Consider the following 72,089-nt stretch of genomic DNA (forward strand, 5'->3'; position numbering starts at 1 on the left):
CGAAAGTGAAATGAAACCGCACTATTCGTTTAGCGCAGCGCGAGCTTAGAACAGGTTTAATGATCATTATGGATCATTACAAATAGCATAATTTGCTTTAAAAGTACCAAGTAGTCACACAGTGAGAAAAAAGAAAATCTGTATATAAAAAAAGATGCATCGATAATCGTTTTATCATCGCAACCCTCTGAATCATAATCAAATCGAATCGTGAGGTGCCTGAGGCTCCCACCCCTACTAAATACAATGCATTGCGATGTTAACAGCAATGGCGACCTACGAGTGAAAAGATTTCTTTTAATAAAAATAAACCTGACTGATCTAGAGTGTTTTTGTATATCGAATTTACAGTCGCAGATGTAATCTAAAAAGCCATACAAATCTTCCAGGTTCCCTTTTTTGATAATTTTGTTTTCTGGTGATAAAAATTATTACTTAATCAACATTAAGCTGGGAACTTCTGGTTGATTTGACACAAAATGACCCCAAGACGTGCTCAGCGACTGTAAGAATATTTACACTGCTCTAGGACTACTCTGGAAACTCAGGAGGAGTGATTAGTCCGTGTCAGCCCATCTAGACTAGCCATTGAACTACAACTGATAGAATGTGCACTGTATCACCACACTAACGATCTCTCTTTAAAGGGAGATCGTGGAGGCATTTTAATTGTTAGCGATTTAATTTAGTCATAATAACGCACACCCCTAGGAACACTTACCACATTTTTCTGGAAGTCAGACTCACAAAGCTTCAACTCCAGATCATCCACTTCAGTAAAGCTCTTCAATGGAAAGGGGACTCCCTCAGGCAAGACAGGAACCACAGTTTTGTTCTCTCTGCTGCAGAAGACACCGTATCATGCTACCCTGTACCTCTTGACAATCTTTCATTTCTTCCAGTATTGTCAGTACACGAACAAACATTCCACCCCTCACTGCCATTCCACTGGGCTGAACTGGGAGTATTAGTAGAGCCTGTCTGTACTGGGGTGCTGCGAGCTGGCGTTTGTGCTTCTTGTAAGAGAGAAAGAAAATAAGATCAGAGAAAAGTATAATTATGCAACCATCTACTACAGCATCGCACCCTGAGGAAAAATTCCATTCATTCACTGCTATATGACAGGAAGAATTGTCTAAACTCGTTAAATCATCTAAATCAACAACATGCCATACATGTTAGACCCTGTACCGACTAAGCTATTAACATTTTGAAGTTTACACAGAGATAATAACGGTATAGTTTTCAAAACTTGTTTTCAAAAATGTGCACTTTGTAACCTATTTACCTATATTATCATGTAAATGAACGTCAGGAACGCATTAAAAGTTCAGGTTTTTTTTTCAGTTGAAAAGGTACCGTGTAAGCTCCTAAGTTACTAATTTTTAAAATGGAAATTAATCAATCAAAAACTTACTTAAGCTGAACAATAACTTTTTCTTCTAGAACTACCGCACAGCCAAAACAATCTGTCCTATTAATTTCCTATTATCACTGTAAAGCTGCTTTGAAACAATCTGTATTGTAAAAACGCTATATTATAAATGAAGGTGACTTTACTTTTAAAAGATGAGGTTGATGAGGAAGAGTAGTGGCTCGCTGGTTACTAGAAGCCTTATTGGGGGTGGTTTCTAGTAAAAGGACTTAATTTCCATTAAAAAAAATTATTTACTTAAAAATAAAATAATAAAAATCAATAATAGACTGAACTGTACCATGATAAAATATGTCCGTAACATTAGATGTCCGTAGATGACCTTCCCATAACGGTTACATTAGAGTTAGGGGATAACACAGTTTGTACAGTATAAAAATCATTATGTCTAAAGTTCCCACAAAACATGAAAACCCAACGGGAATATATCCTTGTTGTGTAAAACATCTGTTCATAATCTGTGATTCCAATAGGAATAGCACCAGGAGGCGTCTGGAATAACTGTGCAATGATCAATCCGCATTTTTAAGCCAGCTAATTTTACAGCAACGTTAGGCTCATATTCAGAATGTCCTTCTCTTGTAACGCCAACGACCGCACAAATGGGCTTCCTTTGTGAAATATAGCAGACCACCTTTTTTAAACTGTTATTTAAGATATATTTGTGCATAAATGTTTGCATTCAAGTTTTTCGAATAGTCAGACAGACAGAACCTTTGTAAGATATGCGCTCGTCTTCACAAAAACTACATGCAGGGTTTTTTAAACATCTCGTTTGTAGGCTATAGCCTTGAAAGGAAAACAAATGTGTCGAGTTAAAACAGAGTTTTTGTTGTTGAATCATATTTTATCTAGTACATCTTAAAATATAGAGCTCATGACAAATAAAAGTTCCAGATGGACAAACATTAAATGCAAAAATTAACAATATCTTCAAAGAAACTAGAGAGTGCCAAACTTTGAAGTAGGGTTCAAGTTTTAATTAGTTGTACAGCTTGAAATGTAAAGCTTGTTCTCATACACAGATATGGCCTATTTATGAATTAAATTCATGCTTTTATTTGTCATTTAAACTGATGCAAACAGGAAAAGAGTAGAAAGACGTATTATCCTGTCGCCCCCTCTAGTAAGTATTACGCCTTCATTGCTCAGATAACGGAGGTCAATGGATTTTTTGGAGAAAGTAAGTCTGACCAGTTAGAAAAGATATAAGCGAGTCAGACCAGTCTGAAGGTCTGAGCTGAGTTTGGTGAAGCATTAAAGCTGTAGGCGGAGTCAATTTCTCATAATAATAATAATAAATAATAATAATGTTTAAATATATGCTGGCTTTCTCAAGCCAACATAATAAACAGACCTCAGAGAAACATCGACCAATTCAGTATGTAATAAAATTGTATTAGTTTTATAATAAAACTAATAACATTTTAAAGGTATGCCGTCAGAGCTGCCAACTCTCACGCATTGGCCGTTAAAAAAGTAATTAGTTATAGTTACTCACTACTTGTTCCAAAAAGTAACTGAGTTAGTAATTCAATTACTCTGTAATAAAAGTAACTCTTTACCAGGGAAAGTAACTATTTGCGTTACTGTTAAAAATAAGTTGCAATATGTCAAGAATTTGGATTTTTTTTTTGCAGTTTTCACAAGTCAGTTGAAATGAGTAGAACAGACAGGTGTTTGTACATAACTTTCTATATTTATTGCACGTCGACAGACAGCAAGAGGTTTATCCTGCACTTCACTTCACTGCACTTATTAACCCACCTCCTCACTAGCTGTGTGAGCCGGGGGTGCGTTCGGATTACAGTTTATTCAATCAATACATAATAACGCACATAGGCGTCGATTTTGCCACCACTTTTTGAAACAAATAAATAAAACATCTCCAGTTAACTAGCAGAGCATTCATTTAGTTCGCTATTAAATAAGAGATCTAGCGTTAAATTGTTATGGTTTTGAACTCAAGCTGAGCGCTCATTGCCGCTGCTGTCAGTTGCATACAGTTGTTCTCTTGTGGCACGCGCAGTCTTCACTCGGACGCGCTCTTCAATCTATCGCCGTTGTGAAGACTCTATTCATTCCGGTGAAATCACAAAATAAAATGCACACAAACGTTTCCCTGCTTGATATAGACTGTAACCACTGATGAACAAATTCAGTTTTGATGAGAGAAAAAAAAACTATACTAGCGTGGATAAAAACCCGTAACCTCTGACACGCTTGGCAAAAGATCTAACACCAGACCATTTAAGACCTCAAACAACAATTGCGGATCGATGGATTTATTTACGGGTTGAGCAGAGAGACTGCAGTTTGACAAGTTTGTACCCAGCACTTCTGAAAATGCACTTCCGAATGCGTCTCTGTCCCCAGCACATTTCAAACCAAACGGACACCCGTGGTAACGCACCGCATTTAACGTCCAGTAACGTTAACGGCGTTGTAATGACGGGAAAAGTAATTAGTTAGATTACCCCGTTACTGAAAAAATAACGTCGTTACCTAACGCCATTATTTTAAACGGCGTTATTCCAAACACTGGGTTTCACACGCTCTCACGCCACACCCCCGATTTCTCACGCTGAAGTGTCAACCTGGTCGGTCAAATGCCTGAAAGATGAGTTTATCTACCTGTTGAGCCACTCGTGATCGACTAGTTATGCCGCAAATTAGTTCAAATCTCCCGTAATCTAGAGCGAGCGCGCACGCGAGACAGAGATTGTGCACCAAACCACGTAGCGCGCGCACGGCAGAGAGGGAAAGCAAGCGAGAGACCTTGCGTGTGCAAACATCCACCCAACATGTGAAAAAGCTTTTAAACTTTGGACTCATGGAGGTAAATTAGACGTAGGCTCCAGCCAGTCTACCATAGATGATTTTGGTGACAGGTTTTATGACACCTCGAGTCTTAACAGACACACGACGCTGGATCTTCCCACTGGCTTCAAAAGAATTCCAAGCCCCCTCCCCTTTGCGTGCCCCACGCACGCAGATTCACTCCTGAAGACGCACACACACACACACACACATGAATCCTTCATTAACCTCCTCATTTAAAGACTTTACTGAGATATATTTTGATATGCTTGTATGTGTGTCTGTTGCCCAGGTCCTATGGTTACCTGTGATAGTATCGTAGTTCTAAAATAACTACAAATGCTTGGAAATTATGCCTTTTAATGTAACTTTGCAGTATTAGCCTCCTTACATGTCTTTCTTCATACCTTCAGAATCCTCTTGATCTGACTAAACCATCAGACTGATCTCATGAAATGGCGTATGTATGACACGCCAATTCGTATTTCCATTTTTGGCGTGCTATCAACACGCATAATCGCTTTTCAGCGTGTTTATCAACGCCTTTGACTTAACGTTATATTACTGTATTATGCATATATAAATATATGACCTACCCCAACCCCGTCCCTAAACCTACCCGTCACTGGGGTTAATACCATTTATGAGTCTTCCCCTACCATCCTAGGAAAAGAAATATCGCTCCACAGATGTAGATATAGATTTTGCTTCGTTTCGCTCGGACATTTAACGGCGTGTACATACACGCGGAATCACTCGGACATTTAATGGCGTAGACATACACGCAAAAGATTTCGGCGTGGACATACACGCGGATAGCTCAAAATGCGTATAGATAACACGCCACTTGAATTGAAAGTGGCGTGTATGTTTACGCAAAGTCATGATGTCATGTTGAAACCATATATATATATGTGTACAAACCGTGACATGTATTTTACTATGTTTTATCATCTTTGGAGTGTTTCTGAATGAATTCTGCCACGGTCATAAAACATTTAAATGACCGTCCTGACAAGACAAAGAAACACTTTGGCCGCGCACTTTTCTCACAGGTGATTGGTTCACTCACGTGAGAGAAGGCGTAAACCAAAATGGCTTAAAAAGACGCGCCAAGCATCTCTCGCTCTCTCTTACCTCTTCCTCGCATCACCATGTAACTCCTTCGTGATCCTCCTCCTCTTTTCTTTTGTTAAGTTTTGTTTTTCCGTTCCGGATTCTGCTGTGTTCTTTTCCACGGACGAGTGGAGTGAACGTAGCCTGAATTGTCTCTTTGGTAAACTTTAAGTCAACGGAGCTTTAAACCTTTGAAGTACGCACCTCAGACACCTCCGCAGAACACGTGACGCCAACAGGACTGAAACACACACGCCTTCTTCATGTCAGCAACACGAGAGAACCATTTATGCAAGTATATTCATTTTATCGAGCTTTCAGCATTAAGATTGTGTTTTTCCGTGTTGTCTCTTAAAGGTTTAAATGTCCAGGTGAATTTTGCCATTCTGTGATCCTTACGGATCTCTCTCTCTCTCTCTCTCTCTCTCTCTCTCTCTCTCTCTCTCTCTCTCTCTCTCTCTCTCTCTCTCTCTCTCCCTGTTTCTGACACTTTCAGTGTCTTGTTTTGTTGTTGTGTTATTGTCTGTAAATACATTTTATTCCTTGCAACATTAGTAACCATATACGTAGTGTACTCATTTATTAAAATACATTATATTCATTTATTGATTCTGTCTCTTGCTCATGCAGAAGTCCCTTTAATGTATACGATCCAAAGCTACGTGCTTTAAAAGTATGAAGTTACTTTAACTAGCAGGCTATCTTTGTAAAACAGGACGGTTGTATTCATGGCCAGAAATTGCCTTTCCTGCGAATCTCTGAGATGATTTTGGTGTGAGAATTGATAAAGATCGCATGATCAGTTTGAACGGATTATCAGATCACAAATTAATTCCACCGGGACTATCCTAATGCCGAGTTCAGACTGCACGATTTTCAAAATAATCGGGTCACTGTTGTTTTCACACTGCATGACTATCTGGGGTAACATTCAGTTGCTGCTGTGTTCACACTGCACGATGGATCGGCGACAGGAGGTTTCACACTGCATGACTTTACAAAAGAAAGAATCGCCGACAACTTCTGCCTGATCCGCAAACTACGTTTCACAACCAAACAAACGCGAGAAGTGATAGGAAATAACGGAAGATCACGCGTGCGTGAGACCGGAGTTCTCGCGCGACACTGAATTTGTTATTAAAAATGATAGCCTACAAATTGTCTGTGCACTGATTTGTAGCGAAAATGAAAAAAAAAAATAAAGAGTTTATGCAGGAAATGGTTGGGAAGACGAGGGGAGCAAGGACTGTGTTTTGCAAAGAGAGTTGGGGGTAAATAAATAATTTTGCAAATGTCCTGCTGTTGCTGCTGGTCATGCAAATGTTTGTGCTTTGTTTCTGTTTGATATAATTGTAAATATAGGCCTATCTATTAAAATACTGATATTCTGGTCTATAACTCCTCCTCCTCCCTGTATCTTGCTCTCTCATTGGCTGTCGGTCATCGCCGATGTAGTTTTCAGTCAGAACACATTCACACAGCAGGATTGTGAATCGCCGACAGGTCCAGATATTTAGCATGCCAAATATCTCACGGGCGTCGGCGACTCGTCGGCGATTCTCTCAGATCGCGTCTTTGCTCATTCACACTGCGTGATTGTCACTCGCGTGAACGAGCACCAATTTGCCTGTGATTTCGGGCATTTGTCGGCGATTTCTCAAAACCTGTCGGCGAACCAAAATCGGGGCTAAAATCATGCAGTCTGAACTCGGCATTAGAGTTGATATATGATAGACCTAATTCAGTGTTTCCCCTACCATTGGCCGCCCCCCCAAAACGACCCCCCGCCCCCCCTAAAATGCTGACGAAATCCAGTCATAAAAAAGGAATTAAGTGTATAACGCGGAATTTCACGGAATTTGTAAATTTGAGGAAAAAATAGAAAGCAGTTCAGTACACTTGAAAACAAATCGCGATGTAGACTAGTGTGTGTGAATATTAAAACACAAAGACTATTTAAATACGAATCCTGCATGTTCTGTGTGAATGAATGGTGCCGCCGACGCGCAGTTTCATTTACCACACACACACACACACACACACACACACACACACACTGAAGCACGTGTGACGCTTGCGCTGTTTTTTGGCCTATATGAAGACACAAATGCATGAACTTCCTCTCCAGGCTCTAGATCCACTCTGAAAGTCACTTCGTGATCATTTCACCGCTTCATTTGAGAAAAACTATCATCATGACATAAACACACAGAAACTCAAAAGGTCTTCACGGCAACCAGTCAAAATAAAAGTTCGGTTTAACTTGACAGAAATATATTACTGTTGTACATTAGAATCTAGATATGTCCCAATGTAATAATACACTAACACTAATCCAAATAAATTATCATCAAAACTGAAATTTTTAAGGAATAATCCATGTTTTAATTTTAACAGTAAAGCTCATTGTGCAGCAAGTTATTTGACAAAAAGTTGATTTAATTTCATATGATTAAAATTGATGATAAATGATACAATTTGTGTTTTATGTCTTCATTTTATTACCAGAAAAAACACAACACAGAATTAGTGTGAATTTTTTTTCCATATATTTAAAAAAAAAAGTATAAGTTTAATGATTCATAATACATTATTTCAATTAATTAGACATGCTTTTTCTTTATTGCAAAAAAAAATGACACCACGTATCCGTAACACGCCCGCTCCGCAACACTAGCAGTCCCCCCCCCCCCCCCCCCTTGAAAAAGAATCCTAGGGGAAACACTGTTAAATTGATATATAAATATTTTATTATAATCCGGTATGATTGAGTATTGATATACAATTGAGCTAATTTTAACCTGTCTGTAAAATATAGTCTACATATGCAATTAATTATAATCCTTTGTGGTTAATTGTCTAGGTACATATATGAATGCAGATGCAGGGAACATATTATCGGGCGATTTAACATGTATAATTATCTGGTTCAAACCCGTATGAATAATTATTAATTATGAATTAATAATTATGGAATACATATTCCCCAAAACCTGACCATGTTACGGACATATTATCGTGGTACAGTTCAGTTAATTTTTATTTCCACTTCCCTTTTATCCAAAGAGACGGAACTATTTGCACTGTATTTATCAATGGGAAATACATCATGCTAAAATAATCTGTCATATGTAGGCCTAATGTGGCTCACATTACTGGGGTCGCTAGCAAGTCGCAGCAGCACGCGTTACGTGACCAGCAACATATTTCTGCTTCAAATATTGTGCGTAGTTAACAGTGAGTGGTGGTTTCAGACATTATTTTATTAAAGTGCATTTGTCAGTGCCGCACAAAGAAAAGCTCGTACTGAAGGCGGAGCGGTTTGACCAATCAGATGAAAGGGGCGTTTCAACGCCGCCCACGTGTGCAAATAAAATATTGAACCCATAAACCAAAAAAAAAAAAAATCAAGCCAAAATCATATTTTTCGTTTTTAAACAAAAAAAACAAACAAAAAAAAACGAATAAACGAGCTGGTTTTCAATCCGTGTAGGTCCGTGTACTTTTTCGTTCATTCATTATTCTATTTTTGGAAGTGAAATGAAAAACAAAAAACAAGTGGTGTTTGATTTTCCTAAAATCTGTAGTCACTAATTGAATGAACATTTGATTTGTTTAATATAATTTAGGATTTAAAAAAATAATAATAACAACCCCTTTCTTGTTTCTATGTATCAAATGAATATTAATTTGGATTCATATAAAAAGGGAAAATGCAAAAATGAGATAACCTCATTCAAATCAATTCCTAAGGACGGGACACCTGGTGATGCTGTTGACCTGGAAGAACTATATGACCTGGCGGGGTTAATCGTTTTGAATAATCTGACGTGGTGATTGGCTTCCCTTGAGGCATACGCTGATATAATTAGTGATATGTTGAGAAGGCATGCGACTCATGCTGACATTTCACAGCACCTTACAGATATTGGCGTGGGACGTGGATGCTCTGTGATGAGTGTGCGAAGATTTTGTGATGGTCACAAACTCAAGCGGGGAAAATCTGATGCACAGTTGGAAGTAGATGTGTCGACTGCAGTTGCCGAGGTAAAACACAGGAAAAACCAAGTTGTCTTTTATGTTGACAGGCTTCTTAACTTAGTTCATCTTCTGTAGACTGGACCGACCTTCGGCAGAAAATTGATGACTGGCTACCTGGCGACTAAAGGAGTTTTTGCTGCGGAGAATCGTGTTGGACGAATTCTACGTGGAATTGAAAGACCCTACCATGAAGCGAGATGCAGGGTAATTTAGGCTATACCCAACTCTCTAATTTGAATATTTTCTGAAATAATTAAGAAACAATGAAGCATCAAACCGAGGCTAACAAACTTTATCAAGTTGTCCTCCGTTAAACCTAAACTTGTTTAGGCCTATTCAGATTATCAGTGCTCCTTATTAGGTGACCTATGTAGGACATAACACAAGTGTCACTTAAGAACAGAATTACCTTGCCTTTTGAATATTAAAGGCAAAATCTCAGAAGCCCAACATCCATGACCCCTGAAGTGGCTTTACAACCCCACAGGGGGGCCTTTCCCCCCAGGTTAAAAACCACGGCACATGCATAACTAAATGTTTTAGCCATGTGAAATGACAGTGGGTGGCAGTTATGAAATTGTCAAATAATTAATCTTGTCAAAATTGTTTCATTCATGGGGTGACCCATGTTATTCCAGTGGATGGGTACGTGGCAAAGTAGCAAAGTCGTGGCTCATGCAACAATGCCAGTGAAGAATAACCTCACCATTTATGAGGAAGTCTATAGGTTTGTTTTGGTTCTATTACTCTACACATTTGTATTAGTAATTTATTCTGTTTGTTCATCTGAAAGCATAAATAGTATTGTTGTTACCTTTTAAGTGCCATTTTGTGGCATAGGCAAAGACACATAGTCCTCAATTCTGATAAATTATAATGTCTTCCATAAGTGACCTGCAATCCAGGGCGGCTGTTGTCAACCACGGGATGTGGGACCAGGTGAGAGTCGACCACGGCAAGGAATTCTACTTGTCTCTTTTTATTCAGGAAATCCTTGCTCCCCATAGGCACAATCAGGACAAACCACCATACTGCCAAACCACATCAACAAAGGTAAGAAATTTGGAGTTGTAAGTAGACCTTAAAATATGTCATGTTTAGCAATATTAAGACATTCACCCATAACACTTTTTGTGGATTGGATTTTGGCAGTTCTATGAGCCCCTTCATCTTCTTACTGACGCCAATAGATCTGATATTGACGATTTCAAAACAGTTTCCCCCTGAAGCTATGGTTCACTTACACACATTAAAATATGTGGTTGTCTGTTGTTTACTAGAATCATAACGTTGAGCGGATGTGGCCTGAAGTAAACAACAGGGTCAATTACCCACTGAAGGAGGCTCTGATCAATCTGACTGACCAAGAACTTCTCGACATGGACTGTAACATTAGCAGATACTGTGTGTCTAACTTGACTGGTCACCTTTGTCATCTTGGTATGAACAGACTTGTGGATGCCTGGAATGAACACAGAATCCCTGGTATGTTAAAAACCATTTAAAAAGAACATATGATCCAGACACTCTTTATTGGGTGTATTGTACTCATCTGAACAATTCAATTACAGGAAAAGGTGTCCCCAATCAACTTGCAGGGGGTGGGTGCCCTAAACAGGTCTCACAGGTCTTACTGCCTCCGGCACCTGAAGCAGCCAACCTTTACGCTGAGGAACTGGGAGGCACCTTAACAAGAGAGTCGTCATTTGGAACAGACCCCTTTTCAACAGAAGAAGAGAAGGCTATGGTTGAACGTCTTTTTGCTGAAACTTACCCTGACATGGCAGATCTGTTCAACAGCGCAGTTAATAAAAATCTTTCACCTTTTAAAGATGCAGTGATCTATCTTATTAACTTAACTAAAAGACAAGCATAGTAAGGTTATGTATGTAACTATCCCAGTCCTAGGGTTGTGTTACTGTAAACATTTAAGTAGCACTATAACAAAACAACGTTTAACTGAACACTGTAACTCAAACTTAGATCCACTGATGCAGCACTTAATCCACTTTTATGATATCCTTTAAGGCTAACAATGCCTCAGACAGACCAGTGACAACAATCACATTGGCTCTGAAGTTTTCCTCTCTACACTTCACACACTGCGATGCATTTTGAAGCCACTGGTCAATGCAGACCTTGCATCCTAGGAGGGTTTTACAGCAGGCGGAAAGAACTGGCTCACTCACTGTCCCTGCAAGATAGGCATGAGAGATAAATGAACAAACTCCACTATAGGTTTTGTTGACAGTTTTATAGAGCAGTTTAAAAGTGTAAAATATCTGGATACCCTTGCACACAGTACAGTTGAAAGCAGCTCGCACGTGCTCTGCCTGTGCTTCTGTCAAGATGTATGTCACTCTTTCACTGATGGCCAGCTCAGAAAGCCTTTTAATTGTCAAGGTCACCTCCGGAAGACTCTGGGCAGCAAGTATCACCTGCAAGCCTGCAGTTTCATCCTCTTTTCGACTTAAAAAAAAAAAAAAGACTTAACATAGTCAGATAATTTGTTTTGTGTAATTTAAATGAAGTACTCTGTTTAATATTTAACGGTAGCTACCTTGATCTTCTTCGTTTGCCACTCTGCAATTCCACAAATTCGTTCTCTGCTACAGCAAGGACTTTGCGGGCATTCTGCTTCCAATAGATGGAACCTGTGGGGTGGGCACAATCATTAGTACTTTTCAATAATAATAGGAAATGCACAGGACATTCATAATATACAAATGAGGTGTTGACCATTAATGTTGTACCTTCTACAAAATAGAATTGACCTAATAGTGTGTTTAGAATGATTTCAGCAGTGTTTACACTTAAAACAAAGCGTGTTTCCTCTTGGGACTGGGTAATATGCGCGTGTCTTTGGAGGCCTGAGGAAACGGTTACTAGTGAAATGCTTAACAAAATCAGAATAGTAGACTATCATTCATGAATATGTCTGTTACATACTCTTTTCTTTCAAGTATTCTTGATGTCCACTGTTTCTACCTTCATTTAAAAAAATAGACTTTGTTATGGCACTTTCACACAATGTTGGCAGAATTAGCCTGTTTTCAAATAGGTGATTTTACACTCAATGTATTTTAAGCAGCAAAATGACTTTGCATATAGGCTATACATAATAAAATGAGAATTCAGCCGGGGAAAAAAAACACTAATACCATTTTGATAACTTTTGATTTGATACAAATTATAGTTGGATCTTTAATGTGCACAATGTTGAGTTTATTCTGTGTGTAAGGTTAGTTAAATAGATTGGACAGTAGATAACAGAAAACATGGAGAAGTGGAAATATGACTTTGTTTAATTAAAATACTTTTTAAAAGGTTAAAGGATGGTATGACGTGATTCCACTGGTTCTGTGGAGGTGTTTTCATTATTAGTTTGTAGGGATTTTGTGGGGGTTTTTTTCTTGAATTTTAATTAGATTTGAATGAAGTAACTCTCTGGCCTGGATCTCCACTTTAAGGAATTGACCCTTCGCTAAGCCCCGCCCTCCTTAGTTACTGTTGCTACGCCTGTCAAGCTTTCTCGGCTGCCACGTCTATTACAGTGTGAATGCACCGGTGTCAAGACATTCCCAAGGAGATATAGTCATTTTTGGCGAACAGGTGAAATATCTGAGAGAGCAAGACAAAAGGGACTGCAGTATGCATTCGAGGGTTATATCCACGACATAATATGCTACCGATTAGAGAATAATTTCATCAAAATTGAAGCTAAAGCCTATAACGTTAGGTCCCAGCGCAAGCAGCAGCAGTTAATCCTGTCGACATTTAGTTGTGAATGGGTCTCCCACACTGCTTGATCCACAACCGGCATTTGTCCCCTTTGGCTTTTAGGTTTCGGGTAGGGAAAAAATGCCACCCCACCGTTCAAACTTTTAGGATACCGGGTATCAGATTTGCACAATCCATACACACAACGCTTCGGCATGTTTCCCTCGCTCGAAAGCTTGACAGACCTCCCGCGCCTAGTTACGGTTGCTAAGTCACGATTGGCCAGTGGCGGTTTTCGGGCGTGGCTTAGCGAAGGGTCAATTGGGTTCCAGCCAACTTTACCCAACGATTCCACCTATCGGGAAGTAGGATTGTGGCAAGCGCTGATTAATTCTGACCTGCAGTTCTCGTGGAAGCTAAAACAAAGCGGAACTGTGCGATCTCTACATCACCTTACAATCAGTCCTTACAATCAGTGAACCTCTCTCCAAAGTCCACTCCAGCTCCCAAGATGGCCAACAGACAGAGCAAAGCTCGCATGGCTCAGAATTCGCCTCACTCGACACCACCGCTTTCCTCCCGCACAAGATCCCTCTCACTCTGAGCAAGGGGCCGCAGTAACAGGTCTTCATCGAGCCTGGGCCGGGCCCCAGATTCCTCCGCTGAAAGACCTCACCGCTGCAGCGCCATATGCAGCCGGCTCCCCTCAGCCTTTTCCTCCCGCTGTTTCTTACCCTTTTCCTTTTCAGCAGCCTCCAGCTCCCGTTGCAGGCGCTAGCGCGAGGCTGCCTCCACTACAGCACAAGCCCATGTCTCATCATCCTTCTTTTCCTTCTCATGTTCCAGCCAATGTTCCCTTCCAAGCCCCAGATAAGAGGCAGATTCAAGCGTGAGGCTGCCTCCTCCGACAATCGCAGCCCAGGCTTCTGTCTCTTTCAGCTCTCTCCTGCAAACCAAATCACAATACTCTCTCTACACAACAACACAGATAGCCGTCCCATCTAACGCTGTCACCTCGGAGCCACCGTCAGTGGGTCACAACATCCGAGGACAGATCCTGGCAGGTGCGAACGTAGACCTATCATCTCAACTCTTTCTGCTCCCCAATTCTGTATCAGACCACCAAATAGACTGTGGGGATTTTTCAGTCACTTTATAAAACCCAAACCCACATTCATCTCACATACTTTCGAGAGATGAATGAAAAAAATGGAAAGGAAAAAAAATCTAAGAAAAAATTGCTAGGATAATCCTCATCTCATCTACCCTCCTAGTTACTCCAAATTGTTCCAAACACGAACTCCTATCCCTGCTCGGCCACTTAAATTTCTCAATGCGCATCATTACGCAAGGCCGTCCTTTAATTTCCAGATAACAAACCAAACAACCCTACACTAGACATTCACACAAAATGTATTCATACCAGCCCCTCAATACTGCCCGCACACTCTACACTATGTTTATTAGGTTTTTAGGTTTTCTTAGATGCTTGTAAATCGCTATCACCTTCAGATTAGACCCAAAAGTCTACCCCACAATCTCAGACCTATCAGTACTTGATAGCGATACAATCTCATACTTGATAAAACAAAGCAAAACAGACCAAGCTAAAATAGGCCAATTTATCAATATTTTCAATATCTCATCTCCAATCCAACCATACTAAACTGTCCTTGCGTACCTCCAACTTAGATACTCTCAGGCCACATCTCCTTTCAAACCTCTTTTCATAGATGACTCCAACAAACCTGATACACGCTTTTAGTTCCAAAAACACCTCAAATCCGTCCTTCAGCAATCAGAAATCTCAGCGCATAATTTTTCCAGTTACTCTTTCCGCATCGGGGCATCAACCTCAGCAGCCCAAAAAGGCCTCTCCCAGCAGAAGATCCAAGCTCTCGGAAGTTGGTCTTCAGACGCTTTCCAAAGCTACATCAGGACCAACCGGTTCCACATCAAAAAAGACCATCAAACCTAATCGGCTAAATTAAAAGAAAAATGTTTGAAAAAAATCTTTAGGTTAGGGTTGCAAGGCTGATGTGTTGCACTGCATGAGGCAAATGGTGGTAGACCAGATACTGACTGGTTTTCGGACATATGTACTCGTCACTGCCCTGAAGCGTGAAAATCAGCCTTATAAATTTCAACCGACCGCTGGCCCGTCTCAGTCTTCATCGAGCAAGGATACTTGAGTATTGCATTTAATTTACCCCAGCTAAATCAGATAAGTAATTATTCAAACACAACCTACAACTTGCCTAATGTGATATTCAGTAGCGGAGATAGCGTGGGTGATTGGGTGCGGCCGCCCCAGGGCCCCGTGCTAATTACCCCTCAAACGCCGCCGATCTTGCGTCACTGGACAGGAACGGGGCCCAGGCAAAGTACAGTTGGTTCTCAACCAGAATAATACTTTTACCGCCACGGGTGTGTATTTGCTGCTTTGTACCGCTAAGAGGCGCTACAATCACAGACTTTGAAAAGTGTACGTTTATTCTCTCTATTGCGTAATCTGCCGCCGCTGGTTGCAGATGAATTCAAGTGAAACATTGAAGTTAAAGGAATTCATAATCATAATACTGACTGACATTACTGGAATTAAATTGAATATATTGAATAAATAATGAAAACATTTCTAAAACATTGCAATATAAACATATTAGGCTACATCAATGAGGCTTTGCAAGAGCATAAAATACGTTATTATCATAACAGCGTTCAGACGGTAGCTCTGTGGTCAATTTTATTTATTTATTTGTTCTGGAGGATCGTTAAGAAGACCACAAAATGGTAAGAAAAAAAATCGTCTTTAAAAATGTATATTTTAGTTATGAATAAGTCACTCAGAATGTTATAAATCAGTTGTTTTTCATCAAGTGTTCATCCCAGTTTTCATGTAGCACCTTTAGCCTACCTATGGAGTTGTTCAATATATATAATAGTGCCATGTCAATTATATAAAGTGTGGCACTGATTGAGCGCACTTGGCCTGTTCAGCACCATCGCTGTCAATCAGATGTCGCTGTCTGTGGTGCTGAAACATTTTTACTTGACTGGCAAACTGTTTTCTTTGTTCGTCAATACAAACTTGTCTAAAAATTTGGCTTTTCTTTGTGTTTTATTTAACATATAAGCTTACTTGGCTCAACAAGTGACATTATGCATTCATCAGATATTTTACGTTTTTTTAACGGTTTTAATTTTAAAATGACTTGTTACCAGAGGGCCCCATGATGAAGCTCCGCCCCCACTGTACTGAGAGTCTAGCTCCGCCCCTGGTGATATTTAGGTGTTCAAGCACGAAGTGCTGAAAACCTATTATAATTGTACAGATTTTTAGGGGTTCAAGCACGAAGTGCTGAAACCCTATTGCATTTGTACTGATTTTTATTATTTTTTTATTATTAAGTGCTGAAAACCTATTGTAATTGTAAGGGTTTTTATTATTATTTTTCTGCCATAAAACGCATTGTGCAGCCCAAACCGTAAGTGCTGGAGCCTTGAAAAAATGTTCTGCTATGTCGAATTTTGTCGAAAACCTACTTTTACGAACTAGTCCCTGGTTCTCCGCTTCGCGTCGTGCCTAACAACGCCCTTCAGCCGTGACTTATTCACGATACAGCACAGCCTCTCGTACCTTATTGCTTACATATACAATATAATTGAACACGTTTGTAGGTCTATATTGTCTCATTTATCATTGTAGCCTTATTTAAGTTGATTTTCTGTATACTGTATATTTATTTTTGGACTAATAGTGTACCAATTTTTTTCAACTCATTTTGTACCAACTGGAGTCGAGCAAGCGATGACTGAGGAAGACCTAGATACAAGGAATTACAATAATCTAAGCGTGAGGTAATAAAAGCATGAATAACCTTCTCCAAGTCTTGACAGAAACGATTTAATATTTGAGATAATCCGCAATTGATAAAAACTATTCCTAACAACAGAATTTATTTGTTTAGTTAAGCACAATTCTGAGTCCATGATGACGCCAAGGTTCCTAACCTGGGAGGAAACAGAAGGAAAATAATTGCTTAGCTCCATAATAGTACTGCTCCTCAATTTTGGGGAACCAAAAACAATTGTTTCCGTTTTGTCCTCATTAATTTGGAGAAAGTTAAGCCCTAACCATTTCTTAATGTCCCCAATGCATTCCAACAAAGGTTGAATAGAATCACCAGCTTTCAACGGCAGGTACAGCTGTGAATCGTCTGCATAAAAATGAAATGATACATTGTGCTTCCTAATAATATCCCCCAATGGACGCATATACAAATTAAAAAGAATGGGACCCAAAATAGAACCCTGCGGGACTCCACTAATAATAGGAGCAGAAGATGAAGAAAATTTACCCATCTCCACTGAAAAAGACCTGTTTTCAAGATAAGATCTAAACCACTGTAAGGCCGTACCCTTGATACCGAAGAAATGCTCCAAACGCCAAATAAGAATACTATGGTCTACAGTATCGAAGGCAGCCGTAAGATCAAGTAGGATCAAAACGGCATTTTTACCGGCGTCAACTGCGAGTAGAATGTCATTGAACACTTTTAGCAATGCAGACTCTGTGCTATGATGGGCAGTGAAATCAGATTGAAAAGGTTCTAGTAAGTTTGCAGCATTTAAAAACGAGTGCAATTGAGACAGGACAACTTTTTCTAAAAGTTTTGATAAAAATGATAACTTAGAGACAGGCCGAAAATTATTAAAGCAACTCTCATCCAAATCTTGTTTCTTAAGCAAAGGCTGAACAACCGCATGCTTGAAACTATTCGGAACTATCCCAGTGTCCAAAGACGAATTAATCAACGCTTGGACACTGGGGCCAATTATAGGAAAAGCCGCTTTTAAAATATCAGAAGGTATTACATCAATTGTGGAGGTAGTTGTTTTCATCTTGTTAACCACTTCACAGAGTTCCATTAAAGAGACATGCGCAAAATTATAAAAGAAAAACGGACTTAACAGCGAATTTGAAGACTGATCTGGAAGCTGTAAAGTGAAAGATAAAGAATAGCTAACACTTTATTAGCAAAAAACTTTAAAAATGTCTCACAACGTTTAGCCGAGGGTTCCCCGCGAAATTGACACCTTTGACTAATTACAGAGTTTATCGCAGAAAATAAAATCTTAGGTCTATGACAGTGTTTATCAATTAAATCAGAGAAATATTTAGATCTAGCTAACTTAGCAGCACTCTGAAACTTAACCAAACACTCCTTGAAAATCTCAAATGATACAGTTAAACGATCATGCTTCCATTTCCTCTCTGCTTTACGACACGCCTGCCTGAGACAGCGAGTATCATTATCCAGCCAATAGTACGATTTTTGCTTTGGCTGTTTTATCTTAAAAGGGGCAATAGAATCTAAAATATCAGCACAAGATGCATAAAAAAAAAAGATTAAATCGTCAGGCCCGATGGAAGGCTCAGCATTCAAGATCAATCCTTCAACGGCATAAGCTAAATATTTCTCACTAAACTGAGAGGCTGTAAGTGAGTTTATGAAGCGAGAATAAGAGCCTACAGATCTATTCACTGCAACAGAGCTCACAACGGGAATCGTAAAAACAATGGGCTTATGATCAGAAAAGGAATGATTTTCAATACATACATTATCGACAGAGAACCCAGATGACATAATAAGGTCAAGAGTATGACCAAGGACGTGTGTTGGTTGGTTCATATGTTGAATAAAACCAAATGAGTCCAGGACATTACAAAACTCAGCAACCAGGGGACGCCCGGGGCAGCAAACATGCACATTAAAATCACCTAATAATAACATATAGTCATACAACGGAACAACAGAAGTTAAAAAATCTGAAAAATCATTTACAAAAGTACTGCCCGAATTAGGTGGCCTGTAAATAAGAGCACAGAATAGCACATGGAGGCAGACTGTAATGTTACACACTGTGTATTTATTTCATGTTATTTCAGTGACAGAAGTTCAGCTGTTATTAATGTAATGAAGAGACAATAAGAGACTCTAGAACATCTCACTGTTACTGGTTTATCATGCAGCCCAAAGCATTATGGGTAGAATCTCTCTACAGTCTGTTCTCACTCATCAACACAGTTTCACTGATGATCCATCATAATAACCCCCAAACCCAAGATAGAGTGTGTGTGTGAATGTGGTCTGGACTGTGTGTATGAGGCTCGTTGTGTTTCTCTCGACGCTGTAGAAGGACAGAGTTCCTGCACTGTGATCCACACACACTCCTATTCTCCTGCTGAGGGGCTTTACTGGGAGTTCAGTCTCTATGTCATTGTGTCTGAATGAGTAACTGAAGGAAGAGCAGAACAAACTCCAGGACTGATCATTATATCCAAACACACACTCTTTACCCGATCCCTTCCTGCTGATGCTCTTATATGACACTGAGATAAACACATACCCACTCCACTCAATCTCCCAGTAACAGCGTCCACACACACTCTCTCTACACAACACCTGACGCACATCATCAAATCTGTCTGGATGATCAGGATACGGGTGGACTGTGTCAGTGTTAGTAATCACTCTGTTCTCCTCAGACAGACGGAGGCGTTTATTCACAGTGTTCAGATCCAGAGTGAGCGGAAGAGAATCTGATGGAGAGAAAACACATCAGAATCAGGAATTATCAATCTGTCAGATCTGTCTAATCTGATCTGCAAATCATCATGTCCCTCTCTTAATAAATTATTGTCTAATCGTCTTCCCTGAATATTAATGTTGGTTATTATTCTGTTTATTATAATTAGGCATATTATTATATTTACACTATTCAAATGGTAGAACGAATTTACCTTTATTTACATTAATTCAGCAAGGATCCATTAAATTGATTCACCAATAAGTGTATTAATATGATTTACAAGGTTTTGAAGCATTGTAGGCCTATTGTTGGGGATTGTCAGTGTTTTCAGCCTTTGGTGAAACATAGTGGAAAAGTTTACTGAAGAGTGTCAGTTTGTTCTTCCTTTCCTGAAACTCTTGAAAAGCTTTTTTTTTACTACTGTGATTTTACCTCTAAATCTTGGATCAAAGTTTTTAATTGGCTTTCAGTGAAAAATAATCATATTTAGGTTACACTTTATTTTAAGGTGATGTAGTGACATTGTACTCTAGTAAATACTGAGTAATATCAATTGACTACATGTACTTACTATAGAGTTACAGTTTGGGTTTGGTTTAGAGTTAGTTACTTGTAATTATGCACAATTTACTGTTATTACTAGAGTAAGTACATGTAGTAACGTGTAACCACGTCAACTTAAAATAAAGTGTTACCCATATTTATCCCTTAGTTTTATAAGATATCCTGTTTTTGAAGAATATGTTGAATCCCCAGTTTAGGCCTGTCCTGATTTACATATTTGTTAAAGTCACGAGTCCATTTCAAATCTTGCTTTTTTGGATGTCAGTAAGTATGATATAGTTGTGCTCTCTTTCCCACTTTGTCAATGTGCAGTAAACAAATTTAAATGACAGTAAAGACATTTAAAATATTTATTAATGTGTCTATTTAAAATCATTTAAAATAAATCACATTTATATTTTTCATTTCATATTTCTATTTCAATCTTTTTGTTCATCAAAAAGTCCAGATAAAAACACCTCACACATTGCACATTATTATTTTACATTTTAAAATATATTAAAATATAAAACAGTTATTTTATTATTTATGTTATTAGTAATAACATTCCACAATATTACTGTTTTAACTGTATTTTTGATCAAATAAAAAAACGTACCGACCCCAAACTTTTTATCGGGGTGTATATTATAGATTTTATTTATAATATATATTTTGGTGTATATTATTATTATTTTTATCCTATATATAATTTAAAAAGCATGTAAAGAGGAATTATATTTCTAAGTGTTAAATAACCGCTTTAGAAATCTGGCACTGAAACCTTTAATTACGTAGATTAACTTGGACATGCACATCTTAAAATATATCAATGCCATTGTTTTGTCTCAAGGTGCACACCAGTAATGTTTTTCTTTAAAGGTACTACTTAAATGCCCTAATTGAACTTAATCCTGGCTTAATCTAAACCCTGTGACAAGTTTCATCTCGTAATTCATCTTCCAGCGCCCCCGATGTTCTCCGGACACCCCGTTGAAAAAAATTGCTAATTTACATGATCAACTCTAAAACTCTTCTGTCATGTTTTCTTTCACCTTCTACAGGAAGGACATGAACACACTCAGTGAGTTTCTCTGCTTCTTTTCTTAGTGACTTACATTGTAGGAAGTCGTTCCTGGTTCTGGGAACAATGTTGGTGAAAGTGACTGTGGAAATCAACAGATGTGAAGAGTATGATTATCATGTTAAGAGAAAATGATCCCTGCATCTGTTCCTAAGACATTTCTAATTTGATCTGAGATGATGGAGGATCATTTCTGAGAGCAGAATCTCCAGGACTTTACCTCTGTCAGAGATGATCTTCTCTTTGCAGAAATCCTCCAGTTTGTCTCTCAGCTGACGGACAGATTCTCTCACGCCATCAAAAGAGGAGAGAGGACTGAAGGGATTGTCATTCACGTCTGTAAATCCAGGAGGAGCTGAGAGAGACTGGAAACTCTACAGCAAACAGAAATCAAAGCTCATCACCTCCACACTTCATCAATAACCTGCACTACTGTCAGATTTGTGCGGCTCTTGTTGATCTTTAGTAACTTTCCTCAATCCAGCACTTTCACAGCATCAGCTTCATTCTTCTCATATTCATTACATCATGTTACAGCTATAAGTTCTAGCGTTTGCCACTTACACTATATGTGAACTTTCTAGGAAAACACTTGGATGATCAAAGATCTGGCAATAACATTAATTTAATAGATCAAGTGCATCAATGGTGTCACATGGCAGGACTGAGTAGATTTGATACTTTCTAAATTCTTTGGCTCATTCTGCGGCTCATTCTGCTCTGATGAAATGTTTCTCTGTGAGTCTCTTGCTCAAGTCCACTATGACCCTGTTCTTCTAGATCTCTGTTACCTGCAGGAAATGGATGTGATCCTGTGTGTGTGAAAGCTGCTCCAGCTCAGCGTCTCTCCTCCTCAGATCATTGATCTCCTGCTCCAGTCGCTCCAGTCGTCCTTCAGCTCGACTCACTGCAGTCTTTTCCTGATCTCTGATCCGCTGTGTCGCCTCAGAGCGGCTTCTCTCAATGGAGCGGATGAGCTCAGTGAAGATCCTCTCACTGTTCTCCACTGCTGTCTGTGCAGAGCGCTGTTACACACACATCACAATCACACAGTGAGCTTCAGTGAGTCCTGACTGAGACTTCTCAAACTTCTCTTGTTCTCCAGATTCACCTTATGAGACGCCACGGCCTCTCTCAGCTGCTGAAGATCTTTCTCTCTCTGCTGGATCCTCTGCTGGAACGACCTCTGCGTCTCCTTCAGCTGCTTCTACACCACAAATCAATAACAGAGATGTCAGTTTATAATGCTGTCACATATCTGTGAGGGTTCTGTCACTTTGGTCTAGTTTATTCTTGGTTTTGTGCCATAGCCCTGACTCTCCTGTATTGTCTTGTATTTGTGTGAGCGTACGTTCTCTTGTCTGTATGCCTTGTTTCATGTTCGAAGCGTGGTGTTCGGATTCCGGCACTCATGTCAAGTTTGGTTTCGGTTCTGTGCCGGGTCTGGACATTCATGCTCCGTGTGTTTGGTCATATGCTCTTCTGTGTGGTGTTGTGTTCTGTGTAGCACCATCGGCCGCATGCTTTCATGTTATGTTTTGTCTTGTGCTGAACAGCATGGGGATAGTGTTTTCCCCGCCCATTTTGTTAACTGATCATTGGTTCATTTGCCCCACATGTTTTCCCTAATCACCTGCCTTGTTTTGCTTCTATTTATTCTCTTTGTGTTTACAGTCCTGTGCCAGATCGTCGTCAAATGATCCCCTTGTGTCCTGCCCTGCCAGATCCTATTTTCCTATCCAAGTCTTACCTTTTCCAGTTAGTGTTTTTGTCTATCACTGTATTTAACTTGTGTTATCCTTGACAGAGCTATATTTTGTCAAACAATCTGTGAATATTTTCTATTATTTTATGTTGCTTCATCAAAGCCTGTTTTACAAAAGTTTGTGGTGGTAAATATGTTTACGGTGTATTTTCACCATATTTTCTGTTAAGTTCAATGCAGAGCACTAATACGCTCAGCAGTGAAAGTCCGCCGCTTCTGTTCACTTTTGCTGAAGTCAGGAGTGTGAATGATGTTACCTGATCATATGAGTGCCAATATAAATAGTGTCAACATTATTTCATCAGTGTCTAGTTTAAAGTTCATACCTGTTTCTCTGTCCTCTGCGCTGCAGCTAATACAGTGTCGTGGTTTTTATGTTCATCCATCGTACATAGGAGACATATAAACTTCTGATCAGTGCGGCAGAAAACCTCAAGGAGTTTATCATGCGTTTGGCAGATCATCTCCTGCAGTCGTCCAGTGGCATCAGTCAGATTGTGTCTCTTTCTTTTAAAGAAACTCTCATGTTGTTCAAGGTGATTCTGACAGTAAGACTTCAGACACCCCAGACAGGACTTGACGGCTTTGCATTTTCTTCCAGTACAGACGTCACACTGCACATCTCCAGCTCCAGCGTAACAGTCAGCAGGAAGTTTAGTCTTCTTCAGTTTCTCCACCACTTCAGCCAGCATGGTGTTTTCAGTTAACCCCCTGGGGTCGGCTATCGCGCCGGCGCGATAGGCAGACTTTTTTTCTTATCAGTGCAAAAGAGACTCAAAATACTCTGTTGATTTTAATCTTACATGTAAGTGTTATACATCAGTCGATCCTGTTTAGTGTATATTATTTTTCTGTATACTCACAATAAAAACAAAGTGTTGTGCTTTTTGTCAAATGAAGAAAAATAAACATGATGCGAGTTTTGCCTTCTCTCTGTCAGTGCAGTCCATTCTGAAACGCGTCCGAAAAATTAACTCTAACTCTGCAAATACTTGTCACACAGGCACGAGAGATTTTTCTTTATGAAGCTTGAATTCTCTTCTTTTCAATGAAGTAATTTATATAAAAAACAAATATTCTCAGTTTATGTAATCTGTATGAAAAGAGAGTGCTGTCAGAATTTTTTTCCCCAGCTCATTACACTTCATTACGCGTTAATCTGACACGCCCACGGAGAACGCGCGCTATTCAAACGCAAATGTAGAGGAAAGCCATGACAACGCCCACATCAGCTGTTCCACCGCGGCGGTAAAATGTGGGGTGTATTTGCTACCTTTTACCGCTAAGAGGCGCTACAATCATAGACTCTGAAAAGTGTTCGTTTATTCTCTCTAATGCGTAATCTGCTGCTCATTCAGAGCGATTGAAAGCTGGTAGCAGAAGAATTCAACAAGTGAAACGTAGTTAAAATAATTCATTACCACAATACTGAAATTAGGCTGAAATACTGAAATGAAATTGAATAAATAATGAAAACATAAAACATTGCAATAAAAACATTTAGGCTACATCAATGAAGCTTTACAAAAGCATAAGACTTTAACTCTAACAGCGTACAAACGGTGGCTCAGTGATCAACGCATCAACACGAGCTTCAGGGAGCTTCAATCGACCCGAGATCGAATCTCAATGTGGCATACATGTTGTTAACCGATGTTGGCCAACAGCGTTTATATTTTACCTTCTTGATGCTTAAATAGCTAACTGTTTATAACTGTTTACTTATTTAAAGTCAAGAGTTTTGTTTAATTATCATTACAACATAAATTTGCTACATTCCAGTAGAACCGCAGCCGCTGCACAAAGGACACAAACTGATGAAGGAAGATTGTCAGCCGATTGCATCAGAAAATGAAAATGAAGAAGCTCGTCTTTAGTCTGCTAAATTATTGTGTAATGTAAAAGAACACTAAAATTACTTAAGTTTGAAACCAAGTTCGAACATTTCAAGGTTTAAATAAAGTGTTTTTTTTTATTTAAAACAGGGTTGCATCGGGTTTAGAGTTTATTTCTTTTGCGATGCAAAATAAGAAACACTAGGCTAATATTATTCTTGCGACATTTTAAATTTGTATTGCCAAATAAATGACATTAAACAATTAAAACAGTAGGCCTACAAAACGAAAATTGTCCAAAGCAACATAATTAAATTAAAACATGCGTTTTTCTTTGCCTCTCTCGCGCTGAATCTCTTTTTAACAAGTTTATTTAGTCTCCCTCGCTCTCCATATGAAAGAGGAACATTAACACCTAGGCCTATTGTCCTGCGCGCACAGCACTGAACTGTCCCTCCAACCCCCCACAGGCTATCGGAGTCTGAGGCTGATTTAACACAAAGAGAAGTCGTAATTCACACTTAAATCGCTATTCTAGACAGTGTTGATAATGAAGGAATTAAATGATTTAAGTTACATGTAGCCTAGTGAAATTTCTGTCATAAAAGTTTATTACTAAATATTTCATTATTTCAATAATTGATGAAATAAAACTGGTTTGGGCCAGCTTTTTCCAAGCAAAACTAAATATAATCTGAAAAAACGCATGTTCATTTGTTGTCATGAACAAAATGTTCAACTTAATATTAAATTCTACAGGGATCTTTGGATCCTTTCAACCAGGCATGCAATTTGTGAATTAAGTTTTTTTTTTTTTTTTTATTATTCAAATAAATATCGAACCACGGTGCTTCGTGGTAATGCTGCTAAATTAAATAACATGTAGGCCTATAGAATAATTATGAACTTAAATGAAACAATATCGCAACATTTCGACAAATACATTATTTGATCTGTTTTTACATTTTAATTCAGGGCGATTTAGCCTGCTACATTTCATTAGAGCGAGATTTTCACCCTTGTCATTTTCTCATTGGGAAGCGCTTACATAGGCTACATGTTTGAGTAGATCCTCTGTACCTCTCGTTTTCATATGGATTACATAATCAGATAACATTTATTAGCCTGAATATTTAGACATTTAAAGGCATTAGACAGAGCCGATTTCTTATAGTGACTGAGCTGAAGTGGCTTTCGGTTCATTTTTGTGACGCGCAGTTCCCGGAGACAGAGACGACAGATAAACTTTTGTCGTTAGCAAAAGTTCGAATAAAACCCGATTTTAGAAAAATGCATAGGGCCACTCGGCGTGGTCTGCCAAAACACTTAATTATAAACTTCAATATTTCATTCAAAATAATCTCAAAACGCTTTGTGAAATTTTGAAAAGCCGTGCATGCATTAAGGCCACTTGAACTATGGACAACTGAAACGCTGGTTTTGATTTTATTGTTTATCGTTGTTTAAACGTGCTTGTTCTGTTGCATATCTCTATTTTATATTTGATATGGTCTATTGGTGAAGTAGCCTATAGCATTGATTACTGTGGAGGGAGGGGTGTGGGGATTCAAATAATTCAGCAGAAGCAGGGATGTTTAGACCAGAAGGAAATCCCCGTCCCCCTGGCAAATCACACTTTACTTAAAACCATGTTTTTAAAAACTCTAGGTTGTAGGGAATCAAAAAAAATAATAATAATAGGCCTAATAAAATATATATATATATATATTGGCTATATATATAAAATTACTTTTTTTACAGAACTGCTTTTGAAATTACGATTGGCCTCATACGATTGGTACAGATGCAAAGTCGTTCTGTTGGATACTATTGTTCCTTAGTGTAAAATGGAAATGCATGGTAATTTTATTTTATAAATATAAGCAAAAAACTGTATGGTGTACCAGAGTTTTAGAGCTACACAAATCTCTCTGCATTAATAAATATAAAATTTACAATAGACCATGTTTGTTCGGGATTTGAACCCGTGTCATCTTGATGATCGAACCGTAAGTTCTACCACTCGGCTATGAATTTTCTCACTGAGAAATGCCCAAACGTTTGTTTGTCATGAGCGAGAAAACGTTTTGTCGTTAGCCTGTGAGTGTAGGCCTACTTTAGCCTACATGAATAAAAGTAGACCTTTTACAGTTTTAAAAGATGATATCTTATCTGTATGACCAACAATTACGCAGTAAGTTCTTTTAGCTGTTATGAGAAAAATAAATTCAAATGAACGCGCCGCCGCGTTTGTCAAACTCTAATTCAACATGCCAGAATAAAGCCAGATTTTAGAATAATGCATAGCCACTCGGCGTGGTGTGCCAAAATACCCTAATTATAAACTTCAATATTTCATTCAAAACCATCTCAAAACGCTTTGTGACATTTTAAAAAGCCGTGAATGTATTAAGGCCACTGGAACCCGGATCGTAACTGAAACGCGCTGCATGTCTCAATACAGGAGCAGAAGCGCTGGTTCAGATTGTATTGTTTGTTGTTTAAACGTGCATGTTGCATATTTAAAAATATTTGTTTAAAAATAAATGTTTGTTGTAGGCTTATTTGCAAATTACCATAACTTGTAGAATTTCATCCTTACTGTTAATTGACATTAGCCCCACTTACGTTTTGATAAATGTCCCTTTGCGCCACCTGGCGGTCATTTCGCGAACGACTTTGAAATGCGACTGGTTTATTTTTATTGTATTGGTCTACTTTAAAAAATAATACTTTATAAGACATTTATGGAAAAAGACTATTTTCTTTTCAAGATTCTGTAGAATGGCCCATATAGCATTTGACTAGAATTTGTTTCCAGGTATGACTAAAAATGTGCTTTTGGCTTTCATTTATATTTTGATTGTTTGTATATATATATATATATATATATATATATATATATATATATATATATATATATATATATATATATATGTGTGTGTGTGTGTGTGTGTATATATATATATATATATATATATATATTTAGGCTATATATATACAAGAAAGAATGCAATGACAATATATATATATATATATATATATTGTCCTTGCATTATTTCTTGTGTGACACCCCTGAATGAAAGGCTCATTATTATGTAGGGTCACTGTCTGAGAACCACTTAATATTCATGATAGGGGTTGGGCCGTTCCGCCCATCTGCATATTGCCTTGGCAAACAAAAAAATGTTTTTCACAATTTAAAACAATCTATTGGTTTATGTGAATGATTAGGAAGGATGATTTTCAGATCATTTTGAAGCCAGAACTCGAAGCGTCAACATCCATTTGTCAAAAGTCTTGTGGACACATATTTAGTATTTGTTTTGTGGTCTTATTTCAGCAGCTTTCATTTTAATTTTTTTCAATAACCACGCATAAACAATATTCTCTTAAAAATACAAACAATGTACATACAAGTTGCTCACAGATTATGGTAGCCCTGTTTGTGCTATATAGAGTGAATTTACACCTTTGCCATTAACATGTTTATAAATAACTGAAAAAAGCACAAATGTAAGGGCATCACAGAACATCCAAATGGCCCCAAAAACACCTCAGACCCCAGAGGGTTAAAGCAGGTCTTGGACTGAAGGTCTGTCTGCACTGAGGGCAGCTGTAGACTCTCTTCTCATCCTCCTGATCCCAGCGTCCTGTAATACAGATCTTACAGTAACTGTGTCCACAGGGAATGGTCACTGGATCCTTCAGGAGATCCAGACACACTGAACACTGGAACTCATCCTGAGAAATTCTGGCTTCTGCCATTTTACTGCTTGAATACAGAGACACAAACACACTCTCAACTGCACTTCAGTTTCAGTTTCTCTGAACTGAAGAGTTTCCTGTTTCCTGGTTCTGTGTTTGAGTGATGTGTGAAAAACATGTGTCTGCAAATCTGTAAAGCAGGTTCCTCACTCCTAGTGTAGTGGGTTTCCGTCTGCGTTGTGTTGTCTTCTTAATAAAAGAGATCCCACACGATGATGCAGTTGTGATGTGATTTACTCTCGGCTTCTCTCAGTTTCTGTATCAAAAAATAACAGACCCCATCAGACACTTATAACCAGGAGAATCTCTGGTCCGTGCCTCTCATCGCCATGACATCTCGCGAAAGAGAGAGGGCACCCGGAAATTACATCAGTTTTACCCTCACGCTTACACAACGTAACTTTCGTAATGGTGCTTCCTTTACATTTTATACAGATTAACACATTTATAAAAAGGGGTAAAACAAAGACAAAAACACGGAAATACAAAATAAAATTATACATATTTATACACTCACCTAAAGGATTATTAGGAATACCATACTAATTCTGTGTTTGACCCCCTTTCGCCTTCAGAACTGCCTTAATTCTACGTGGCATTGATTCAACAAGGTGCTGAAAGCATTCTTTAGAAATGTTGGCCCATATTGATAGGATAGCATCTTGCAGTTGATGGAGATTTGTGGGATGCACATCCAGGGCACGAAGCTCCCGTTCCACCACATCCCAAAGATGCTCTATTGGGTTGAGATCTGGTGACTGTGGGGGCCATTTTAGTACAGTGAACTCATTGTCATGTTCAAGAAACCAATTTGAAATGATTCGAGCTTTGTGACATGGTGCATTATCCTGCTGGAAGTAGCCATCAGAGGATGGGTACATGGTGGCCATAAAGGGATGGACATGGTCAGAAACAATGCTCAGGTAGGCCGTGGCATTTAAGCGATGCCCAATTGGCACTAAGGGGCCTAAAGTGTGCCAAGAAAACATCCCCCACACCATTACACCACCACCACCAGCCTGCACAGTGGTAACAAGGCATGATGGATCCATGTTCTCATTCTGTTTACGCCAAATTCTGACTCTACCATCTGAATGTCTCAACAGAAATCGAGACTCATCAGACCAGGCAACATTTTTCCAGTCTTTAACTGTCCAATTTTGGTGAGCTCTTGCAAATTGTAGCCTCTTTTTCCTATTTGTAGTGGAGATGAGTGGTACCCGGTGGGGTCTTCTGCTGTTGTAGCCCATCCGCCTCAAGGTTGTGCGTGTTGTGGCTTCACAAATGCTTTGCTGCATACCTCGGTTGTAACGAGTGGTTATTTCAGTCAAAGTTGCTCTTCTATCAGCTTGAATCAGTCGGCCCATTCTCCTCTGACCTCTAGCATCAACAAGGCATTTTCGCCCACAGGACTGCCGCATACTGGATGTTTTTCCCTTTTCACACCATTCTTTGTAAACCCTAGAAATGGTTGTGCGTGAAAATCCCAGTAACTGGGCAGATTGTGAAATACTCAGACCGGCCCGTCTGGCACCAACAACCATGCCACGCTCAAAATTGCTTAAATCACCTTTCTTTCCCATTCTGACATTCAGTTTGGAGTTCAGGAGATTGTCTTGACCAGGACCACACCCCTAAATGCATTGAAGCAACTGGCATGTGACTGGTTGATTAGATAATTGCATTAATGAGAAATTGAACAGGTGTTCCTAATAATCCTTTAGGTGAGTATATATATATATATATATATATATATATACTGCTCAAAAAAATAAAGGGAACAAGTCAATCACACTTCTGTGAAATCAAACTGTCCACTTAGGAAGCAACACTGATTGACAATCAATTTCACATGCTGTTGTGCAAATGGAATAGACAACAGGTGGAAATTATAGACAATTAGCAAGACACCCCCAATAAAGGAGTGGTTCTGCAGGTGGTGACCACAGACCACTTCTCAGTTCCTATGCTTCCTGGCTGATGTTTTGGTCACTTTTGAATGCTGGCGGTGCTTTCACTCTAGTGGTAGCATGAGACGGAGTCTACAAACCACACAAGTGGCTCAGGTAGTGCAGTTCATCCTGGATGGCACATCAATGCGAGCTGTGGCAAGAAGGTTTGCTGTGTCTGTCAGCGTAGTGTCCAGAGCATGGAGGCGCTACCAGGAGACAGGCCAGTACATCAGGAGACGTGGAGGAGGCCGTAGGAGGGCAACAACCCAGCAGCAGGACCGCTACCTCCGCCTTTGTGCAAGGAGGAGCAGGAGTAGCACTGCCAGAGCCCTGCAAAAGGACCTCCATCAGGCCACAAATGTGCATGTGTCTGCTCAAACGGTCAGAAAAAGACTCCATGAGGGTGGTATGAGGGCCCGACGTCCACAGGTGGGGGTTGTGCTTACAGCCCAACACCGTGCAGGACGTTTGGCAATTGCCAGAGAACACCAAGATTGGCAAATTCGGCACTGGCGCCCTGTGCTCTTTACAGATGAAAGCAGGTTCACACTGAGCACGTGACAGACGTGACAGAGTCTGGAGACGCCGTGGAGAACGTTCTGCTGCCTGCAACATCCTCTGGCATGACCGGTTTGGCGGTGGGTCAGTAATGGTGTGGGGTGGCATTTCTTTGGGGGGCCGCATAGCCCTCCATGTGCTCGCCAGAGGTAGCCTGGCTGCCATTAGGTACCGAGATGAGATCCTCAGATAGCTTGTGAGACCATACGCTGGTGCGGTTAGCCCTGGGTTCATCCTAATACAAAACAATGCTAGACCTCATGTGGCTGGAGTGTGTCGGCAGCTCCTGCAAGAGGAAGGCATTGATGCTATGGACTGGCCCGCCCGTTCCCCAGACCTGAATCCAATTGAGCACATCTGGGACATAATGTTTTGCTCCATCCACCAATGGAGCAAAACAGACTGTCCAGGAGTTGGCGGATGCTTTAGTCCAGGTCTGGGAGGAGATCCCTCAGGAGACCATCCGCCACCTCATCAGGAGCATGCCCGAATTAAACTAAACTACAGGCACGTGGAGGCCACACACACTACTGAGCCTCATTTTGACTTGTTTTAAAGGAACACGCCGACTTTTTGGGACTTTAGCTTATTCACTGTATCCCCCAGAGTTAGATAAGTCCATACATACCTTTTTCATCTCCGTGCGTGCTGTAACTCTATCTGACGCACACACCGCTAGCCTAGCTTAGCACAAAGACTGGATGTAAATGGCTCCAGCTAGCATACTAATTCCAATAAGTGACAAAATAACCCAAACATTTTCCTATTTACATGATGTGATGTGTATAGTCACAGAGTGTACAAATAACAAGGTCATATGAAACACAGCCATCTTTTAACCGTATAAATACTGGGAACTATATTCTCAGAAGGCGAAGCACTGCTACTTGGGCGGAGTGATAACCGCAGCATCTGAGACGCACCGTGATGAGGAGCAGAGAGTTCGTTCAGAGTTGGAATAATAGAGTCAGCAATTACTAGATAGTAAAGCATAGTTTACAATCATGGGTGTTCGCTGTATTGTAAAGAGCTGCGACAATAAACAGGGGAGACCAGGTAATACCTGTCACAGTCACCGTTTGCACCTTCTGTCTTTGTCATCACTACACTTCCCAGGATCCCGCTTGTCTCCTCACCTGAACTCACTTCCTCATTAGCCACCTGTTTCTCGTCATGATCATCTTTGTCACCTGTCTTCACTTCGTTAGTGTTCATTTGTGCTTGTATTTAGTTCCTTCCTGTTCAGTCTGTCCTTGTCGATCGTTAGTCTTACTTATAGTGTTGTGAGTTGTTCTGCCTGTTTGCCTTCTTGTACCTGTTTTTGAGTTTACACTTGTTTGCATTGGAGCTTTTGCCTCAGCCTCCTTCAACCTGCACCACAACCGTGACAGAACGATCGACCGCCCCAAATGGACGACGGGGTGAAAATCATTGTCCTGGCCCAGGAGAGCCAAGATCTCCGTTCATTTGTTGCAGGCTTCATCCGGATTGCCATCATCAGCGAGGAGGACGATGAGCGGTTGTGCACCTTGTTCCGAATCGGGGCCACCTTTCACCACCGGATCGACCTCCCAGACACCACCGGTCTGAACTGGAAGGAAACCGTTCTCCGGTGTCTGGAGAGTGTCGAGCCCCGATCCGGAACACTACCTCCCCGCCCCAAGCCTTCACCGCTGGTCTCGTCCGACCCCGAACTTCCACCGCTGGTCCCGTCCAGCACAGAGCTTTCTTCGCCGCTGGTTCCGTCCAGCTCAGAGCCCGCTGATCCTGCGCCAGAGCCCGCTGATCCTGCGCCAGAGCCCGCTGATCCTGCGCCAGAGCCCGCTGATCCTGCGCCAGAGCCCGCTGATCATGCGCCAAGGCCCTCTTCACAGCTGGTCCTGCCCAGCTCAAAGCCCTCTTCACAGCTGGTCCTGCCCAGCTCAAAGCCCTCTTCACAGCTGGTCCTGCCTTGCTCAAAGCCCTCTTCACAGCTGGTCCTGCCCAGCTCAAAGCCCTCTTCACAGCTGGTCCTGCCCAGCTCAAAGCCCTCTTCACAGCTGGTCCTGCCCAGCTCAAAGCCCTTTTCGCCGCAGGTTCCGTCCAGCCCAGAGCTTCCTTCACCGCTGGTACCGTCCAGCACAGAGACTGTTCACGTCCCGTCTGCCCAGCCAGAGACTGTTCACGTCCCGTCTGCCCAGCCAGAGACTGTTCACATCACATCTGCTCAACCAGAGACTGTTCACGCCATGTATGCGCCGCCTGAGCCCTCAGTGACCGCGATACTGGCCATTATGGCCACAGCCATGTGGTGTGTGTGGGCTGCGCACACACTGGAGCCGGTGTCTGTACCTGTTCCCGAGCCGGTGTCTGTTCCGGTTCCTGAGCCGGTGTCTGTTCCGAATCCTGTCACTCTCCCCAAGTATTTTTTTGGGGGGGGGCTATAGGCCTCCGCCTGGACCGCCCGAAGGGAGGTCTCCGCTGTGCCCACTCGAGGGGTCTTCACCGCCGTGGCCGCCCGAAGGGTCTTCACCGCCATGGCCACCCGAAGGGGCTTCTCCGCCATGGCCACCTGAAGGGGCTTCACCACAGTGGCCACCCGAAGGGGCTTCACCACCGTGGCCACCCAAAGGGGCTTCACCGCCGTGGCCACCCGAAGGGACCTCACCGCCGTGGCCACCCGTAGGGTCCTCTCCGCCGTGGCCACCCGAAGGGGCGTCTCCGCTACGCCCTTGCCGTCTGCTCCACCCTGGCTGCCAGCAAGGCATGCTCCGTCCTGGAGGCTTCCTGCTCCCCCTTGACCTCGCCCATGTCAGCCTTCAGGACGCCCACCCTCCCAGCCCTACTGTTGTTCCTTGGCGCGAGGTTGCGCCTTCCGGAGGGGGGGTGTAATGTCACAGTCACCGTTTGCACCTTCTGTCTTTGTCATCACTACACTTCCCAGGATCCCGCTTGTCTCCTCACCTGAACTCACTTCCTCATTAGCCACCTGTTTCTCGTCATGATCATCTTTGTCACCTGTCTTCACTTCATTAGTGTTCATTTGTGCTTGTATTTAGTTCCTTCCTGTTCAGTCTGTCCTTGTCGATCGTTAGTCTTACTTATAGTGTTGTGAGTTGTTCTGCCTGTTTGCCTTCTTGTACCTGTTTTTGAGTTTACACTTGTTTGCATTGGAGCTTTTGCCTCAGCCTCCTTCAACCTGCACCACAACCGTGACAATACCATGATGTTTCATAGAATTCCAAGTGGCTGTATAGATAAATGAACTGAACTAAAAACTTTTTTACAACAAAAATGAATTGTTAGCTTCAACTTCAGCAGTTTGATCAGTTCTGAAAGGCTGGTTTGAACATCTAAAGTAAGTTTATTTATAGAAATTGTTATCTTCATAGATCACAGCAGCTCATTTTTCAAAGAAGGGTTAGGGCTTTAAAAGTGCGGCCATCATAAACTTCTTCACTGCGATCTTCACTGCGCTTGAATCCTTCCTCGTAGTCTTGCCAGCCCCGACAGCACTGCTTCCTTTGGTCATCCTCTTGCCAAACAGCATGGACAGTGTTGTCATATTTTTCTTGTTGTGTCAGTATAAAGGGCTTAATTCAGGGAATTAGGGGTCACATCTATTTAGTATAACGACTGTAAGCATGAACTTGAAATCCTGTGATTTCTGTTATTTTCTAATTTCATTGTATTAGAGCCCGTTATTTATTTTACTTTGTCCACTATTCCTAGACCCTCGTAGAATCGGCCTACCTTTCTTCTTCTAGAGAGAATAACTTTGTCACCGGTTTGGAACTTCGGTTCCCTTTCAGTCCCTCACATTCGACGTAACGTCGACCTGACAACGTAATTGGGATCACTTCAGGGAGCCCAATTAGCCGAGTGTCCATCTATCTTCGCTGGCCCTTCTCATGGACGGCCAGCTGTGTCCTTTGGAGCTCGGACTGATGATCAGATGTCGATCGCAGCATCGGAGTGGGAGCTTCAGTCCTCTGTAGATGAGGATTCGGCTGCGTTGCCCCCTTCGGGGAGTGTAGCGTTGCCCAAGTCCAATCCAGAATGGGCGGCTATGCTTTCCTGGGCCGCCGAGAGGGTCGGGCTTGTGTGGAACCCTCCACCACGTCCCGAGCCTTCCCGGTTGGACGATTGGTTTCTCGGGGCGGGCCGTGCTGGTTCTCAGCGCGCCGCCCTGGTACAATTTTTCCCGGAAGTGCATGAGGAGCTCACTAGTGCGTGGACGCACCGTACAGTGCCAGAAGCCGTCCTAGTGGCTCCTCCCTCCTCGCCACCCTTGACGGCGGAACAGCTATAGTGTATGTGGATGTAGACATTTTGATTAAAACCCATATTTAATTGCAACCGTACATGTCTGAAAGGAGTCATTTAAAAATTCAAGCATAGTACAAGCCTAATAAACTAGCATAGAATCTTGCTGTACATAAAGCAAGATTGATTTTAGATTGTTTCTGTTGATTCAATGTTAAATAAGTGATATTTAACAATAGTTAAATACTATTGATTTTATGACCATAATGATTGATTTTTCATAGTTGAAATAACATTATTTCAGGGTGCAAACCTGATGAAAAATCAATGTTAAATTTCAACATTGATTCAATGATCTATTGGTTAATGCATTAACATTGACTACGTTTACATGCAGCCAAATTTCGGGTTATGGTCGGGTTAAGGTCACAATTCGGGTTTCTGAAACATTAGGGATAACCCGTTTACATGCGTGAGCAGAGAGAGTTACTCCTGTATACATGGAATTGCAATATCCCGATGTAAACGGCGACGTACGGACAACCTTAAGACGCAATATGCGTCTTTTCCAATTCTTCTTCCTGTATCCAAAGACAACAACAACAGCAGCACGCGGATAATGAATAGTTCGGGGCAGATAGCGATCGCCTTTGTTTGCGCTTTGGTGCTGGTAACGTTACTGACCTCGCTCCAAAAGTATGCTGTGCTGCGTCTCGCCATGTTTACTTCCGGTATACTGCACGCGGGGTATTGTATGCGCCGAGAAGTTTCTCTACTCAAAAGACCAAGATTCCTTGCGAATAGAACATGCGCAGAACACACATCACTATGGGGATATGCCGATGCGCGTTTACATGACCAAAAATTCGGGTTAGAAAAGGGGTACCCCAGGTATAATATCCCGGTTTTTAAAATCCGGGATATGAGCATATTCGGGTTTTTGCCGGTGTTTACATGGCCGTTCACGACCGGGTTATTGCTAATATCCCGGTTTTGAACGGGTTATTGGCTGCATGTAAACGTAGTCACTGATTCAATGTTTGTACCTTAAATTACTTAAATGTACCCTCACTGTACCTTTATTTCTGATCCCTTTGTATGAATGTAATGGCCACATCTGTTATTCATTAATGTATGCCTCTGTGTTCGAAGGGAGGAAGGGTCTCTTCTCTTTAAAAACAGGGTTCTTGCTGGTTTCAGTTTATTACATTTAAGACCTTTTTAAGACCTTTTAAGACCATTATGTGTGAAGTTTAAGACCAACACGACACATAAATAGAAACATTAGAATGATCCCAGAAATTCTTAAACATTCTAGTTTTTATTGATACACTTAGAGAAAAATATCAAAGAAACTCAGCAATAAAACAGATCAAAATACTGAACTTCTGATATCCATATTCCCAACACAACACTAGTACATACAACCTAACCCTACATATGTCTGATATCATACAACCTAACCCTACATATGTCATATATCTTTTTTTTGTTAGTCAAGTTTTAGTCGACTAAAAGTCTCTCATCATTTTAGTCTAGATTTAGTCAAAAAAGAACTCAATATATGTTAGTCTAGATCAGGGGTCACCAACACGGTGCCCGCGGGCACCAGGTCGCCCCCAGGGACCACATGAGTCGCCCGCAGGCCTGGTCTAAAAATAGCACAACTCAGTAGTGAGCTGCGTCTGAAATGTAATTGTATTCTGTTGATATTCTTTTTCAATCACACCTGTTGCATTTATATAGCATATATTTATATTTAAAAATGACAATATCTTCTGTTCATTATACATGAGTTTAGATAAGTTTAGGTGAACTCTGACTTACTCTAGTTCAGGGGTCCAAACGTCGCTCGCGAGCTACCAGTAACGTTAGCTCGTGGCCTGATTGGAGGTTGCTCGTCAAGGAGCCGTTCACATATCGAGTCTTTTGCGTCCTCAAGTTCGTTATTTCAAATGTAGGTGCGAGGCAAGCGCGCTCATAATTAAAGCGACGCGCTATTTTTTTCCAGGTGCAGCGAGATGAAAAAAATGCAACTATTCAGTATGCCGCAAACGTACCGCAGGTCAACCAATCAGCTTCACCCTTTCCATAACAACATTGAAAGCTCAGTCAACATGAAGGATGGGGGTGCACCCAAACACTACGGGTGTTTTTCTCTTCTCCGTAAATAAATCTTGTAGCAGAGCTACAGCAAGTGTTTTTCGGTGGTGGAAATCTATTAGCTACTAAAACTTCTTTGTCATTGTGGAGAGCGCAGTGCATGGTTGCATAGCAACGACAGACGCCACGGGAAAATCAGATCGAATTTTACTCTTAATAATAAAAGATAAGCTAATGTGCATTGTAAAAGTCAGTAATTTATCTTTTTTGGCTCATTCTTTTTATAAAAATGATTTAAAGGCTGAAATATGTGAGGTTTATATTTTTATAAAACATTTTTTGTCAAAACTTTATTTGAACTTGTACATACTTGTACAGTAGGCTAGATAACATGTTGCAAGACACTCCTTTAAAATCTAGCCATAATTTTTAATGTTATTATTTTAATGTTTATGTAAACAAAAAGTGCATATTGATGCGGATTTATTTGTTATTTGCTGGTTTTCGACATACAACTTAGTGAATTGATTTCATTGTGTAGTATTAGTACTTTTTGAACAGGATTCTGTGATTACCGTGATCATTTTGGTCACTAATGAAATTAAATTATCATGCCATTTCATATCTAGTCATGATGAACTATAAAATCAACTATAATTATGTGTTTTTACAATATAATATGCAAAGTACAATTTTCTATAAAAAAAATAATCTCTGATTCTGTTCTTTTCTCTGACATTTAAGGGTGACATAGGCATACAAAAACCCTTTTAGGTATAAAACAGTTGTTACATGTATGTCCTGTGTTTCCCCCGTTCGTATGTACGTTTGTGTATGGTACGTTTGTATTTGGTGTGGTTATGTTTCCTGGATTCCTGTTTTGAGTTATATTAGTAAATATTATTGAATTTGATCTGCTGACTGCTGCCTCTCCTTCAACCTGCACCACACCCGTAACAGAAGAACCGACCAAAAAGGAAAAGGAAAAAAAGAAGAGGAAGATGGAGATCTGGGAGCTCGCGGGACAGATCACGGCTTTGGCGCTGGATAGCCGTGATCTGTTCCACTTTACCTGGGGCTTTGTTCCACTCGCTGCCTCCTGCTCGCTGGGCGATGAGATAATCAAGGCGTGTTACCGGCGAGGGGCCAAGGTGGTCGACCCAAGGGAACTTCCAGATCTCTCTGGTCTGGACTGGAGAGAGGCACTCTCCAGATGTCTGGAGAGCTTTCTCCCATGGCACGCCGTGTCCGCACCGCTGGTTCCGTCCAGCCCAGCCAAGCCCGCACCGCTGGTTCCGTCCAGCCCAGCCAAGCCCTCATCGCTGGTTCCGTCCAGCCCAGCCAAGCCCGCACCGCTGGTTCCGTCCAGCCCAGCCGAGCCTTCACAGCTAGTTCCGTCCAGCCCAGCCGAGCCTTCACAGCTGGTCACGTCCAGCCCTGCCGAGCCTGAGCTTCCCTGCAGCCCTGCCGAGCCAGAGCTTCCCTGCAGCCCTGCCGAGCCAGAGCTTCCCTGCAGCCCTGCCGAGCCTGAGCTTCCCTGCAGCCCTGCCGAGCCTGAGCTTCCCTGCAGCCCTGCCGAGCCTGAGCTTCCCTGCAGCCCTGCCGAGCCTGAGCTTCCCTGCAGCCCTGCCGAGCCTGAGCTTCCCTGCAGCCCTGCCGAGCCTGAGCTTCCCTGCAGCCCTGCCGAGCCTGAGCTTCCCTGCAGCCCTGCCGAGCCTGAGCTTCCCTGCAGCCCTGCCGAGCCTGAGCTTCCCTGCAGCCCTGCCGAGCCTGAGCTTCCCTGCAGCCCTGCCGAGCCTGAGCTTCCCTGCAGCCCTGCCGAGCCTGAGCTTCCCTGCACGCCTGCCGAGCCGGAGCTTCCCTGCACGCCTGCCGAGCCGGAGCTTCCCCGCACGCCTGCCGAGCCGGAGCTTCCCCGCACGCCTGCCGAGCCGGAGCTTCCCTGCGCGCCTGCCGAGCCAGAGCCTTCTCCGCTGGTCCCGTCCAGTCCTCCCGAGCCTTCTCCGCTGGTCCCGTCCAGTCCTCCCGAGCCTTCTCTGCTGGTCCCGTCCAGTCCTCCCGAGCCTTCTCCGCTGGTCCCGTCCAGTCCTCCCGTGCCTTCTCCGCTGGTCCCGTCCAGTTCCCCCAAGCCTGTCTCTGAACCCGTCACTCCCCCCAAGAAAATTTTGGGGGGGGGATATAAGCCACCCGAGGGACAGTCTCCACCCTGGCCACCTGAAGTGGCCTCTCCACCCTGGCCACCTGAAGTGGCCTCTCCACCCTGGCCACCTGAAGTGGCCTCTCCACCCTGGCCACCCGAGGGAAAGTCTCCACCCTGGCCACCCGAGGGAAAGTCTCCGCCCTGGCCTCCTGCACGTCCTGCTCCGCCCTGGCCTCCTGCACGTCCTGCTCCGCCCTGGCCTCCTGCTTGTCCTGCTCCGCCCTGGAGGCTTCCTGCTCCGGGTAGGCCACTCCCTCGTCAGCCTCCAGGGCGCCCACCCCCCCACCCTTATTGATGTTACTCGGCGCGAGGACGCGCCTTGCAGGAGGGGGAGCTAATGTTACATGTATGTCCTGTGTTTCCCCCGTTCGTATGTACGTTTGTGTATGGTACGTTTGTATTTGGTGTGGTTATGTTTCCTGGATTCCTGTTTTGAGTTATATTAGTAAATATTATTGAATTTGATCTGCTGACTGCTGCCTCTCCTTCAACCTGCACCACACCCGTAACAACAGTTTAGATAGTTGTTAATATGCGAGTTATGAGACATTATTTCAGAGATTTAAGTATTGTATTACATGAGTAGCTCTCGGCCACTTTCATTTTTAAAAAGTAGCTCTCAAATGAAAAAAGGTTGGAGACCCCTGGTCTAGATTTAGTCAAAAGAAAACTCAAGGAATCTTAGTCAAGTTTTAGACGACTAAAAGTCTTTTAATTTTAGTCTAGTCTTAGTCAAAAAAGAACTCAATATATGTTAGTCTAGTTTTAATCAAAACAATTGAAGTCTTTTTTTTAAATAACACATTACTGATAAACATTTCAGTAAAAAAGTATTTCACATATCTCAAACATTGGTTAAATGTCATAATTACCTGACAAAATACAGTTGATGAATGATTTTTGTTCAATGCAAATGTTAAACGTGTCTGGTTTACAATTTCTGATTTAGGACTCGAGCTTGACTGCACATCACATTTTTTACTTTATTGATACTGCTTTTAATCGTCCGGGCCGGTCATCGGGACATAAGCTGTCATGTACAATAAAAGCCTGCGCAGCGACAGGAAATATAATTTAACACAAAAAGCCTGCCTAGACGGTGGACTTGTTGCGCTCAGGATTATTTATTTATTTATTATTTTTGAGCGGCGTGTGGACGAATTCTTTCTACGCACACACTATTTTATTTCTTGATAACAGATCGCTGCTAACTATAACACACCGTTGCCATGAACACACAGGATTCTAACCGTAGAGACGGAGCGCACTATTTTCTTTAGCGGAAGCAATACAATACAAAATTTTAAATCAATAAACTTTTAAATCATAATTTTGTGTCAAATTATTGTTTTATTTGTTAGGTAGTAATGTAATAAGCGGGATCCTAACTCGTTCTGAATATTAACCACTTCAGCCAGCATGGTGTTTTTAGCTAAAGCAGGTCTTGGACTGAAGGTCTGTCTGCACTGAGGGCAGCTGTAGACTCTCTTCTCATCCTCCTCATCCCAGCAGTTCTCTGTAATACAGATCTTACAGTAACTGTGTCCACAGGGAATGGTCACTGGATCCTTCAGGAGATCCAGACACACTGAACACATGAAGTCATCCTGAGAAAACCTGGCTTCTGCCATTTTACAGCAAGAATACAGAGACACAAACACACAACAGCTCAACTAAAGTTTAGTTTCTCTTTCTCTTTCCCTGAACTGAAACTGTTTCTGGTTTCCTGGTTCTGTGTTGAAGTGGCGTGTGCAAAACAGGCGTGTCTGTAAAGCAGCTTCCTCGTTCCTGGTCCCACACACATTGTGTTTAATCAGTCTCAGACACACACCCAAAGAATAGAAGTTACAGAGAAGCAAGTCAACACCCTTAATAGTTCAGCAATTCTGTTTCATAAATACTTCTCTGGTACCGCAGGACTGAAAGCTGTGTCCAGTTCCTCATAGGGAACTATGAGGACTACAATACTATCACAATACTTGGGTGGCGATACGATATGTATTGCGATTTTTAAGAATGACATGTACACGTACAGTATAGAGCTCATAGACCATAATTGTAAAGTGAATCACTCACATTTAATGTTTGCTTTATGCAAAATAAATGTTTTTTTTTAAATTGCTGTTTCATAATTAATTGATAGAAATGAATGGTACTCATAATTTTCAAATCAGACGTAGATATTGGGTTTAACCCTCAGGGGACCAAGGGTTTTTTGGGGCCCTTGGGATGTTTTGACATGCACTGACATTTGTGCTTTTTTCAGCTATTTATAAACATGTTAATGGCAAAGGTGTAAATTCACTCTATATAGCACAAACGGGGCTACCATGATATGTGAGCAACATGTATGTACATGTTTGTATTTTTGAGAGAATATTATTTATGCATGGTTATTGAAAAACTTAAAAATAAAAGTTTCTGAAATAAGGCCACAAAACACATATTGATTATTTATTTCTTCACAAGACTTTTGAAAATTGTATCACATAGTCTAGAATATTTGCTCCAAAACTATGTGAGAATCATCCTGACTACTCATTCAGATAAGTCAATAAAGTCTTTTATAATGTGTATGACGTGTTTAGTGTGAGAAAGCTTTATGCAAGGAGGCGTGATCTCTCGTTAATATGTATGGCATTTCACACCTGAGAAAGACAAAGACCCTCCCATAATGGCCCGATTAGGTGCTATCAGGCCCTATCATTACGAGGAGCCTTGCGCAAAGAATGAGGAGATTTAAAAAAGAATGGCTTTTAGATTGTTTGGATTTATTTACAACACAACATAATCCAAAGACACACAACAAAGGACAAAAAAGCACATTAGTAAACACACTGATCTAAATACAGAGGCTTGCACAGTCACACAACATGGTCCCATTCCTGAAACATAGTATATACCCGTCATTTCTAAGGTGTTTGATTTTTCATTACAGCCTCCTGTGAATGTTGAAGTCAGCAGGACTGATATCAAGAGAAACTATATGGCTGCACGACTTTGGGCATGCATTGTAGATTTTTCTGGTTAAAATAGCTTTTTAATTATAGGCTATGTATATATATATATATATATATATATATACATACACACACACACACACTGCTTAGAATTAGAAGTCCCATGCTAAAGTTGACTAAAAAGAGGAATACAAAATCTTAATGCCTTAATTAAAAAATTAGGAAAACTCTAACCTTTAGGGACGTGAATAATGTCCCTGAATTCTTTGTGAATGAATAATGTATCGCAAATAATTAAATGTTCTTCTTTAAAATACAGGGTGCATACGTCTGGACACTTCTATCCCCAGAAACTCCTAACAAAAGCTGATGTCTTTATTTTGAAGCTTATTTGATGCTTATTTGATTTGAAAAACTTTATCCAAAACTAGTCAACGAAATTTTGCCTTTTATTTTGTCTGTAACAGTGCGTATCTGTGTGTTCATTCATTCATTCACACACACACACAGAGAGAAACATGATTCACATTTAAACAGTATACTATTTTTCCATTTACAGACACTAACGTTATTCTATATCGCGATTAGAACAAAGCACAGCCATAAAACACTTAGGGCCCTATCTTGCACCCGGCGCAAATGACTTTGTACACTGACGCATGTATCATTCCTATTTTGCACCCGCGCAAAGCGGACTTTTCCCTCCACAGACACACGTCGGTTAACTAAGAAATACACTTGCGCTCCCCGGGGAGGTTCAGCGCAAAGAGGAGGCGTGTTTCGGCGCAAACTTTCCCTCATGCTATTTTGCTGTTCTATAAAACAATTGCGCCACTGATCAGAAAAAACTTTGTCTAAAGTCAGTGGCGCGTTGCGCGTTGTTCATTATGCTATTTTAAAGGCGCATGCTTGGCCATCAATGTAGCGTGTGCACAACACGCATACACTTTGATTCTCTCATCTAAGCAGCAGTTTTCATTTTTGCAAATCATACATTAATACGATAGATAGATAGATAGATAGATAGATAGATAGATAGACAATTTATTATAAAAGCATACATGTAGCTTACACATTTACCCAAATTATCATACGCCTGTTTAACAGAAGTTAATTTGGGTGGGTTTCTCCATCCCCAATGTCACTTCTCTGTGTTTTACGGCCCTGACAAGAACGTTGCTCTCCTCGGCTGTGAACCGCTCCTGGCGCGCGCCTGGCAAATCCACCGTTATAATAGGAATCCGCTTTAGAATAAGCGCGCCTGCTCTTATGGGAATGTGAGATGACACTCTGATTGGTTTATTTCACGTTACGCCCAAACCACACCTATGAATAATGAAGCTACTTCAGACCAACCCCTTTTAGATTTGCGCCAGGCGCAAGAGGCATTTATCCCGCCGGGAAAATAGGAACAGCGCCGGGATCCGCCCACAAAGTTACTTGCGCTTTGCGCTTTGACACTTGCGTTTCAGATCGTTAAAATAGGGCCCTTACAGTTCTCAGCTGAATCTGTTGCTCCTCCTCGAAGTGAAAATAAACCAGCACTTCTGTATTAAATGTCCCAGGATTATTCTTATAGCCACGCAAGACAAATCTTAATCTGACTAAAAAATATAGTGCGTTTACAGCATTTGCCTGGGGGCGTTTATCTATTTTGCAAATGGCCTCAACACATTATCTTATGAATAGCGCGCTCTGCGAGTGGGTGTGAACAAATTAACGATAATGAGCTGAGACAGGAGAAACTGTACTTCTCTTTAGTTTCAGACAGATTACATTGCAGGATAATATTTGTTTTAAATGTGAATTGTTTTATTTAAAAGTAGAAATTTAAAGCGTTCTTTAGACGTATGTTTCATGTTTGTGTGATAAGTATTAGCGGAGTTTCCGTTCATTTTCCAGACATGTTTCAGAAAGATTTTTGTGGAGACAGAGTGAGCTGAAAGCGCACCCTGTTTATTTTATTTATTTTAAAAAAAACACAAGGTTTTGATGTTAATGTGAGTGTACACAAAAAAAGAAGACCCTCTATAGTTTATAATCATGTATTGATTTTATTTATATGACCATAAATGACGGAGTATTTTAAGTCTATGTTGCTGCTATGTAAAAAAAAAACAGCAAAACGCGCGGGCGCGTTCTTGATCCCCAGAGGGTTAATATTCACACAAAATATCTTTTGTTTAAGAATCGTATTGTATTTTTCTTAATTCGATGCATGACATGTAGTAATGAATGTCCAGCGTGGATCTTCTCAGCGCTAGTATTTGTCATGTGATCTGAGGCCCCATTTACACGTAGCCTACATGGATATTTTGAAAGAAACTGAGACATTTCCCTTCGTTTGTGCTCTTCGTTTACACACAAATGGAGAATTCACCCCTGAAAACGATTCTTTCTAAAAACTCCGGCCAGAGTGGAGATTTAGGAAAACTTCGTTTGCACGTTTACATGTAAACTGATAAAAACAGAGTTTTAGGCAGCCAAAGTCACAGTATGCGACAGAACTTGCACCTGTGTCAAAAGTGCGACCTATGTTTACATTTTCATTTGGCTTTGGTGATCATGGATGCATTCAGAGTAGCAGTCACATTTATGTTGGTGCAAACCCTTTTCGTCTGTTTGCATTTGCAAATTCAGCTGCTCAATCATGTCGAGGAGCTGTTGTTGCTATTTTCGGGATTCTGATTGGCTAACGTGGGCTTGAGTCTCTAGTTACACTGCCACCTACAGGTCTGGCATGCTCTTGACGGCATATATACACGGTGTAGATGACCACTAGCAGTGTTTTATTATAATTATCCTGTTTTTTATATTTTTATTTCATGTGACTTTTATTTTGACATCATGCTATCTGCAGGGGGACCTTTTTCTCTATGCTCACGCGCTCACTCGTAAAAAAGGTAAACGCATGAAGGCACGATATAAGACAATGCATGTTTAGAGTCAGAGGTTGAAAAATATTATTGTAACTTTCAACTAAAGTGGTTTTAAAACAACTAAAGTGTTTTTTAAAGTGCATTTGTCAAAGGATTATTTTGTATCTGACTAAACTGCTTTTGTTATTTTCCTTTTAAGTTTTCACGGTGTTGGTGTTGATGCTGAGCACAGTGTTGGTGCAAAGCACGCTCGTCTGAATTAAAGTACTCCCGTATGGAAACACTCCCAAGCCTGTTTATTCCAAATTGAAGGGCTGCTACAGTGAAAACTCGACGCTCGATGTGGAGTGAAACTCATAGACAGTAAAAGAAATGGACAGAGCGATCTCATTGGAACTCAGTTGAGACAGTTGAAGCCCACTTTTAGCGATTTTTGAGAACTTCCGTTCCTGACGCGCAGACTCAGACCGACTCAAACTAAGCTTGATGACGTGAGCAACCTGTCTGACAGACGTGAATCTTCTAGTAGCTGTGCGTGAAAATTGCCAACGTTAATCTTGCAGAGACGGGGAACTTGAGCAAAGAGTCCTTTATCGTGAGTGAGCGGGAGTAAGTATTCCGTTGCTTTTATGGACTCATTATCTATGGGCTTCTCTCTTGACGGGACGTCCCCCCGATTGCCTGCGAGCTTCTCCTCCTGTCTGTACGGTAATTTCTGTACAGCGCGACAGAGAGTCGAGTGGTTATGACGCAATCGTTAGCCTATTTTTACTAAAACTGTTTCTACGGGGCCATAATGTAACATAGAAGGTAATGGAGCCATTTATACATTGTCGTGTTTCTTTAGAAATAAATAATGGACAAATGGAGTCTTTAAACGCCTCAGATGTAAAGTTATTCGCTGTCAAAGTGACGCCAAAATGAATGGTAGTCAATGGAAATGCTAACGCAAGTGAAGTTCTGCTACAAGATGGCGGCACCCGGCCGGCTTCAACTTCCGGTCGATGGATTACCCCCTTGGTGAAACTCAACTCGACGTTAGAAGGACTGCCATCCGCCATTCTGTGTACAAGACTGCCACCTTCTGTTCAAACGCCCTCACTTCAACCGGCACCCAGGCAAGATCGGTCTATTTCGTTTATGCTGATTGCTGCATAAAATCACAGGGACTCCTTGATTGCGAACAGTGATGTTTATGTAATGGACTGAAGTCACCTTTATATTCACTATTCACCATTTGAAAGGTGAATTTAAAGATACAGAGGGGTAATTTAATTTAAAAAACAAAACAAAAAAACAAACAAATTGAACCTGTTAAAAGTAAATTCATTCATGGGTAAATCTGTATAATAGCATTCCTTGCTAAGCTGTTCGTGTGTTAGCCTTCATATTTTGTTGATGATAATCGTCCAGTGCATGTTTGATATTAAGTATTGGTTAAGTTATTAAGCTATATTTCAGTAATTAAACTATAGTTCAGTAGTTCAATATAATCAAACAGCATCGCAACTTCAACAAGATGTCACTTAATGAAGAAGAAGTAGCTAGCACACATGACCTACCCATGAAAACAGATAACCCACAGCCAGTCAGGTCTAGTTCACGTGAGAGAACATTTACAGAAAAGGGATTAGAGATGCACAAACAGGAAGCCATTAAACACAAGAAAGAATTCATGAGAGCTTATGGCTCCTGGAAAACAAGTGGCAGGAAAGGTTAGGACCGCACTAAATTCATTCTGCTCTCAAGATGAACTAAATAAAATCAGAGAAGAAATCCAAATTCGACACAGTGCAGTAAGTGAATGTTATGAGCCCATTCAACGCAACCACAATGCCACCCCAGACATTGTACCGAAAATGGATGCTTGTATAGCACTCACTGCAGAGATCAGCGCAATAATAGAGATGCGGCTAGAAACTGTAGACGAGGTCTTCAATCCAGAACTTGAGAAACTACGAGTGAGGATGGCACTCAAGAAGGATGAGTATGGATCTGTCTTCGGACACACAAAGACAGATACTGTACTCTCTCCCGCAGATAATTTAATCAACTCACAGGGCTCAAGCAAACATGTAGATGCGGGAGCAGAACTCGCAGCTCAACAAGAAAAGGTTAAAGCAGTATATCAAATACAAGCTCAAGAAGAAGTTCTTAGCAAGTTAGAAGAAGAGAAGCAGCTAGTTCTTAAAAGGTTGGAAGAAGAAAAGTAAGTAGTTCTTAAAAGAATAGAGACAAACATGCGTCAGGAGAAAAAGATACTACAGCAAATTCAAGCAGAGTCAGAAGTAAGAATAGCAGAGCCTAGAGTAAACGCATACGAGAGCCTTGAACATGACTCTAGAGACTGGCCAAAAGAGACTGATCTCACGGTTGGATTCAAAAGCCAGCTTAATCCAAAGGCCATCGCATACCAGCCTCCTCAAGCACACGCCAATGCGCTAGCATCTCCTGAGAAAGATGGCCTTACCCGAGCACCCGTTAACTCACTCAGTATGAATCGCCTGCCTGCTCCTGAGCCACCAAAGTTCTCTGGCGAAGCCCTCAAGTATGTAGACTGGATGATGTCCTTCATGGCCCTCATAGACCACCAGCCTTTCCCAGCTCATGAAAAAATGTTCTACTTAAAAAACTATCTGAGTGGAGAAGCACGTAAGGCATATCAGGGTGCCTTTACGGGTCCTGGAAGAAAGGTACGGAAAGTGGCCCAAGGTTGGTACCAGTGATCCTGCTGCACTTCGAGAGTTTGCTGACTTCCTGCAAGGCTGCGTTGAAGCAATGCCTCATGTGAAAGGATTGTCCATCTTGGACGACTGTGAAGAGAACCACAAGTTGCTGAGGAAATTACCAGACTGGATCACACGAAGATGGAGCAGAGTCGTCACGGAAAGGTTGGATGAATTCGGGGATTACCCGAGCTTTTCCTGTTTCACAAGGTTCATCCAGAAGGAGGCTCGGATAGCCTGTAACCCTGTCGCCTCTCCACTTCTGATCAAGGCCACAGATGACAGGCAGCCCAAGAGAGCTAGAGCACTTCACACAAAAACTAAAAGGAACTATCCCACGGAAAAGGTTGGGAAAGTGTTCAGCACCAAGTCAAGGCCACCTTGTCCAATCTGCAAAGATGAGATGCACGGCGTTGTAAAGTGCCCTACCTTTGCAGCGAAATCTCTGGAAGATAAGAAGGCCTTCATACGGGAAAACAGTTTGTGCTACGGATGTTTGAGAAAGGGACATAACAGTAAGGATTGCAAAACACGACACTCTTGTGGCATATGCAGCAGACGTCACCCCACCTGTCTACATGAAGAGAGAGAGAACCGATATGTGGAGGCAAAGGAGAAACAGTACACTTCCACAGACGTATGTTATAACGTAAGTTATAACGTATGCTCTTCTGGATTCGACATTCGTCTTGGAAGACCTACTAGAAGAGCTGAACGTGGAGACTAAACCAGTACAGCTCAAACTGAGCACCATGACCGCTGTTGACACACCCATCACAAGTAAAAGTGTCTACGGTCTACAAGTTCGAGGACTACAGTCTGAAAAACAGATTCAGCTACGCCAAGCCTACGCTCGTGGCTTCATTCCGGTCGACAAGTCCTACATCCCAACTTCCGAAACAGCGCTGCTCTGGCCTCATCTAAAGCATTTAGCAAACAAACTCCCGCTGTTAAAGGACTGTGAGGCAGGACTGTTAATTGGAAATGATTGCCCGTTGGCAATGGCCCCCCAGGAAGTCGTCATAGGAGGTGAAAATGATCCATTTGCTCAGAGAACGGAACTCGGCTGGAGCATCGTAGGCTCATCCACGGTGGGAGAGCTGGAAAAGCGACCAACAAAGGCTAAATGAAGTCTCAATACCAAGATGCTACCAACCGCGAGGCTTCTGCAAAACTGTCACGAGGGAACTACACCACTTCTCGGATGCCAGCAATATAGGATATGGCTCGTGTTCCTATCTGAGGAGCAAGAATGAAGATGGTGAAGTTCACTGCAGCCTTGTGATGGCAAAGGCTAGAGTTGCGCCTACAAAACTCACAAGGATTCCAAGATTGGAACTTTCAGCAGCAGTGGTCGCTGCAAGATCAAGTGTCATGCTGAGAAACGAGCTTGAAATGCCGATCAATGCAGAATTTTTCTGGACTGACTCGCAAGTTGTCCTGGCTTATATTAACAATGAAGCCAGAAGGTTCCATGTCTTCGTTGCCAATCGTGTGCAAATGATCAGAGAACACACCAGCCCCAGCCAGTGGCACTACATAGACACAACAGAAAACCCTGCTGACCATGCGTCGAGGGGTCTCAATGCAGTAGACATCTCCACAACAAACTGGCTACTAGGACCCAAATTCCTGTGGGAACAAGAAATACATCCAGAGTCTCACCTCACTCCTGAGTTGCTTGTTGGTGATCCTGAGGTCAGGTCAATGCAGGCATTTACAACTAAAGTAGAACCTTCCAAGTCAGACTTTCTTACCCGTCTAAATCGATTCTCCTCCTGGTCAAAACTCCTGAAAGTCATCGCAAGAATCAAGAGGCTGAATTCAAAGCAAATCCGTCCTGGTGAACCTGTGACTGTGGAAGAGCGCGAGAGAGCTGCCGAATCAGTAATGAGGCTTGTACAAGAAGAAGCATTCTCCCAAGAGATGAAGATACTTCAAAAGGGAAAGGGTCTTCAAAATTCCAGCCCTCTGTTTCGCTTGGATCCCATCTTAGAAGGAGGAGCACTTCGTGTCGGTGGGAGACTAAGTCAGTCATCCTTAAGCCTAGAAGTCAAACACCCTTTGATTCTACCCAAAGGAGGACATATTACCAAGCTGATCTTGACTCACTGCCACGAGAGGATCTGTCACCAAGGACGGAATCAAACTCTAACAGAACTTCGAGCCAATGGGTTTTGGGTCATCGGTGGAAGTAAGTCAGTTGCTAAGCTTATACACAGATGTGTGAAGTGCAGAAGACTCAGACGGCCTGCAGAAGAACAACGCATGGCAGAGCTTCCTAAGGAGCGTGTAGAAGTCTCTGCTCCCTTCACATACTGCGGCATCAATTGCTTCGGCCCAATCATCACTAAGAAAGCCCGCAAAGAGCAAAAGCGCTATGGCTTAATCTTCACTTGCCTCTCGATCTGTTCACATTGAGATGCTTGAGGACTTATCCACAGATGCATTTATCAATGCCTTAAGATGCTTCATCAGTCTCAGAGGAGCCGTTCGTCAACTCCATTGCGATCAAGGAACCAATTTTGTGGGAGCTAAAAATGAGTTCAAAGAAGCATTGAAACAATGTGACACCAAAACAATCAAGAGCTTCCTCGCAGAAAGGCAATGTGAGTTAATCTTCAATGCTCCCTCAGCAAGTCACGCTGGTGGCGTCTGGGAGCGCCAGATTCGGACTGTCCGTAATGTCCTAAATGCCACACTCTGTCAATACTCAGGCAGACTCGACGACTCTTCCCTTCGAACTCTGTTCTATGAAGCAATGGCCATTGTGACCAGCCGTCCGTTAACCGTAAACGGGGTAAATGATCCTACCTCGCTCGAGCCATTAACTCCGAACCATCTCATACTGATGAAGTCCAAGATTGCCCTTCCACTGCCTGGCAAATTTGAGAAGGAGGATGTCTATGCAGCGAAAAGGTGGCGAAGAGTCCAGTACCTCGTCGAACAGTTCTGGAGCCGGTGGAAGAGAGAATATCTCATGAACATCTCCACACGCCAAAAGTGGCATACGACTCGACGCAACCTTAAGGTAGATGACTTAGTCGTCATAAAGGAAGATACCCCTAGAAATCAGTGGCACCTGGGACGAGTGGTTGAACCCACAAAGGAGAGCGATGGACTAGTGCGTCGCGTCAAGGTGTTAGTAGGAGAAAGGACGTCAGTGAAACAAGATCGCCCTACCAAACCTTTGATTACAGAAAGGCCCATTCAGAAACTAGTTCTTCTCCTCGAGAGTGAGTGATCAGTCTAACTGTCTACACCTTTATCCCCTTATGACATAGGTTACTCTATCAGTTATTAAGTAGTACTCACCTGCATATATCTAGAAACACTGATACAGACATAGGACTCAAGTATGAGCTGTTCAGCCAGGTTGATCCATGTCTTCACTCTTCATAACATGAGTGGTGGGAGTGTAGATGACCACTAGCAGTGTTTTATAATGATTATCCTGTTTTTTATATTTTTATTTCTTGTGACTTTTATTTTGACATCGTGCTATCTGCAGGGGGGACCTTTTTCTCTATGCTCACGCGCTCACTCGTAAAAAAGGTAAACGCAAGAAGGCACGATATAAGACAATGCATGTTTAGAGTCAGAGGTTGAAAAATATTATTGTAACCTTCAACTAAAGTGTTTTTACATTGAAGTGTTATTCCTCTGTACTTATTTGTTTGGCAGTAATAGTTTGAGAATAGTTTACGAAGTTGCTAGCTAGCTCTCTAACGTCCAAGTTAAGTTAATGGCGGCAGCCTTCCCTGGATCACCACTCTTTAGCACCCTTTGAAATGCGGAGCGAGGTATGTGGTTCATTGTAATGTACTATTTCATATGAATTCATTTCATACGTTCATGTAAATGGTAATGAGATTCATTTCATGATGGTTATTACCTGCTATGCTGTTATCAATGTGATGCTATCTTGCTAAAGTGCATTTGTCAAAGGATTATTTTGTATCTGACTAAACTGCTTTTGTTATTTTCCTTTTAAGTTTTCACGGTGTTGGTATTGATGCTGAGCACAGTGTTGGTGCAAAGCACGCTCGTCTGAATTAAAGTACACCGGTATGGAAACACTCCCAAGCCTGTTTATTCCAAATTGAAGGGCTGCTACACACGGGATCGTGTGAACGAACACTTTTCTGAAAACTGACAGGTGTGCACAATGTTATTTTTGAAAATGGAGAGGGTGAAATGTCCGTTTATGAAAATAGCCGGCCACGTGTAAACTTAATGTGGCAGGCAGTACAAGAGAGGGAGGATAGAGAGAGAGTACGAGAGAGAGACAGAAAAAAAAAAAATCAACTACGCCACCCTGGTCGCTAAGCCAGGGAAGTGTCCTATTAAAGACACACAGGTTCGGTGTTTCCCTTACATAAATACTCCGAGACGTGAATATGGAAAAATACAAAAATATATTCTTTATTTAGACAAAGATAAAATACTGGCGTGCCAGTCAGTTAGGTTCAATTATAACATCACACAATAAACAGCTCACAGGACTCGTGGTCACCCGAAGCAGGACGAGCTAGTGCCAGACGTCGCTTGTCTCAGCGATGGTAAAAGAGCACCCACACGTGCACTACACGTCACTCAAATCACATCAACCAAGACCAATCACTATGGATTGCAGACCACACACTGTGTCTCATCAGGACCCGCCACCTTAATTGGACAACTAGCCCTCCTGCTCCGGGCTCACAGTGCCTGAAACACAAGAAATAAAGAATTACAAAAAAAAAAAACCAAACCAAATAAATCAAAACAATTATCCTCACCTATGGGTACCCATATACAGGACACCACATGCGTGACATACAATAATATACGTAACTAAAAGGAAAACACTCCGCAATCCACTCAAACCTGCACTCATCAGTGTCAGTGATGGTGAATGGATCGCTACGGGCCAACAGGAACAACCTCCCCAGGCCGGTTACCACTCACAATCCCTCTTTCCCTTGGGACCAGCCGGGGATAATCTCACAGTGAGCAAAGAAAATAAACAGTAATTATAATACAAATAAAGCACAAAACAACACCCAAAACTAAGAAAACAAAAGACCAATTACCAAGCAAACTGATAAATCAACAAGCAAACCCAAAAAAACACAAAAGGTAAATTACACAGAAAAACAAAACAGAATTACACACGCAAGCAAAATAACTCAAACAAAAACATTAATAGGAACAGAACAGCAGCGACGACAAGTCCTAGAGCAGGCAAGTGTAGTCTTCAAGTGCCCTTAAAACGGCAGATCGATCCACCTGCAAAAGCCGGACTATGAGCTAAAATATGCATAGCATTAATTTACTGTTGTACAATTGATCGCACATACCAAACATGCGGAGATCGCGCCACTCGCCCAGTCGACAAGAGATGAAAAAGCCCAATGATACGCTGGAATACACAGACTCCATAATATTAACTATTCGCTCATTAATTAAATACAGCCAAAAGGGCCAAAGAGAGACCTACCAGGAAGTCAAGCAGCAATACACCCCCGATGCTGAATGCAATTCATACCAAAACGGTGGTATCCGGAAAACAGCGCGTGTTGCCAGGCATGCAACCCTCAGCACAACGTGTGCTTTTCTGCGAACAGCCCAGAACCTGACAAAAGTAACACTCAATCTAATGTTCATTAGGCTCAAGCATAAAAACCAGCCGCCACACTCACCTCAGCCAGAGCACCAGACAGTCGCAACAATAATGACGTGCTAGAACGCGGTCGCACATTCACGCAATCTCCGGTGACAACACCGCCACCTTAATATACCCCTTGGAAGGAATTACCATAATTATCAATGAATTGAATGCTGATCACCTGCGTGCATCTAGGGCGGAGTCTCACTCTACAGAGAGGACGTCAACAAACAGCGGCATTTCACTACATTAACATCAATATGTCTGTTCTCAAGAGGTTAACTTGAGTCAGGTGCATAGGGGAATTTCTACCATAACACTCATATGACATTCCTTTAAAAATATAATTCATTTCTGTAGAGCTGGACATTTTATTAAGGATCAAACGACTGAGTTCAGCTTTGAGAATAAAACCAACCTGTTTGTACCTCAGTATCTTATAACATATTTTACTTGTCTTGTGTGTGGATTTTTAAGTTTCTGTCTCCGCCTCCATTTCATAGTCAGTTTGTGGTTTTCTTGTCGAATAGGTCTGTGATTGTTCCCAGGTGTGTCTTGTTAGCTTGTTACCCTCTGTGTATATCTACACCTGTGTTCAGTGTCGGTTATTGTCCTTCCATGGATGTACGTGTGGAAGTCTCTCAGTTCTGTTCTCCTTGTGTTTAGTTTGGATTCTAAGTGCTTTTTGTTTTGCATTTTGTTATTGTTTATTAGTAAATCTCCACTTTGATCCTCGTTTTCTGAGTTCACTTCCTCTTTACACTTTAATCTTCATGTTTTACTCTGAATGTTTCTTCAATCTTCATGTCTTCACTCTCCTCTTTAATAATCGCCATTTTTATAATAGTGTCACGTGGATCTCAGTTGCTTCACCAGGAGTTTTTCTGTGTTTGGACGCTCTGTCATGTTTAAAATGAGAATAATTAACAGAACGAAAAATAAATTCAAGCTATGGGTGCATCTCAAGGTAAGGGATCAGAGTGATAGTCTGAGTGATGGATCTACAGTATGAAATGCCTTTCTTGTATACATGAATCTTCTTTGCTGATTCCAGATGAAACTGTGCCAAGTGGAGTGGTTGGCCCAGAGAAAGAGGATGTGACCTTCATCAGAGAATTCATGGAGAAGAATCCCTGTTTCTGGACATACCAGCCTTGGTAATGCACACGCTCAACTAAGAAGAGAAGAGAACTTTACATAAAGCCTGTATTTATGCCCTGGAGGTGGACACTATGGGAAAGATGACTTGTTCATCAGGAAATTGGACCTTGAATTTTATACAACGCATCTGTACCAGTTGTTAAATTATTTTATGAAGGTTTCTATAATTTTATTAAGTTTTAAAGTGCTTTTCTATAAAGTTTATAATGTTTTAATGGCTTTTTTAAATTAAATTTTTATAGTTGTATTTTACTGTAGTAAATACAATGTAAGCATGCAGTTTAATTTAATGTTCAATAAGAACACAGATAAATGGTATATGAATAGTATTTAATGGTTCTCTGTGTGATTTCATAATAAAAGTATACAAAATGTATAGCGATTGAACATTTTTCATAAAATCCTATATTAAGACTTTAAACAATTACTCCGTAACATATAGTTGTGTTAGATGCATACAAAAATCACATTGATGCGATTACTAAAGCAAGACACGCGTTGTGTTATTTTCAGCACAAATGTTTTCAGTGTCTATAGTGTCCTTTTGAAGTGGTGTGCCAAATAACAGGGTTGGGGTTTGACAAAGTGCCAAAAGTGAATATCAAGAAACCGAACTAACGTTTGAAGCCGGTGCGGCCACTTAGTGAGGTAACCCGACTGCCATGATCTGGAAGAGAACGGCTAAAATGGAAAGCATTTCTTCTAATCTGTCTGTTTGTACTGCTGGGTTTTAAACCCACCATCAATTTCCATCACTGTCGTGTTTCTGGCAGATCATCTCCTGCAGTCGTCCAGTGGCATCAGTCAGATTGTGTCTCTTTCTTTTAAAGAAACTCTCATGTTGTTCAAGGTGACTCTGACAGTAAGACTCCAGGCACCCCAGACAGGACTTGATGGCTTTGCGTTTTCTTCCATCACAGACGTCACACTGCACATCTCCAGCTCCAGCGTAACAGTCAGCAGGAAGTTTAGTCTTCTTCAGTTTCTCCACCACTTCAGTCAGCATGGTGTTTTTAGCTAAAGCAGGTCTTGGACTGAAGGTCTGTCTGCACTGAGGGCAGCTGTAGACTCTCTTCTCATCCTCCTCATCCCAGCGTCCTGTAATACAGATCTTACAGCAACTGTGTCCACAGGGAATGGTCACTGGATCCTTCAGGAGATCCAGACACACTGAACACATGAAGTCATCCTGAGAAAACGTGGCTTCTGCCATTTTTCTGCACGAATACAGAGATACAAACACACAACACCTCAACTACAGTTCAGTTTCTCTTTCCCTGAACTGAAACAGTTTCTTGTTTCCTGGTTCTGTGTTTAAGTGACGTGTGCAAACAGGCGTGTCTGTAAAGCAGCTTCCTCGTTCCTGGTCCCACACACATTGTGTTTAATCAGTCTCAGACACACACTCAAATAATAGAAGTTACAGAGAAGCAAGACAACACCTTTAATAGTTCAGTTATTCTGTTTCATAAATACTTCACTGGTACCGCAGGACTGAAAACTGTGTCCAGTTCCTCATAGGGCTGGGACGATACATACACCTATCTCCCAATTCAATACTATCATGATACTTGGGTGCCGAAACAATCTGTATTTTGATTTTTAAGAATTGCGATTCTGCAAGTACAGCGATTCGATTTTGCAATGTATTGCGATTGTTCTATTATTATTTTTGATAGTAGACCTTGAGGAACAGTTGAATCATACACTAATACAGACTGTACAGGATGTATAAGATGAGTCATATTTACAAAAACAATTCATCACATGGCAGCAAGTCTGTTGTCAATGGTAATGATTTTGCAAAGTTATTTTCTCAGCACTATTTGTCTGGTCATGTGATCTCAACATGTCCACAAGAGGTTAACTTGAGTCAGGTGCGTAGGGGAATTTTTTACAATAACACTCACATATGACATTCCTTTAAAAATATCATTAATTTCTGTAGAGCTGGACATTTTATTAAGGATTAAATGACTGAGTTCAGCTTTGAGAATGAAACCAACCTGTGTGTTCCTCAGTATCTTATAACATATTTTACTTGTCTTGTGTGTGGACTTTCAAGTTTCTGTCTCCGCCTCTTTTTCATAGTCAGTTTGTGGTTTTCTTGTCAATAGGTCTGTGATTGTTCCCAGGTGTGTCTTGTTAGCTTGTTACCCTCTGTGTATATCTACACCTGTGTTCAGTGTCGGTTATTGTCCTTCCATGGATGTACGTGTGGAAGTCTCTCAGTTCTGTTCTCCCTGTGTTTAGTTTGGATTTGAAGTTCTTTTTGTTTTGCTTTTTGTTATTGTTTATTAGTAAATCTCCACTTAGTTCTTCTCCTCGTTTTCTGAGTTCACTTCCTCTTTACAGTTCAGTCTTCATGTTTCACTCTGAATGTTTCTTCAATCTTCATGTTTCACTCTCCTCTTTAATAATCGCCATTTTTATAATAGTGTCACGTGGATCTCAGTTGCTTCACCAGGAGTTTTACTGTGTTTGGACACTGTCATGTTTAAAATGAGAATAATTAACAGAAAGAAAAATAAATCCAATCCATGGGTGCATCTCAAGGTAAGGCATCAGCATGATAGTTGGTGTATCTACAGTATGAAATGCCATCATTGTACACATGAATCTTCTTTGCCAATTCCAGATGAAACTGTGCCAAGTGGAGTGGTTGAACCTGATAAAGAGGATGTGACCTTCATCAGAGAATTCATGGAGAAGAATAACAAGAAAATCATCATCCGTTAGTGAAGTCTCCAAGAAATATTCCCTGTTTCTGGACATGCCAGCCTTGGTAATGCACACGCTCAACTAAGAAGAGAACTTTACATAAAGCTTGTATTTCATAATTTGGTATTTTTTATGTTTCTGTTTTATGCCCTGATGAAGGTGGACACTATGGGAAAGATGACTTGTTCATCAGGAAATTGGACCTTAAATGTTATACAACTCATCTGTACCTGTTAAATTATTTTAAGAAGGTTTCTATGATTGTTCTATAAAAGTTTTTAATGTTTTAATGTCCTTTTAAATGTGTTTTACTGTAGTTAATACAATTATGCATTTTAACTTCATCTTAAATAAGAACACAAATAAAATGGAATATGAACAGTATTTAATGGTTTTATGTGTGATTTCATAATAAAAGTATACAAACTGGATAGCGATCGAACATGTTTAAAATCCTATTTTAAAACTTTAAACAATTACTCAGTGACACATAGTTGTGTTAGATGCATACAAAAATCACATTGATGCGATTACTAAAGCAAGACACACATTGTGTTATTTTCAGCACATATGTTTTCAGTGTCTAGTGTCCTTTTGGAGTGGTGTGCCAAATAACAGGGTTGGGGTTTGACAAAGTGCCAAAAGTAAATGTCAAGAAACTGAACTAACGTTTGAAGCCGGTGCGGCCACCTAGTGAGGTAACCCGACTGCCATGATCTGGAAGAGAACGGCTAAAATGGAAAGCATTTCTTCTAATCTGTCTGTTTGTACTGCTGGGTTTTAAACCCACCATCAATTTCCATCACTGGATGCTGCTAGTGTTTGCCATTTATCTGTTAAGGCCCTGATAAACTCACGGTGAAGCTCTTTTTTGCTCTTCTCTTAGAGTACGTTTGACTAGTGAGATTGTGCTGAACTGTGCCCTGGCCTGCTTGAAGAGGTGGAAGAGCATGGAACTGGAAACATGACCTCACATCTGCGACTGTTTCAACATTGGCACTATCACTCTCTCTCTCCTCTCCACATACAGCTGGTGTGTGGTGAGCGCACTGGCGCCGTTGTACTGTGGCTGCTGTCGCATTATCCAAGTGGATGCTGCACACTGGTGGAGGTTGAGGAGAGACCCCCTGATGTGATTGTAAAGTGCTTTGGGTGTGCAGTAGTACATAGTAATAGTGCTATATAAATGCCTCATTTTATTTTACAACATTGCACAAAGGACAGGAAGTAACATAAAAGTTCAACCAAGACGAACAGATCATATGAGTTACTTAAACAATCTTTGTCATAGAATACACTTGTTTGTTCACAGTGTGAACGTTCTTGTTTCCACTTGTTTAATTTAAAGATCTGTGCCCGGTTGCATAAAGCACCTTAAGTGTAATTTTCCCTCAAAGTCGCCCTTATGTTTCCCTTAAACCTAAGGGTGTTGCAGAAAAATACCCTTAAGTGTTACTTAACGTTTTTTTTTTAAGTCAAACGTCATAAACACTTAGAATTTCCCTTAAATGCTGTTTTTTCACTTAAGTAATCGTTAAGTGTTGCATAAAACCCCTTAACGGTAATTTCCCTAAGTATAACTTAAGGTTTGGAAATCGTAACCTTAAGAGTAACGCGGACAAAAATAAGACGACATGGCTGAATTTATGAAACCAGCTGAAGATCATAGGGAATAAGAAGAACCCTTTGGACCAATTTAGCCATGAAAAATTGTTGCAAGAATACCGATTTGATCGACGCGCAATATTTGACATCGCTATCAAACTAGACGGCTGTCTGTCTGTCATTACACGCGACTCGCATGTAAACTATCACAACGTTAAGTCAGTGCGCGCACGGAGAGTGTGTGGCCGACAAAAAATTTACAGGAGAACGAGCTGATTCTGTGTTTTAAAAGGAATCATGACAGAAGAAAACAGGTATGCTATGGAAATATACTCAGCTGTATTTCGAGACACAGAGCCAGAAGTGCATTCACAAAAACTAAACAAATGCCAAAGCATGAGACGGTGAACAACACAAACTGCAGCCACTTTCGGAGCTAACGCGGTGTTGTGTGATAGCGTCACTGGACTGACACGTGATATTCCGACATGTTAGTGTTTTGCGTATCTATGGCAACAACAGACTTTTATAACGTGAATCCAGGATCGCTGTCGTGAAACACTTAAATGTTTCCCTTACCTAAGAGAACCGTTTAAGAGATTATATGCAACACCCTTAAGTTGTTCTCTTAGGTAAGGGTAAATCGCCCCTTAAGTATCATACTTAAGGGAAAAACTTAAGGTGCTTTATGCAACCGGGCACTGAGGTGAATTATCCATTGTTGCTTTTAGTAGGCCTACAGCTACAAATTGGAGGCGGGCACTCTAACTAAGAGGCTAAAGACTGAGAGATCAGGGGAGTGAGGTTTACACGCACAGCGACTACTGGTCTACGTCTGTTTCGACTTACGTATGTAAGTGTGAGGAGCATGAGAGGTCAGTCCTCGTGGGGCGAGTGAACTGAGAAAATTCGGGCCAGATGTGGTCCAGAAACTACGACATGTAATACATTTTAGCAGGAAAACACAAATTCAAACATTTAAAAAAGATTAAGGGCTTTTATTAAAAAAATAACAAATACACTATAACATGAACATGTATTAACAATGATCAAATAAACTATAAAATGAACATTAACGACACATTTTAAACAATAACTTTAACAATTCATTTTAAACAATATTATTAACAACCCATTTTAAACAATAACAATACAAATAATAACAATAAAAATAATAAAAATATATGTAAAATATTTATCAAAAACATATGTATAATATGTATAGAAAAAAATAGGAAGAAAAAAATAGACTAATTTTAAACAATAATACAAATAATAAAAATAACAATAAAATATATTTATAATATAGGAAGAAAAAATAAACTCAGTCACATGCACACACACAAATAATTTTCACAGTCACATGCACACACACACACACACACACGCACACACACAAATAATTCAGTCACATGCACACACGCACACACACACACACAAATAATTATCACAGTCACATGCACACACACACACACACAAATAATTCGCACAGTCACATGCCCACACTGTAACACACACACACACACACACAAATAATTTGCAGTCACATGCGCACACACGCACACAAATAATTCAGTCACATGCACACACACAAATAATTCACACAGTCACATTCACACACACACAAAAATAATTCTCAGTCACATGCACACACACACACACACACACACACACAAATAATTTGCACAGTCACATGCGCACACACACACACAAATAATTCAGTCACATGCACACACACACACACACACATAATTCTCACAGTCACATACACACACAAATAATTTGCAGTCACATGCACACACAAATAATTCACACAGTCACATTCACACACACACACACAAAAATAATTCTCAGTCACATGCACACACACACACAAATAATTTGCACAGTCACATGCGCACACACACAAATAATTCACAGTCACATGCACACACACACACACACACACACATAATTCTCAGTCACATACACACACAAGTAATTTGCAGTCACATGCACACACACAAATAATTCACAGTCACATGTGCACACACACACACACACACAAATAATTCACACAGTCACAAGCACACACACACAGTCACACACACACACACACACACACACACACACACACATAATTATTACAGTCACATGCACACACACACACACACACACACAAGTAATTCTCAGTTACATGCACGCACGCACACACACACACGCACACACACACACACACACACACACACACACACACACACACACACAGACAGACTCACACACACTCTCTGTGAACAACTTCTTTTTGCAGAAGCCTTCTCTTTCGTCCACCATCTGTATCTGCTGCCAGCTGGAGCCACCTTTTCATGGTCCCCTCGCCCTCCATTTCAGCAGCACTGGCTGCGAGGGTTTTTTCCGAACTGCAGCTTTGAAATAAAGGAATAAATATTGTTAAGCATTACAGTTTTTTACAGTTGCTAGGACCAATTAGGTGAATAGCACTGATGTTTAAGTACTTCACCCTGGTTCTAAGCCTAAACTTGACTTAAACTGTAAACTTGTCCCTCAAATCTGATTGGTTGATTGGAAAGTTGATCCAGGATCAACAAAGATGTTGATCCAGGAACATGTGGTACTTGGTGAAATCACGTTCACCGTCCTTTATGTCGAACCCTCCAACCAGCCCTAGGTTATTAATCTAAGGGAAACACATGCTTCTTATCAATTATCTTCAAGTGACATATGAACTGTTAACACTGATAACAAGAGTCCACACCAAATTTAAAATACTGTTATCATTTATCATCCCATAAATTTTGTGACATGAGGGCAAGTAAAAGATGACATAATTTGAATAAGTGGACATAACTTCCTACAAATGTACTTATTGTAGCAAGTACAGATTAGAAAATGTACACACTGTCTAATTTTGTATTTTTCACAAGACAACTGTTTTTTTTATTCACACTCTTTTTGGTGAGAAAACTTCTTAACTCACCAGTTTTTCTTTGAAATCACTTGATAGCAATTTCTGCTCCAGTCTCTTGAGGCTCTCGAAGTCTTACACTGGCAAAAGTCCATCTTCAATTTCATAATTTGTGTCCTGGAGTTGCTTTGCATTCAGAATCCGCAGAATAGACAGTTTCTGGTCAACAATCATTTCTTGTTTAGTCAGCATCTCACGGATTAGTGCTAGAACAGAAATTATAAAAAATATAACATGAACAATGGTAAAACAAAATTTAAAGGACTACATCAAGGAGTGAATCTGTGGCCCTGTGAATGAGATTATGCATAAAGTTTATTATGATACCAAAATACCAAAAATAAATAAACTGATCTGGAATTAATTTAATGTGCAAACTGTTGTAGTGTCTTTCTGGGCCGTGTCATATGAAATACTAATAACTTTTTAGCACGTCATTCAATGTATAGATTTTATTAGTATTGGCACAATAATCTGTTTATTACACTTAAATATATATATATATTTTATTTATTTTTTATTACAGAATTAGTAAATAAAGTTTGAAGCAGAAATATTTTAAAACGTGTGAACTTTGTATTCTGATAAATGAAATAATTTCTGAGAAAAGACTCCTGCTATCTCAGAATATATTATGAATATACACTCACCGGCCACTTTATTAGGTACACCTGTCCAACTGCTCGTTAACACTTAATTTCTAAGCAGCCAATCACATGGCGGCAACTCAGTGCATTTAGGCATGTAGACATGGTCAAGACAATCTCCTGCAGTTCAAACCGAGCATCAGTATGGGGAAGAAAGGTGATTTGAGTGACTTTGAACGTGGCATGATTGTTGGTGCCAGAAGGGCTGGTCTGAGTATTTCAGAAACTGCTAATCTACTGGGATTTTCACGCACAACCATCTCTAGGGTTTACAGAGAATGGTCCGAAAAAGAAAAAACATCCAGTGAGCGGCAGTTCTGTGGGCGGAAATGCCTTGTTGATGCCAGAGGTCAGAGGAGAATGGCCAGACTGGTTCGAGCTGATAGAAGGGCAACAGTGACTGAAATTACCACTCGTTACAACCGAGGTATGCAGCAAAGCATTTGTGAAGCCACAACACGCACAACCTTGAGGCGGATGGGCTACAACAGCAGAAGACTCCACCGGGTACCACTCATCTCCACTACAAATAGGAAAAAGAGGCTACAATTTGCAAGAGCTCACCAAAATTGAACAGTTGAAGACTGGAAAAATGTTGCCTGGTCTGATGAGTCTCGATTTCTGTTGAGACATTCAGATGTTAGAGTCAGAATTTGGCGTAAACAGAATGAGAACATGGAACCATCATGCCTTGTTACCACTGTGCAGGCTGGTGGTGGTGGTGTAATGGTGTGGGGGATGTTTTCCTGGCACACTTTAGGCCCCTTAGTGCCAATTGGGCATCGTTTAAATGCCACGGCCTACCTGAGCATTGTTTCTGACCATGTCCATCCCTTTATGGCCACCATGTACCCATCCTCTGATGGCTACTTCCACCATGTCACAAAGCTCTAATCATTTCAAATTGGTTTCTTGAACATGACAATGAGTTCACTGTACTAAAATGGCCTCCACAGTCACCAGATCTCAACCCAATAGAGCATCTTTGGGATGTGGTGGAACGGGAGATTCGCATCATGGATGTGCAGCCGACAAATCTGCGGCAACTGTGTGATGCCATCATGTCAATATGGACCAAACTCCCTGAGGAATGCTTCCAGCACCTTGTTGAATCTATGCCACGAAGAATTGAGGCAGTTCTGAAGGCAAAAGGGGGTCCAACCCGTTACTAGCATGGGGTACCTAATAAAGTGGCCGGTGAGTGTAATGTACACAGATGAACCAAAACATTATGACGATCTGCCTAATATGCCATTGGTCCACCTGAAGGTGTGCTCTGGCTCTGGCACCAAAGCGTTAGCATCCTTCAAGTCCTGTAGATGGTGAGGTGGAGCTGCCGTGGATCAAACTGGTTTGTCCAACACATCCCACAGACGCTCATTTGGATTGAGATCTGGGGAATTTGGAGGCCAAAGCAACACCTTGAACTCTTCATCATGCTCCAAGGTCCAGGTCTGACGCTCACAGGCCCAATGTAGGTGGACAGGGCAGGGGTCATCATAGGCACTCTGACTGGTCTGTGCTATGCAGCCCCATACGCAGAAGAGTACGATGCACTGTGCTATGACAAATTATCCCAGTCGCTCAGAACTTTATTTCTGCCCATTTCTCCTGCATCCAACATTTTGACTACAAGAACTAATGTTTTCTTACAATCTAATCTATCCAGAGCTAAATATATGGCCCTGTTAGAAGATGATCAACGATATTCACTTCACCTGTGACTGCTCATAATGTTCTGGCTCATCAGTGTACAATAAATGTTACATTCCAGAAACCATGTTTATGTCTTACTATTTTTAAATTCTGTGTTTTATTTATTTTAATACTGAAGTAGCCTTTTTTATGCTTAAGTACATTCTGCTGATAAAAGAAAACATACTTACAGACAATAATTTCAGGAGTAGGAGTCTGAGGAGTCCTTTGGCATCCTTCTGGAGGCTGGTTTGGGCTCTTTGGACCTTAAAGAAAATAATGCAAGGGGTAAATGGAAACCATTTATTAATTAATATGAAATCATTTTGGCCTACACCAACTTGCTGGCAATTAGTTCAGTTGACTTCTGAGCTCTGTTCCCACAGAGAGGTATTTCTTTTTAAAAAAAGTATATGTCTAACATATACCCATAATTTCCTATAGAACCATGTGCTGTATACATTCACGTTCACATGTGAAATCCTCAGTTGGCCAGATGGCATGGTGACTGGTCAGCATATCTGTAAAGGATATACTTTTTGTATGTGTGGGTCGGTCAAACTGGTGGACTGGTGGAGCAGTAGGACGGCCTGTGCTACCCTGCTGTAATTCTTCATCTTCTTCAGAGTCCATCACAAACGAGCTCAAAAGTCGAGTGCTTGGCCTTTAAAATATATATTTTTTTAAATAAAGTAATTTGTGTCACTTCAGTGCACTGAGCAAATCATATAATGTGAAAAACACTTTATTATGAGACCACAGAAAACAAATATTACAAAAAATATTACACCTACATTTTACGCCTTGCTTTTTTTCGGCCTGGCTCCTCTGCTTCTGACTGAAGGTCAGATTGTACCTCAGCCTCTCGAACCTTCCTCCTTCCTTCCTCAAAGTTATCTGTTTAAATAAAAAAGATAAATTAAATTTTAAATCACTATAATCATTCCTAAGAATACATGAATTAGAGATATCCAACACACCAGTAGTGAACAGCTCTCTAATCTCCCAAGACACCCAGTCTTGACTTGCCGTCACCTGCTGCTTGGTTGCGGAGTGTAGGGAGGTTCCCTTAAAGGGGTGATGAACTGAGAAATCAAATTTTCCTTGAGCTTTTGACATCTAAGAGGTCATCAAATTATAAGAATATCCTGTAAGTTTCAGAACTGAAAACGTCCTTGTTAGTCCAATAAAAGCTTTTATTGACACCAGGCTCAGCAATCGACTCGTTTTTCAAAGTGGGGAACTATGACGACAAAGAGGATAAAACACCACCCCCGCGGAAGAAGATCAACGCCTACTTCAACACGGCCGGTTTAGCCCCGCCCACCGATTCGCGCATTACACGAAACTCATTATAATATGCAAAACTGTTATCCACTCACAGCAGTGGGCATTTACTTCCAAGTCTTCAATGCGAGACGCCCATAAAAACCGAGCGTTTTTGAGCTAGGCTCAAAACTAGGATAGAAAATAGCCTGTTACTTATTCATTTTGATGTTTTTGAATGTAAAAACAAAGCGAACGTCATAAGTTGACCTCAGACAACAATATAAAACAATTTAAAAAGCCAGTTCATGACCCCTTTAAGATGTGGCCAGAAGCAAACTCCAAACACTCAGTACCAGCTCCACTTCTTTAGTTTTAGACCCCGTTTACACGAAGGGAAAACGCAGATATTTCCCTGCGGTTTGGCCTCTCATTTACACGAAAACCCCGTTTTTATCACAGAAAACACATGGAGGCCCCACTTCGCAACTTACAGGACTTAAAGGATCTGCTGCGAACATCTTGGTGCCAGATACCACAGCACACCTTCAGGGGTCACCAAAGGGGGACCAAAATTAGGTAATTATGTTACGACTGATCGGTGTATATTCAGATGTATATACAGTTGTGGTCCAAATTATTGGCACCCCTGGTAAATATGATCAAAGATGGCTGTAAAAATAAATCTGCATTGTTTATCCTTTTGATATTTATTAGAAGAATCCGCAAAAATCGAACCTTTCACTTTTGAGCTTCACAAAATGGAAAGTGTCTGTAAAAAAATAGCTTAAGCATTGAAAATTCCCATTTACACCATCAGAAAATGGGAAAGGGAAATTCAGAAAGACTAAAATAAATAAAACAGCACCTACATCACCTCATGTTGTTTGGAAGGGTTTCAAGAAAAATCCTCCTCGCTTATCCAAAGACAAATGGGTCTTGTGCACACAGGGATAAAAAGTACCCAATGCCCATGGTTAAATATACCGTTGTATCTTTTATGTTGTGGGCCTATTTTTTTCTGTAGGTCCTGGACATCTTGTTCAGATACATGGTATCATGGATTCTAGCAAACGGATCAACGGATAAAAAAAATCAACACCTGACCGCCTCTGCAAGAAATCTTAAAATGGGCCGTGGTTGGATCTTCCACCAGGATAACGATCCAAACCAAACATCAACATCAACATAAAAATGTGTCGCTAAGCACAAAATGAAGCTTCTGCCATGACCATCCAAGTTCCCTGACCCAAACCCTATAGAAAATGAATAGGAATGATCTCTGATCTCCAAACTCATCAGGCATAATAGTTGAAAACTCAGAGCTGTAATCTTGGCAAAAGGAGATATTAACCCCTTTGTGATTCAAGTTTTTTTGTAATGAGTTTAGGTAAAAGGGGGCAGAGCCAGTGGTTGTGTCGTGTATGCATGGTGTATGTGCAGCCGATATTGTTATGCATGTTATGTATGTACAGTTTTTGCTGTGTTATCTGCTGTGCATTTACGGGGTTAATGGACTCCTAGAGTGGCTGTGTCTCTTGGATTGACTATGGACATCTGTAGAGGACTGGGGTTGTGATAGACAATGATGCTGCGTTCCAGGCAGGTTTTTGAGCATGTAAATCACGACTTCAAACCACGACTCACGACTTTGTAGCATTCCAGGCCAGTCACGCCAAACTACCTGAGCGCAATATACATACTTATTTTTTCAGACACATAACATTGTAATACATAATCGTGTGTGTATTATTATCATTATATTATTATTAATTTGACTGCAACGTTATATTGTCCTAAAGTGTATTGTCACTGTGTACCGCCTGCAGAAACACTGCATCCGTAGGGGCTGCCATTGTTGTTTTGTATGGTTTTGCGGGCTATCTGACGTCAGAACTCGTAACTGGGAGTACATCGATCTAGTACGAGTTCACGGGTGGGAAGTCACGGGTTTGACTGCCGTTCCAGTGCACTTTCACGGGTATAAGGTTGGAAAACACGGGTTACAGGTTGCCTGGAACGCGGCATGATTATGTGCATCTGTGAAGAGGGAGGAGTTCGCTTACATTGGTTGATTAACCACTTGTTTTCACCTAGCCTGGGGCTTTATATAAGCGTACGAGTTGACAGAGGGGAAGACAGGGAGATGCGACAGCAAGTGGCCCAACGGCAGAGAGCCCACCATCACCGCAAGCTAAGTACCCTGTTGAGGGAAGTTATACTTCTGTAGCCTTACTTGCTATGCGTGAGTGAGTGGGAAGACGAAGTGGCGGGTGGCTCATGAGTGTTTGTTGCAGCTCACGATTACATCAGCCGGCAACAATGCGATTGGGAAGAATGCTGGAAGTGTTGATAAACGTTGACAGCGGTGTCTGCTGAACCACCGAAGCACATTCCAGGGAAGGACCCGCTCTGATCTGGACTTGTGGTGGATTGCTTAGCGCCGACGGTGCGGTTACCGGCTACATCGAAGTGCATCCTTTGCAGTATTCGTTTTAAACTCTGGTCGGCTTGCGGGAAGCCGACCAGCGGACTTATTTCTTTATGTGTTGTGTCCGTGTTGTCTGCGTGACCCGTCGGCCCAGCTGTAAACACAGAGTGGACAGGAAACGTTGGGTGAGCTGAACTGAATATAATGTGTAGCGTAATCTGATCATTGTGTGGGTTTAATTATGAATTGCTGTGCCCTCTCGGGATTTGAATGTGTCATTGTGTGACTTGCCGTGGGTACGTGTGTACATTTATAACTTATTCACCTAGATAACTTATTTACCTGCATTTATTAATCTAGTTCTACTTGCCAGTTGGGGGTGCTTGTGACGGGACTGCATGTTTATAGTTGGGCCGCTGGGAGTCCTCTATGTAAATTTTAGTAACTATGCAATAAAAGACTGTTTTTTGAGCCTCATGTGTTTTGTGAGTCTGGGGGATTACCATTGACCTGCAGTTGTTAAAGGCCAGTGACAGTTGTTCTGGCAAACATCAGTGACTTGAATTTGTTGTGAGCAGAAACTGGTAACCAGTGCAATTTTGTGAGGAGAGGAGTGACGTGTGCGCTCTTCGGCTCGTTAAAGCACAAAGAGGTGGTGGATTTTACATGTGGAAGACAGGAGGACTTCTTTTCTTTTCTGCATCAAGAGTGACTTGTTTGTCAATATTTGATTACCACTAATTGAACTTTGCTTTCTGATAGTGCTGACTTGTGCATGGACATTATAATTTCAGCCATTACCAAACATCGTCGGCTTCATCTTCATCAAAGTTTTATCCATTCTCTGTTCTCGTCCAGATCACCCAAACACTGAACATTTCTTGATTTATTTTTATCATTTCATTTCATATTTCCTTTTTATTTTTTTATTTCAGGTGTGTTTAATTTGGGTTGGAGCTGAACTCTGCAGAAACTGACGCTACGTCTACATTAATCCAGATAGAAACCCTCTCCGTCACATTAGCGTTTTCAAGTGTTTTTCAAAAGTTTCTCATCCACACTGTAATGTCAGAAAAAAACTAACCTTACTGCGTGTGCTTAAAACCTCAAAAAAGCTCACTGAGATGATACAGACAAAACAGGCATAATAAAGTTATCTCAGCATGAACTGATGCGCCCAGGTCGCATTCGCACTCACTATTATATGTTTGGTCTAAAACGCGACTGCTCTCATGTTTACTGGAGGACAGCAAATGCAAGGGAATTTTCTGTCTTCCTTGTAGGACTGTGATATGAAGAGTGTGCAAGTTACATATTTTAGCAACTGTGTGAAAGTGAATAGTATAAAACAGGCACAATACCGGTGTAAGCATGAATATCTATTGTTACAATATGCGTCACATGACCCTTTTAATATTGAGATTATATATTGTGTACTTGTAAATCACATTTGTCACTGTTTGCATTTTAATGCTGGTTTAAATGGTTTCTGCTCCCAGACTTTCAAGTTTTGCCTTTTAGAAAGAATCTCAAACTCTTTCATTAGTAGTTCTTCACAATTTCAATACATCATTGGACAATATGTATTTCACCAAGAAACCAAATCTAAACTCTTCTAGCTTCATTTTAAAATTTTCTGTGCGCTTTTGTGATTTTAGACAGCAGCAGCGTGTGTACAGGACTTTTATTTTGGTCTGCCGGTGTGACGTCATAAGGCTGCGTCGAGCTCCTGCATCTGTTGGGATTCAGCTGAAAAAAGGTTTGTGGTTTAATGCATTTTAAGCGTTTACATCAATGCAACCAGGTCAGGCAATTTTATAGTTTTTACAAACAATGTAAAGTTGCTTACTTATTGTTAAATAAAACATTGTAATACTTCATTAACATAAATAAACGTTAGTTTTATGAATAAAGCGAATTGGCTCATGAAAAGACAAGTCTCATCATGTGGCTCCCTATCTCGTGAATAAGTTGATCATAAACGCACATTCAGCCACTGGCGAGTAGTGATGGAGAAACAGAGTATTATGAAATGATAGGTTTTACACATCAATAGCAAATGTTTTCTTGGAAATGTAAAACATAAATGCCTAAATATGAAGTGTCTGTATAGTTTGAGTTCTTTAATTAGTTCTTAGTGTTAGTTTTGAGTGTTTTTAGTCTAATCAGGTCATATAATATAACAATACTATTTGAATTGTGTAAATTTGAATTATAGACAAGTGTTATTGAACAAAATTGAAATGGCATTTTACATATTGGACATTTGAAATGTAACACAATTTACATGTTTTTATGGCAGAATTTTATAGACGTGGATTTTCAAACGGCGGATTTTTTTGTTCTGAATTCTTAGATTGCAAATATTCCGTTTTTAAGAATACAGCTTCAAGATGAAGAAATTCTGAAAATAAAAATATGCTTAAACAATTATGATTTATATATGTTAGCGTTCTCAGCAAGTGTTTTGCTGTTTGTTTTAAAGTATATTTGATGTGAAAGTGATGCCACCATTTTATTAAGCTGTTATCGAGTCCGTTCTGTGCACTTTTATAACTGTATGGTTTGGGTCAAATATAAGACCGCAACAGACTGTTTAGATGGATAAGTAGTTTGGATGTCTTTCTGTTCTCTTCTTAAACAGGACAAACACACAGAAAAACTCCTGGTGAAGCGTCTGAGACCCACGTGACACTATTATAAAGATGGCGTTTATTAAAGAGGAGAGTGAAGACATGAAGATTGAAGAAATATACAGTTTGAAACATGAAGAAACTGAGGAACAAACAGGTTGGTTTCATTCTCAAAGCTGAACTCAGGCATTTCATTTGATCCTTATTAAAACTCCAGCTCTACAGAAATGAATGATATTTTTGAAGGATGTCCTCAGTGGCGATTTTTTTTTTTTTTTTTTTACTTAACACTGTTTTATTTTGCACCCAACAAGCTGTGTGAAAACTAAAATGTACAGTTTCCTCTCAAAATAAAAAATCTATAAAAACACACCTTGATTTAACCCTCTGGGGTCTGAGGTGTTTTCGGGGTCCTTGAGATGTTTTGGCATGCTCTGACATTTCTGCTTTTTTCAGTTGCTTCTAAACATATTAATGGCACAGGTGAAATTACACTCTATATAGCACACACAGGGCTACCATAATATGTGAGCAACATGTATGTACATGTTTGTATTTTTGAGAGAATATTGTTTATGCGTGGTTATTGAAAAAACTAAAAACTAAAGTTTCAAATATAAGGTCACAAATAACATACTAAATATCTGTCCACAAGACTTTTGACAAGTGGATGTTGTTGCCTAGAGTTTTTGCTTCAAATTGATCTGAAAATCATTCTGCCTAATCATTCACATAAAACAATAGATTGTTTTAAATTGTGAAAAACATTTTTTGTTTGCAAAGGCAATATGCGGATGGGCGTGAACGACCCAACCCCCTCATGAATAATTAGGCAGTTGTAGCGATTATACGCACGTATAAATATAATTAATTATTATTCATAACAGATTATGATCAATAATTAATAATTGAATTATTTTCAGAATTTACTGTAGCAAAATCAATAATATGATCAGTTTATCAGTTCATCC

General features: G+C 40.9%; 4 protein-coding genes and 1 long non-coding RNA gene across 5 annotated transcripts in view; 1 reads left to right on the forward strand and 4 right to left on the reverse strand.

The window, feature by feature from the left end:
• Positions 1-10,923: 10,923 nt before the first annotated feature.
• LOC130070759 (uncharacterized) lies at positions 10,924-11,844 on the reverse strand. Its single transcript, XR_008803920.1, has 2 exons — positions 11,703-11,844; positions 10,924-11,606 (listed from the first exon to the last, which is right to left on the reverse strand). It is a non-coding gene; the product is annotated as an uncharacterized LOC130070759 (long non-coding RNA).
• A 7,228-nt stretch (positions 11,845-19,072) lies between these two features.
• On the reverse strand, positions 19,073-28,747 carry LOC130070656 (tripartite motif-containing protein 16-like). Its single transcript, XM_056235136.1, has 7 exons — positions 28,510-28,747; positions 23,445-23,829; positions 22,465-22,560; positions 22,145-22,378; positions 21,574-21,727; positions 21,388-21,435; positions 19,073-19,736 (listed from the first exon to the last, which is right to left on the reverse strand). Exons 1-7 carry the CDS (start codon positions 28,719-28,721, stop codon positions 19,213-19,215), a joined length of 1,653 nt encoding a protein of 550 aa, XP_056091111.1. The 5' UTR covers positions 28,722-28,747; the 3' UTR covers positions 19,073-19,212.
• A 27,150-nt stretch (positions 28,748-55,897) lies between these two features.
• Positions 55,898-56,427, reverse strand: LOC130071019 (E3 ubiquitin/ISG15 ligase TRIM25-like). The gene has a single exon (XM_056235629.1). The coding sequence runs from the start codon at positions 56,366-56,368 to the stop codon at positions 55,898-55,900; it is 471 nt and encodes a 156-aa protein (XP_056091604.1). The 5' UTR covers positions 56,369-56,427.
• A 2,259-nt stretch (positions 56,428-58,686) lies between these two features.
• The window catches only part of cct2 (chaperonin containing TCP1, subunit 2 (beta)), a 285,779-nt gene continuing 272,376 nt past the window's right edge, over positions 58,687-72,089 (reverse strand). Inside the window, exon 17 of the mRNA XM_056234734.1 lies at positions 58,687-58,697. The gene's annotated coding sequence lies outside the window, so the exon portion shown is untranslated. The remainder of the gene's footprint in view (positions 58,698-72,089) is intronic.
• LOC130071027 (gastrula zinc finger protein XlCGF57.1-like) overlaps positions 71,191-72,089 on the forward strand; it is a 21,406-nt gene continuing 20,507 nt past the window's right edge. The window contains exon 1 of the mRNA XM_056235639.1: positions 71,191-71,275. Within this exon, the coding sequence (XP_056091614.1) occupies positions 71,191-71,275 (85 nt within the window). The remainder of the gene's footprint in view (positions 71,276-72,089) is intronic.

Source organism: Rhinichthys klamathensis, unplaced genomic scaffold, assembly GCF_029890125.1.
Source record: "Rhinichthys klamathensis goyatoka isolate OS25496 unplaced genomic scaffold, OSU_Roscu_1.1 h1tg000018l_1, whole genome shotgun sequence".
Taxonomy (NCBI): domain Eukaryota; kingdom Metazoa; phylum Chordata; class Actinopteri; order Cypriniformes; family Leuciscidae; genus Rhinichthys; species Rhinichthys klamathensis.

Excerpts from the sequence above, each read along its gene's own strand:
- LOC130071019 (XM_056235629.1), bottom strand. The coding sequence starts at position 56,368 with ATGGCAGAAGCCACGTTTTCTCAGGATGACTTCATGTGTTCAGTGTGT.
- LOC130070656 (XM_056235136.1), bottom strand. The coding sequence starts at position 28,721 with ATGGCAGAAGCCAGAATTTCTCAGGATGAGTTCCAGTGTTCAGTGTGT. Across the intron at positions 22,561-23,444 it reads CGCAGAGGACAGAGAAACAG|AAGCAGCTGAAGGAGACGCA; the intron begins GTATGAACTTTA and ends TTTGTGGTGTAG. Across the intron at positions 19,737-21,387 it reads CAGGAACGACTTCCTACAAT|ATTCTCTTCCGCTCACTCTG; the intron begins GTAAGTCACTAA and ends TCTCTCCATCAG.